General features: G+C 39.0%; 1 protein-coding gene across 1 annotated transcript; it reads left to right on the forward strand.

Moving 5' to 3' along the window:
• The first annotated feature begins 25,050 nt into the window (after nt 1–25,050).
• On the forward strand, nt 25,051–26,458 carry LOC140015156 (uncharacterized). Its single transcript, XM_072067055.1, has 2 exons — nt 25,051–25,098; nt 25,640–26,458. The coding sequence occupies exons 1-2, from the start codon at nt 25,051–25,053 to the stop codon at nt 26,456–26,458; spliced, it is 867 nt and encodes a 288-aa protein (XP_071923156.1).
• Nucleotides 26,459–72,089: the final 45,631 nt, after the last annotated feature.

The following is a 72,089-nucleotide window of genomic DNA, read 5'->3' on the forward strand; positions in this document are numbered from 1 at the left end:
CAATCACAACCCCAATAGGGTTTCATATACATATATAAGCATAATAGCAAACCAGAAAATCAGAAAATATAACTCATTTGATCAATCAACAAAAACAGGTTTGGCCTCCGTATGCGGTAATGGCACAAAATGCGCTACGCTTATCGGATGAGGGCGTAAGACCCACCATCTCGAAGCTAAAAGACAGGGCTACAACAATGTAGAAGGCCTCTCAGTCCAAATCCTAGCACAACTAGGTCAAAAGTGCCCAATACCAAACCAGAATTACCAAAACAGGTTTGCAAAACACACAAAACTGTAATACGTCAATCTCAGCCTACACAGGTCCAAATGCCGAAATTCCAAAGGCATAAGTTAGCTAAGACATCCAGCTACATTTCCTCAGAAGACACCAACTTCAAAATCCAAACCAATTCCAGTCAAAACAGTCAATTACTCTCGCAGTTCGGACATTCTGTGCACCAAAACAGCAACAGTAAAAACGGAATAACTCACTCTATACTACTCCAAATACCCTGAAATTTTGCAGGCACTTCATACTCATCAATACCTACAACTTTCATGTTTTGAGCAAAGTCCAATTCGGCATCTATCTATGACCTAAAATTTCGGACAGATTAGGGGTTCATGAACCCTAACTTTTCACAATTCACTTCAAATCCAAAATTGATTGCATTTCTGTTTTTAGATATTTTTTCTAGCATTGGTGAATTTTTAGAAAATTAAGATTATCTATTGGATGTGGGACCCACTAGTGCGAAAAGTTCGGAAAAATTCGGCCAATAAGGTTAAGTTTCGGATACTGTGAAAAATTTATCGGGTGTTAAGTGATAAGTAGGGAGTGTGATATGATTGATGTGAGAGAGAAAAGAAGAGATAGGATTGCATTTAAGAAGGTGACATGTGTCATCGTCTCATTAGTTGGACTTTAAGAAACACTATTCACTTTCTTGACTTTTTTGACCAAAGGAATAAATATCAACAAAATTCACAAAATTCACCATTTTCTTCCTTGTGTTGGCCGGCCCTCTCTCTCTCAAAGAAGAAGAAATTTTCCCAACTTTCAAGCTTCCGTATCACTCAATCTTCCACAAACAAGAGTTTAGGTTTGATTTCATTCCATAAAATCCTTTCTTTTGGTGATAGTGAGTGCTCTAGTGAAGTTTGTTTAAAGCTCTAAGGTGGCCATCATCCCTCTCTCTCTTGTTACTTGGTAAGTGATGCTTGAACCCCCCCTACTACACCTAATGATGGTTATAGTATGCTTAGAAGTGGCTTGAGTGTTGGAATATATGATTTATTTCTTGGTTTGGCTTGATTTGGTGAAGTTTTCCATTTTATGATGAATTTTTTGGTTTCATATGATCTTGATGGTGTGGTTGTTTTTGATGGTTTGTAATAAGGGGCTTTGACTCTAGTGGGTGTGAATAATTGCGCATAAAATTCACCAGGAAAATATTTCTAAGCCAGAAAATGCAAAAAAAATTATGTAATTAAGGGGTAATAAACCCTAGGAAAAATATTAGGGTTTTACGGGTTCTCACACTCTCCCCCTCTTAAAAGAATTTCGTCCTCGAAATTCCTTATCATATATACAGCCAGTTAAGTCAAGTACAAACATAAACGATCCACCGAGAAATGGCCTTTCTAGTTCACCAAATCCTTTCTAACCTAGGCCCTCATATCTTTCGTATCCGGGCGCAAGAATCCCATCTAAGATAATTCACACCTCGAGCCGGCCGGTCCCAAGAGTAAACCATCTTTATTAAGGATTCCTACCCGACATACATACCTAGCTTCCCCGAGTCCCATGATAATGATTCGTACACTTATCACATCCCCGGTTCATAACTTACGCTCAAACGAGCACTTAGACAAATTCATGAAATTAGGACCACAACACCACTTGGCCCAGTCTCACTCCGCGCAGAGACCACGCGAAGCAGGCTCTGATACCACTTGTAACAGCCCCACTTTCCCCTAAGGCGAACCAAAGGGGTGAGCGGACTGCCTGCCCAGCTCTCGCCAGGACTCACGATGCAGACTAGAACTATCTATAGCGATCCGGAACTTACGAACGAGCGTAAATGAGTCAAAATGGTAAAATAACCCAAAATTTTAAAACAATGAAATCCGAAGTCGGCCATGAATAGTGACCAACCCGTCAGAACCCAACCGAAATAGCCAACAAACATTCACATCTGAACTTTAGCGTTTACAAATCAAAATGACATACAAAAGTTTTCAAAAGTTAATATATACACACGGTTTGCCAAATCAAAAGAGAAAACGCCCCAAAAGTACACTTAGGGTTTTAATACATGAGCTATACAAAAGATATGTTCAACTAGCTCAATTTGGCAGCCATTTGTCAAATCCAGACCAAAAGGGTTTATTTTCCTGTAAGGAAAACAAAAGGAACGGAAAGGGGTGAGCTTGCGCTCAATGAGATACCAAACAGATAGCATTAAAGCCATGGCATTTCACATTTAACAAATCAGATACACATGTCAGATGTAAAGCAAAGGAACCAATGATTCAAATCAGAAGGATACGGGTGGCTCTCAGGAGCCAAATTTCCAGCGCAATACTTGATCCAAACCGGTTGACTCTCCGTCAACGTATATAGAACCAATGCGTCCGTAGACCCCTCTTATCACCAAATTCCGTCCACCAAACACCCCTTTACCGGGCCCGCTCACCTCAAACGAACAAAATGGTAATACTCGAGTATACCCGGAATCAAGGGTCTCAATACCCAAAATTCCCGAACAGACTACCGTGGTTCGTTATCTAATCGTCCAGGCCCTTGCCGGCCCGACTCGAATAACTTAGCCACAGGATTGAGCTCATAGGTCATAGAAATCCGAACAGATGCAGACACAGATAACAGATTCAAATTTTTGCATAGTAAATTGGCATATGAACAGACTAGAGAACGAGTGTGATAAAGTACACCCTCGTCTCGAACAAATAAACAGATTGCAGAGCAGAAATCAAGTTAAACAGCAATGGAGGGGAGTGGTACACTCACCGGCTCAACTTCAAAAGTTTTTACTTCAGATTGGCCTTAATCGCCAAGAAACCCTAAAATAATCAAAATAAACCAATTGAAGGTTTCATATCCAAAATCGAGTAAACGGAATGCACAAGTGAGGCTCGACTACACGTCGTACGCCTTGCCCAAAAATACTAATGCAAGGGTGCAAAAACATGATTTTCTTGGAAACAAAAGATAACATGAAGACCTAGGGTCAACAACCCAAAAGCCCTTCATTTCCATCAAAAGGCAAATCCAATTTAAAGAACCAAACGGCCTAGAAAATCGGACAGCATTTCCCCTAAATTTCTTACTTTTTCAGCCATTAAGGCTTCATGATTTCCTCAAATCAGTCCCAAAACCTCACACAAAAGTCATCTCATTTCCCAAAAGCCGTTCACTAGGCTCAAAGCAATACAAGTACAAAAGTTAGCTAAGAAATGACCGGAATAAGAGTAAGCCTTAAAACATGCAAACAAGTACAATGAGACTCGATAACGAATCATAAAGCCATGCCAATCACAACCCCAATAGGGTTTCATATACATATATAAGCATAATAGCAAACCAGAAAATCAGAAAATATAACTCATTTGATCAATCAACAAAAACAGGTTTGGCCTCCGTATGCGGTAATGGCACAAAATGCGCTACGCTTATCGGATGAGGGCGTAAGACCCACCATCTCGAAGCTAAAAGACAGGGCTACAACAATGTAGAAGGCCTCTCAGTACAAATCCTAGCACAACTAGGTCAAAAGTGCCCAATACCAAACCAGAATTACCAAAACAGGTTTGCAAAACACACAAAACTGTAATACGTCAATCTCAGCCTACACAGGTCCAAATGCCGAAATTCCAAAGGCATAAGTTAGCTAAGACATCCAGCTACATTTCCTCAGAAGACACCAACTTCAAAATCCAAACCAATTCCAGTCAAAACAGGCAATTACTCTCGCAGTTCGGACATTCTGTGCACCAAAACAGCAACAGTAAAAACAGAATAACTCACTCTATACTACTCCAAATACCCTGAAATTTTTAAGGCACTTCATACTCATCAATACCTACAACTTTCATGTTTTGAGTAAAGTCCAATTCGGCCTCTATCTATGACCTAAAATTTCGGACAGATTAGGGGTTCATGAACCCTAACTTTTCACAATTCACTTCAAATCCAAAATTGATTGCATTTCTGTTTTTAGATATTTTTTCTAGCATTGGTGAATTTTTAGAAAATTAAGATTATCTATTGGATGTGGGACCCACTAGTGTGAAATGTTCGGAAAAATTCGGCCAATAAGGTTAAGTTTCGGATACTGTGAAAAATTTATCGGGTGTTAAGTGATAAGTAGGGAGTGTGATATGATTGATGTGAGAGAGAAAAGAAGAGATAGGATTGCATTTAAGAAGGTGACATGTGTCATCGTCTCATTAGTTGGACTTTAAGAAACACTATTCACTTTCTTGACTTTTTTGACCAAAGGAATAAATATCAACAAAATTCACAAAATTCACCATTTTCTTCCTTGTGTTGGCCGGCCCTCTCTCTCTCAAAGAAGAAGAAATTTTCCCAACTTTCAAGCTTCCATATCACTCAATCTTCCACAAACAAGAGTTTAGGTTTGATTTCATTCCATAAAATCCTTTCTTTTGGTGATAGTGAGTGCTCTAGTGAAATTTGTTTAAAGCTCTAAGGTGGCCATCATCCCTCTCTCTCTTGTTACTTGGTAAGTGATGCTTGAACCCCCCCTACTACACCTAATGATGGTTATAGTATGCTTAGAAGTGGCTTGAGTGTTGGAATATATGATTTATTTCTTGGTTTGGCTTGATTTGGTGAAGTTTTCCATTTTATGATGAATTTTTTGGTTTCATATGATCTTGATGGTGTGGTTGTTTTTGATGGTTTGTAATAAGGGGCTTTGACTCTAGTGGGTGTGAATAATTGCGCATAAAATTCACCAGGAAAATATTTCTAAGCCAGAAAATGCAAAAAAAATTATGTAATTAAGGGGTAATAAACCCTAGGAAAAATATTAGGGTTTTACGGGTTCTCACAAGGGCCTTAGCTAATCATTTTGTACGGCTAGATTAGCTACGTGTATATTTCTTTTGATAAGGCCATTCCCTTGGGGATTGTCCATGCTTGTACTTGACTTGACTGAACTTGACTTGACTGATTGTATATATGTGTGTTGTTTGCCTTGTTTGGAATGTATATCTTTGTTTGGAAAATCTTTGGGTTTTACTTACATGCATTGTTTTATATTGGTTTAGTACCATTGCCTAGACCAAGTAAAAAGTTATGGAAGGAACACGTAGTGGACGGGGACGTGGGTGTGAGAACCCATAATTGCCCTAATAATTTTCCTAGGGTTTTTCCCCTTTAATTGCATGTTTTCTGCATTGTCTGGCCTAGGAATATTTTCTTGGTGGATTTTATGAGTAATTATAGTTTTTAGATGATTTTTCTAGCATTGGGTAGTTTTTGAAAAATTACGGATCGATTATGGACGTGGGCCCCACTAGTGCAAAAAGTTCGGAAAAATTCGGCCAATAAGGTTAAGTTTCGGATACTGTGTAAAATTTATCGGGTGTTAAGAGATAAGTAGAGGAGTGTGAGGTGATTGATGTGAAAGGTGACCAAAGGATAGAAATGCATTTACTAGTATGCCAAGTGTCATTTTTCCATTGGGTGGACTTTATGACTTACTATTCATGTTTTTGACCTTTTGACTAAGTGGTTAAATATCTAAAAATTACCTCAAAAATTCATTATTTTCACTCCTTGGTGGCCGACTTCCTCAAGCTCAAGAAGGAAGAGAATTGCTTCCAATTTCAAGCTTCCATTTAGCTCAATCTTCCAAACCAATTGCATCAACTAGTTTCTACTCCATAAAAGCTTTCCATTAGGTGCTAGTGAGTTGCTTAGTGAAGTTTTTTGGAGGAGCTAAGGTGGTCTACCACTTCCTCTCTCTTGTTTACTTGGTAAGTAGTGATTGACTATCCTCTTACACCTAATGATGTTGAATTTATGCCTAATGGTGGCTATTGTGTTAGAAATTGTGGTTTATTTCTTGGTTTGAAGTGATTTGGTTAAGTTTTTATTTTTTTGAGGAATTTTCTGGTTTTATGTGATCTTGATGGTGTGGTTGTTTTTGATGGTTGGTAATAAGGGGCTATGGCTCTAGTAGGTGCATATGATAGGAAATTGCAATCAATTTTGGGTTTGGATTGAAATGAGAAAAGTTAGGGTTGATAACCCCCAATTCTGTCCGGTTTTGGATCATAGGGTTAGAGACCGAATTGGACTTTACTAAAAACATCAAAGTTGTAGGTATTGATGAGTTTGAAGTGCCTGCAAAATTTCAGGGCATTTGGAGTAGTGTAGAGTGAGTTATGGCTTTTTTACTGTTGCTGTTCTGGGTGATCAGAATGTACGAACTGTGATTGTAATCGTCTGTTTTGACTGGAATTGGTTTGGATTTTGTTGTTGGTGTCTTCTGATGAATTGTATATTGATGTCTTAGCTATCATATGCCTTTCGAATCAATGCATTTGGACCTGTATAGACTGAATTGGACTGATTACAGTTTTGTGTGCTTTGGGAACCTGCAATTACGGTTCAGGGTTGGTTTTCTGCATTTTTGACCTAGTTGTGCTAGGATTTGGACTGAGTGGCCTTCTACATTGTTGTAGCCCTGTCTCTTAGCTTCGCGATAGTGGGTCTTACACCCTCATCCGATGAGCGTAGCGCATTTTGTGCCATTACCGCATTTGGAAGCCAAAACCTGTTTTTGTTGTTGGGACAAATGAGTTCCATTTCTTGATTTTCTGGTTTGCTTATATACTTATATATGCATATGAAACCCTATTGGGGTTGTGTTGGGCTTGGCTTTATGACTCGTTATCGAGTCTTATGGTATTGTTTACATGTTCTAGGACGTGACGTTAGTGCACGACGTACTAGGGACGACGGTGCATGAAACCTCACTTGCTTAATTGGTGAGTATACTACTCACTTGGATTTATAATGTGGCTTTGCTATATGTGATTGTGATGCCTTGAAGGCTTGTTTGGCTATTGGAAATGATTAGGGTGAGGGTGTACTTGACCGCCCTCATTCCTTTTATTCTTGTGACCGATTGTTTACCGTTTCACTGTATTACTGTACTGCTATATGAATTCTTGGATTTCATTCATGGAAATTGTTTGGGTGTTGGTTGGACGAGTATCCAACGGCCCTACTGTACTGAGCTCGACCCCGTTGGCATTCAATTGAATCGAGCCAGCGAGGGCTTGGTCGTGAACATTGACTAGCCACGGGGACTGAAATGGGAATCTTGTGGTAATGAGACCCTTGGTTCCGGTGTACTCGAGTATCACCTAAAGTTACTGCTTGGAGTGCGGGCCCGGTTGGGGTATGATGGGTGGAAGGAATGGAAGTGAAGTGAAGTCTACGGTTTGGTACTTTTAACATTGACGGAGGGTCAATGAGGTTGGATCAAGAATGTAAGCGTGGAAATGGGCTCTTGAGAGCCGTCCGTATCCTTTTACCGACTTGTTTTGCTTCTTATCTGAATATTTGCAATGAACGTTTATGCTTAAGTGATCTTGGTTGATTGTGTGATAGTTGCTCACTGAGCTTTAGCTCACACCATTCCATTTGTTTTCCTTCCAGGAAACTAATCACTTTTGGAAGCTTACACTTGTTGGTTGCCAAATTGAGCCATGTATATGTCTATTTTGATAGCTCTTTGCATGAAACCCTAATGTGTATTGGGTTCATCTTTTGAATGGCAAACCGAATATGTGTATCCCTTATGTATAGCTCTTGACATGCCAAATGTGGGTGTAAATGTTGAATTGCTATGTATTAATGTTTGGTGGGATCTCGGATTCTAACACTCCAGACACTATTCATCGTTTTCATTTTACTTATTATTTTTGTTATTTTGGTTCTTGTGGCTTGGTCGAGCGCGCTTTTACTTTCCCGAAACGTTCTAGATCGCGTGTAACTGCCCGTAGTCCTGGCGAGAGCTGGGCAGGCAGTCCGCTAACCCCTTTGGTTCGCCTTAGGGGAAGGTGGGGCTGTCACAGTGGGCGCGGTAATAGACAACCCACACCAGATAGGGGTACTGGGGAAACCTCTACTGGACCTAACCCTGACCCCAATGTGCAAATCGCTGCCGCTATGCAGCAAATGACTAACTTGCTGGCACAAGTGGTGCAGCAACAAGGCCAGAATCCAAACCCTAATCCTGGAAACCCTGGCAATCATGTCGAGAGCGAAGACAGAGCTCTCGAACGCTTTCAAAAGTTTGCTCCACCCAAGTTTATTGGGGGGCCAGATCCGGATGTTGCCGAGCGATGGCTCGAGAAGATGGTCGATATTTTTGCGGCCTTGCACTACACCGATGAACGGCAGGTGACTTTTGCCGTATTCCAATTAGAAGGGGCGGCTCGTTCCTGGTGGAACGTCATATGACAAACATGGGAACGGGAACAAACGCCCAGGACTTGGGTGAATTTTATCAGGGAATTTAACGCGAAATTCTTCCCTCCTCTAGTTCAGGAGAGGAAGGAAGACGAGTTCATCCGACTCCACCAAGGAACTCAATCGGTGGCTGAATACGAGAACAGGTTCACCCGTTTGTCCAAATTCGCGCCTGAGTTGATCATGACGGAGCAACGGCGAATCAGGCGTTTCATCCAGGGCTTGAACGTCGAAATCCAAAAGGACCTCGCAGTGGCTCAAATCAATGCTTTTAGCGACGTCATAGAAAAGGCCCAAAGGGTAGAGAGTGCTCGATTGCAAGTCCGGAACTTCCAGGCTAAGAAGTGAGGCTTCCCTGGAAGCAGCTCCGGACAATGGGACAAAGGTACTCCCTCCAAGTTTGGACGCGGAGCTGGAGGTGGGCGACAGTCAGGTACCGGCAGAGGGGCTCAGTCTAGGGGCGGCCCAGCCGGGAGAGGCCAAGGTGGAAACTTCCAGAAGGGTTCAGGTTCGGCGTCCCGTGGACCTTGCGGGTACTGCGAAAAGCCGAATCATTCTGAAGATAATTGCTGGAAGAGGGGAGGCAAATGTCTGCGTTGCGGAAGCGCAGACCACCAGCTTGCTACCTGCCCATTTTTAACGCTAGAAGGAAGGGGAGCTCAAACCACGTCAAAGACCAATACGGGACCGAATAAGGGGAATGAGGCGAAACCTAAGGTGCCAGCTCGAGTCTATTCCTTAGAACCTCGACAGGTCCCAGATTCCTTAGAGGTCGTAGAAGGTACGATCCCTATTTTTCACCGTTTTGCCAAAGTTTTAATTGATCCTGGTGCCACCCATTCCTTTGTTAACCCTGATTTCATGTGTGGCATCGATATAAAACCTGCTAGTTTACCATACGACCTAGAAGTTAGTACACCTACGGGGAATCAACGGTTGGTTACTAGTATGGTTTATAGGAATTGTGAAGTATGGGTAGGAGAAAGGAAGTTGCTAGGGGACTTGATAAGTTTGGTCATTAAGGGGTATGATGTGATATTGGGTATGGACTGGCTAGCCAAGTATAATGCCCAACTGGATTGTAAAACGAAAGTGGTGGAATTCCGTATCCCTGGTGAGGCAACCATAAGGTTGGATATAAGGGGTAGGTTAGCCTCATCTGCTTTGATTTCGGGCATTCGGGTTAGGAAATTGCTAAGTAGAGGGGCACAAGGATTTTTGGCCTTTTTTATTAACACCCCCACAGATAAGTTGAAAGTGGAGGATGTGGCCATAGTGAAGGAATTTTCGGACGTGTTTCCTGATGAATTAGTAGCCTTACCTCCGGAAAGAGAAATTGAATTCAAAATAGACCTGCTACCGGGATCCTCACCTATCTTAAAAACACCATACCGAATGGCTCCTGCTGAACTCAAGGAGCTAAAGTTACAATTACAGGACCTTCTGGAGCGGGGATTCATTCAAGAGAGTGGGTCTCCTTGAGGAGCTCCTGTACTGTTTGTGAAGAAAAAGGATGGTGGGTTGAGGATGTGTATCGATTATCGGGGCCTGAATAATATTACAATTAAAAATAAGTATCCACTGCCCCACATCGATGAGCTATTAGATCAATTGCAAGGAGCGATGGTCTTCTCGAAACTAGACCTCCTCCAAGGGTATTACCAGTTATTAATCAGAAGGGAGGATATTTCGAAGACCGCCTTCAACTCGAGATATGGGCATTACGAGTTCGCAGTGATGCCCTTTGGACTAACCAATGCTCCTGCCGCCTTCATGGACCTAATGCATAGGGTTTTTAAGCCCTACCTGGATCGATTTGTAGTGGTCTTCATCGATGACATCCTGGTCTAATCCAAGACCCGTAAAGAGCATGAGCAGCACTTGAAGACTGTCTTGCAAACCCTGAGAGACCATCAACTGTATGCCAAGTTCAGTAAGTGCGAATTTTGGCTGGAGAAAATTACTTTTCTGGGGCACGTAATTTCTCAAGAAGGTATTTCAGTTGACCCGGCGAAAGTAGAAGCTGTGACTCATTGGAAGAGGCCAGAAACTCCCACAGAGGTCCGCAGCTTTCAAGGACTGGCTGGATATTACCGGCGTTTTATCAAGAACTTTTTCAAACTAGCCGGTCCTCTAACCGATTTGACGAAGAAACATGGTCGGTTCTTATGGAACGCCCGAAGTGAGACAAGTTTTCAAGAATTAAAGAAAAGATTGACCATGGCTCCAGTTCTAGTCTTACCAAACGGGGTGGACGGATATGCTGTATATACTGATGCATCCCGAGAAGGCCTGGGTTGTGTATTAATGCAAAACCGAAATGTGATCTCTTTTGCCTCGAGGAAGTTAAAACCCCACGAGCAAAACTACCCAACCCACGATCTGGAGCTAGTTGCAGTTGTTTTTGCTCTGAAGAAGTGGATACACTACTTATATGGAGTAACTTTCGAGGTTTACTCCAATCATAAAGGCCTGAGGTATCTTTTCTCACAGAAGGAATTAAACATGAGGCAGCGACGGTGGATGGAATTTCTGGAGGATTACGACTGTACCATCAACTACCATCCTAGAAAAGCAAACGTGGTGGCCGATGCCCTAAGTCACAAAGCTCAGGTCGCGAGCCTAATGATCAAAGAGTGGGAATTATTAGACTCCGTGTATGAATGGAAACCCTGCCCTGGGAGCCATAAGGTGATTTTTGGCAATATTAAAGTGACTTCCACTCTCTTGGAGAGAATTAAAGAAGCTCAAAAGGAGGATCAGATGATACGGAAGTGGGGAGAGAAAGTGGAAAAAGGAGAAACCACTGATTTCAATTTTGGTCCTGAGGGTATTTTAAAATACCGAAACCGAATAGTGGTGCCAAAGAATGAATCATTGAAAATGGAGATTCTAGAGGAAGCCCATCGATCCAAGTATACAATCCATCCGGGTAGTAGTAAGATGTATCAAGACCTGAAAGGAAATTATTGGTGGGACAATATGAAGAAGGAAATTGCTCTGTACGTGCAAAAATGTCTCGTTTGCCAACAAGTTAAAGCAGAGCATCAAAAACCATCGGGCTTGTTACAACCCCTTGAAATACCTGAATGGAAGTGGGAAAACATCACCATGGACTTCGTTTCAGGTTTGCCGCGAACGCAGCAAGGACACGATGCCGTTTGCGTGATCGTCGATCGATTAACCAAGTCGGCCCATTTTTTACCGGTGAACATGAAGTATTCCATAGATAAGTTGGCTCAACTGTACATGGACGAGATCGTAAAGCTGCACGGTGTTCCTGTAAGCATCGTCTCCGATAGAGATCCCCGGTTTGTATCTCGATTTTGGGAGAAGTTCCAAGAAACCCTGGGGACGAAACTCAACTTGAGCACGACCTATCACCCTCAGACGGATGGACAATCTGAACGAACCATTCAAACTCTCGAGGACATGCTACGAACTTGCATTCTGGATTTTGGAGGCAACTGGGGTCAACACATGACCTTAGTAGAGTTTGCATACAACAATAGCTACCATTCGTCGATTCAAATGGCTCCATATGAAGCACTATATGGACGAAAATGCCGATCACCAATTTATTGGGATGAAGTTAGCGAGAGGAAGACACTGGATCCAGCAACTATTCCTTGGATGGAGGAAGCTCGAGATAACGTCAAGTTGATACGGCAACGACTTCAAACAGCTCAAAGCCAACAAAAGAGCTACGCAGACAATAGAAGGAAAGATTTGGAGTTCGAGGTTGGAGACCATGTATTTCTTAAAGTCACCCCTTTACGGAGTGTCACGGCAGGCAAAGGAAAGAAGCTTCAACCGAGGTTTGTCGGACCTTACAAGATCTTGCAGAGGATAGGTGCGGTAGCGTATAGACTAGAACTGCCGTCAAGTCTCTCGAGAATTCACGATGTTTTCCACGTTTCAATGCTCAAGAAGTACTATCCCGACCCTTCCCATGTCTTTCAACCAGAGGAGATCGACGTGGACGAATCGCTTGCTTACGAAGAAAAACCTGTCCAAGTGCTTGACCGGAAAGTCAAAGAGCTAAGAAACAAGCAGATTCCATTGGTGAAGATACTGTGGAGAGACCATGGGGTAGAGGAAGCTACCTGGGAAGTGGAAGAAGAAATGCGAACGAAATACCCTAACCTTTTCGTGAGTTAAGGTGAGAAATTTCGAGGACGAAATTCTTTTAAGGGGGAGAGAGTGTGAGAACCCGTAATTTGTTATTTTCTAGGTTTTAGGATTTTTCATGGCTTGTTTTCTGCATTTTCGTGATTAGAAACATTTCGAGATAATTTTAAGGAGCAGATATAATTTTTAGATGATTTTTCTAGTATCAAATAGATTTTGAGAAATTAAGAGCGTATACCGGACGTGGGACCCACTAGTGCGAGAAGTTCAGAAAAATTCGGCCAACTAGGTTAAGTTTTGAATATTGGCATTAATTTACCGGGTGTTAAGAGATAAGTAGAGGGTGCTAAGTGGATTGGTATAAGAGAGACAAGTTAGGTAAGTATTTAATAAAAGGTGACAAGTGTCACCATTTGAGTGGGTTTACTTTAGGAAAACTATTCATGGTCTTACCATTTGACTTAAATAAACCAAAAATCATCAAAAATCCTCCATGGTGGCCGGCTCTCTCTTTCTCTCTTTCTCTCTCTCTTTCTCTAAGCACAAGGAAGAAAACTCTTCAAGCTTGCTCCAAATCATCGAAACCAACCATTGAAACTTGCTATTTCTCCATAAAACCTCTTCAATTAGTGTTAGTGAGTTGATTTGTGGAGTTATTTGGGAATCTAGGAGGACCTATTGCTCTCTCTCTCTTGTCTCTAAGGTGAGTTGTGAAGAACCACCCTCCTCCCTTAATTGATGCTTAAATCATGATTAGTGGTAGTATGAGGTGCAATATTATGGATTACATCTTGATTTGTGGTTGAATTAGTGAAGTTTTCTATTTATTGGTGATTTTTCTGTTTTAATATGAACATGATTGTGTGGCTATCTATGATGATTGGAAATGGTATATAATGACTCTGGGAGGTGGAAAAAGTGGATAATTGCAACCAATTTCTGGTTTGGAAGAAATTTCAGAAAATTAGGGTTTTAGTGGGAACATTCTGCCCGAATTTATAGCTCCTAGTTAGAGGCCGAATTGGCCTTGACTTAAAACATGAACGTTGTAGGGAATGACATTTTAGAGGTGTCTACAAAATTTCAGGTCAATCGGAGTAGTGTAGAATGAGAAAAGTCGAAATTACTATTGCTGTTCTGGTTTTACCCGAATGTAAGAATTGCGCCTGTAATTGGTTGTTTTGGCTGGAATTGCTTCCGAATTGGTTGTCAAGGCCTTCTTATGAAATGTATCCCTGTTTCTTAGCTTTCTGTTGGTTTTTGAATTTCTGGATTTGGACTTGGAGAGCCTGAGTTATGATGTTTCCGCTAGAATGCGTTCTGTGAATCTGTTTTACGTTTTTGGTGTAGTATCTTGCATTTTTGACATGGTTTCACTCAAAACTGGGTTGAGTGACCTTCTGTGATGTTGTAGCCCTGTCTTTTAGCTTTGAATCAGTGTATCGTACACCTTCATCCGATAATCGTAGTGAAATTGGTACCATTACCGTAAAACGAGGTCAAAAACTATTTGTTTCAGGGCCAAAGCTAATTGCATTTCCGAATTTTCTGGTTTCCTCTAATGTTTGTATATGCTTATGGAACCCTATTGGGGTCATGTTTGGCCTTGGTTTATGACTCGTTATCGAGTCTCATTGTACTTGTTTGCATGTTTTAGGGCGTGACGGTGGTTCACAACGTTCTTTTGACGAAAGTGCATGAAACCACATTTGCGAGCTTGGTGAGTGTACTACTCACTTGTGTGTTAATATATGGCGTTAATACTTGAACTTGGTGCTTTGAATGTTAATTGCTTGAAGTGAAAGTGTACTTTATCACTCTCACTGTGTGCCTTATATCCTTGTTATCATGTGATTGGAATGTTACACGAAGTGTTACTTGAAATGAAAATACATGACTTGGTGTCGTTTGGACGAGTATCCAACGACTACAATTGTTATTTTTGAGCTCAACCCCATTGGTAGTTGATTGAATCGAGCCGGCGAGGGCTTGGTCGTGCCAATTGATATGCCTTGGGGAAGTGTTATATGGAATCTTGTAGTATGCGAGACTCTCGATTCCGGTTTACTCGAGTAATACCAAAGTGCAAGTGTTTGGATTTCGAGCCCGGTAGGGGTATGTTGGGTGGAAGGAGTGGAAGTAAAGTGGAGTCTACAGTTGGTTACTTTTGAAATTGACGGAGAGTCAATGAAGTTCGATCAAGAAATGCAAACGAGGAAAAAGGGCTCTTGAGAGCCACCCGTATCCTTTTATCACCACATGTGATTTGTGTCCTTGCTTACTTTTAATGTATTCAATGAGAAGCTTGATGCTTATATGCACTTGGGTGCTTGAGTGATAGTATCTCACTGGGCAAATAACTCACCCCGTTCCTTTTGTTTTCCTTACAGGAATCTGTCTGCTTTTGGAATGACTTTTGAATTGGTTGCCGAATGAACTAGATGACTATAGTTTTTGACATGTATAGCTTATGAATTGAACCTTAAATGTGCCTTTGAGGCCGTTTTCACTTTTCATTTGGCAATCGTACATGTATTAACTTTTGAGTGACTTTCATATGCCATTTTGGCTTGTAAACGCTAAATGTTACGTTGTATATGTATTTTTGATGTTTGGTTGGGTTGCGGACAGGTTCGGTTTCCAAACGGCAAAAGAAAAAATTTTGGCGAGGACTGCCTGGCCTGAATCCTGCCAGAAACTGGCCGGATTGCCTGGGGAAAATTTGAATCCGGGCTGTTAGCTACTGGACAGTATCCGGCCAAGAATCCGGCTGGTAATCCGGCCAGATTCCGACCGGATATCACTGTTCCAGGCACTATTCATCGTTTTCATTTTTTTTTATTTATTTTATTTGTTTTATTTTGGTACTTATGGCTTGTCCGAGCGCGCTTTTACTTTCCCGAAACGTTTTAGATCGCGTGTAACTGCCCGTTAGTCCTGGCGAGAGTTGGGCAGGCAGTCCGCTAACCCCTTTGGTTCGCCTTAGGGGAAGGTGGGGCTATTACAAAATGTACTAACCTATCTCTAATTTTTCTTATATGAAGTGCAAGTCTAATGTCATGTCTCACACATATAGGGTTATATAGAGGGAAATATGGGATAAGGGATATATATATATATATATAAGGGAATACGTCATGCAAAATGATAAAAGACCCTAAAAGGTATAAAATAAGCATGAAAATGTAGTGTAGTCACACAACATGATCTAACGCGTGGATGGTTCCTAAGGGTCTAGCGTTGGATTAGCCCATGTCTCTAATTTCTCGCTAGTGTTGGACTAGTGAAAAATCGAAAAAAGAGGCCACAACTAGCGTTGGACTAGTATGGTGACGTCACACATTGATTATAACTAAACCAATCATATAAAACGTAATAAAAGCAAGTAAACACATAACATCACATAAGACACATAGCACATAATCATAATATCTAGATGCAAGACCCTAGGAAAGCGGTAACACGTAACACACAAGCATGCAAAACACATAAAGCAAATAGGAACCTAACTATTACATTGGGGGGCTCTAACTACAATCTAAAAGGGGAAAGAATGAAATGAAATGAAATAATGACCTAACTATTACAATTTGGCATTTAAATGCCTCTCAAATAACTAAAAATTAAATTAAAATAAATACACAAAATTAAAGCAAATAAAGTGACCAAATAAATAAATAAATGAAATAAAAATAAAAAACATTCAAAAATCATGCAATTACACACATAAAATCACATAGGGGCACATAGGATCAAATAAAATAAAAATAAAGGATAGAGTATACCTCCCTTGAATTGGTAACCTAAAGAAATGAAATTTTCCTTATTTACCCTCCAAAACAAGAAAAAAGGGTCAAGACATCACTTTAATTAACAAATAATCACAAGAAATGGAGATAAACACGGAATTGAATCAAACAAATCATTCAAATGAAAGTAAACGGCCTCTATTCAACAAATTAAGACAACAAGGACCCAATTGAAAGAATTAAAGAAGTTTGAGGGGGTCAATTTATTATTATTACAAATATTAGGGGTCTAAATGAAAATAAAATATAGTTAAGGACTTAAGATGAAGACTACTAAAACAAAAACTAAAATTCACAAAATAAATCAAAACACTCTCATCAAATCCCAAAAATAAAAAATATTACCCAAATTTTAATTATTTTTACTAAAATCCCAATCAAAACTAAATCTATCAAAAACTTATTAAACCTTCAAAATTCATCCTAAAATTCACTAAAAATCTATCCAAAAATCACATTGAGGCATGCCAAAGAAAGATAACATTTTAAAAGGACAAAATTGATTGAATTTTCTAATTTTCTGGGCCATAGTGGCATTATAGGGAACTTGAGGGGTTAAAGTGCAATTTTTGGAAAAATCCCATGCAAGCTTACGAAGAACAGTTTTCTTCTTCAGCAACAATGCTTCTGCAATTTTTTACTTCCGCAACCTTCTTCCTTATTCTACCAGGTAGATTAAATGCAAAAATCAAGAAAAACTCCCTAGTTTATCAAATCTAAAATCAACAAAGCTTCAACTTATTCAATTAACATCATCCGAACATGATCATCTATCCCCGGAAAATCCAATCACAGCAGCTAGACATAAAATCCAAACCATGAAGACAAACAAGATACTAGAAAAAGAACCCACAACCCATGGATTTAAACACACAAAAAAAGAAAAAATGCATGCAAAGCGGGAAATTTTTGTTCTTCCCGCAACACTTTGTTTTCGGCTTCAGCATACGCAGAAAAATAGCCATGAACATCCAATGAAACATGCAAACCTGTCAACTAATCCCACAGAAACTCAACCCAACAAAACCATGCAATAACACACGATCAAGGATTCAAAATCCCTCCTCCCCAACAGATTCGCAAAGAAAGGAAGACATCTTTTGTTGCTTCTGCTGGGTTCTTGAATGCTGGGTTCAATTTTCTGGTGGGTTCTTGAATATAATCCAAACACAACCAGTAGCTCAACCAATAAAACTTGGATCAAAACAATGAGATTACCAAGTATTCTTTCCATTTTTCAACATAAAACTCTTTGAGTTAAACACAAAAAATTCAGAACAAAGCATGCAAATCTGGTTCGAAGGAGCTTTCTTATTCAACCGTCTGCAACTTTGCAATGAAACATTTCAGGTCAGACGCAGGTAACAAAACCCCAAACAAGAAGCAACTAAACAGATCCAAAAGGTTGTCATACCATACAAAAAGGTTGTCATACCATACGGAGAGAAAACAGATCCTAAATAGATTCTAGCAACTAAAATGACAAGAAAGGCCGGACTGGAAATTATCACTTCAACGAGACTTCACCAAAGACTAGAAATCATTACTTCAGCCGGCATTGGACTGACTGGAGTTTTTTCTTTTCACCCCATACGTACAAACACACACTAAACCATTGCAAGACACAAAAGACAGCAAAACAGAAGCAAATGACTCCAACATCTCTTGGCTTCGTTCCCCCCCTTTCCCCCAACTAGTGAACACAAAAGGTTCTAGCCAGCTTTGGACCAGCCAGAGTCCTCTTAATCGCATACAAAAAATGCAAAAAGATTTGCTCTTTCGGTTCAAGATTGTCATTTGGGCAGTTTATCAAACAAAAGATGAGCATGAAAAATTTCACCAATTCCCTACTCAAATGAGGTTGTGACTAGCCTAAAAAATTAATAGAAACAAAAGGGACTTCAATCCAGTCAACACATAAAGCATTTATGTCCGAAATCAGGGATAATCAACAGGAAAATTGACATAAGCAAAGTCACGGAATTCATCTTTGAAAGCTTCAAAATCTGAACCAAAATTTAAAGAAAAAGATAACTTACAGTGCTCTCTCTCTCGGTGAAGCTCGCGGGTGACGATGGTGGAGTGAAATGGTGAAAGCTTCGGTGAGGAGCAGCAGCTCCAGTTGCTACTTTGTCTCTTGAAGAATGGCACCCAATTCCTCTCTTCCTCCCTCTTACTCTCTATCTCACTCCCTCGGTCTCTTCCGAAGCTCTCTCCCAAGTTCTAGGCTTTTCTCTCTTTTCCGTGCTCTATTTTCTTCCCCCCTTCCCTTTTGGTTTCCCGTAACTTCTTCTTTTTTTGTTCTTTTTGTCTGCCGTTTTTTCTTATCCCCTCTTTAGGGTTGTGTTTAGAATCCTTTTTATATCTACAAAATCTCTTAAACCCTAACATCTAATGGTGTAGGTTTGCTGCCCTTTCTTGTGGCTATTTTGAGCCTTTAGATGATTCTTGCTACACAAGAATTTGGGGTTTCTGGATTAAGGCCAAATGGCATGTACTAGAGTGATCCAAGGGAGCCAAAAAAAAAATGAGTGGGAAAAGAGCTGGAAATCTGCAGCTGTATTTTCTGGTACTGTAGCTTCGTTCGGCTTGTACAATGAAGAAGAAGCATTGCACGCGTGTGTGACTCCTTTTTTTCTCAGAAAATTTGATGCAAAAATATTTAAAAAAAACCCTAACTATCACTTAATCAACAAAATAAAACGAGAATAATAAAGCTAGCAAAAATTGAATTAAATAAGAGATAAAGCTAAAAATCAAATAAATGAAATTTTGGTGTCCACAATCATTTTAATTAACAAATAATCACAAGAAATGGAAATAAACACGAAATTGAATCAATCAAAGCATTCAAATGAAAGTAAACAACCCATATTCAACAAATTACAACAAGCAAGGACCCAATTGAAAGCATTAAAGAAGTTTGAGGGGTCAAATTATTATTATTACAAATATTAAAGGTCTCAAATTAAAATAAAGTAAAATTAATGGCTTAAGATGAAGTCTACCAAAATTAAATACTAAATAAAATAAAATAAAACTCACTTGTTCCACTTGCTAAAACTAAATAACAAAGAGAATCACCTAAATCTATTGCTAAAGCCCAAATCAAAGTTATGAATCCATATAAAAAATTATTAAACTTCAAGTTTCACCCTAAAACTCATAGATAATCTACTCAAAAATCCTATTAAACATGCCAAAAAAAGCAATCAAGATTTGAAAGGGCAAAATTGATTCGGAATTCCCAAAATTCGGGCCATGGTAAAATTATTTAACAAAATAGGGGGCAAAATGCAATTTTTAAAAATTTTGCATGCATCTTCTCGATGGCTTTCTTTCTTCTGCAATTTTCCACCGCCATTCTTTCTGCAACTTCCGAAGCTTAACACCCAAAAACCACACAAAAAACATTCCAAACAGAACAAGTTCCTATGCTCATGCGCTTTTATTTTATATCCTAACACTAAAGAAACACAAATGGAAAATAACATAACTCAAGGAAAACATGAAAAGAAGCAACAACAGAAAGATGAGAAAGAACAAAGAAGTTGTAGCAACAAGATCCGTGAACAAAAGATGAAAAAGGGGAAACTGATCAAGGAGAACAGACCAAGTTAGAGTCATTTCTAACCTTCCTTCGCTGCTTTGTGTGGTCAATCACCGTGAGCATCATCGAAGAGATCGTCGTCGTCCTTGTCTGTATCATCGTAATGGTTCAAGACAAACCCAACATCTCCATCACTATCTTCAAGTTCAGTCTCAGAAACGAAACCGAAGGACCCATCACTATCCCTGCGGGTTTGCATAATCCCAGATTGATCAACCCCAGGGAAACCCACCATCCTAGACGGATAACCCCTAATATCTGCAACTGGGTTCTTCATCATCTTCTCCCATATCTCTGTTATATTTGTGGACTTCTGTGTTGGCTTTAGGTCTGGAGTTTGCCGCTCTTGTGGGTTGCGTGATTGAGGGGGTTGTGACGGCGGTAGGGCGGAGGAGGTGGCTGCGAATGAGGCTTTGGAGAGCTGAGTTGTGTTTGGTGAAGCTAAGTAGCCTTGAAGCGATTGAACTCGCCATCTTCTCTGTATCTGTCTCACTCTAGAGTTATTCCTTTTTCCTCGGCCCCCAAGCTCTCCTCCTTTTTCTCCTCCTCAAATCCTTTTTTGTCTTTCCTTTTCCAGTTTCTATCTCTCTCTCTCTCGCAGTCCCTCCCTCTTTTCCTCAGCCGCCAAACCCTTTTTCTTCTCTGGTTTTCTTTCTTTCCTTCTCCCGGCTTCCTACTCTCCCTCTTGGTTCCAGATTGTTCCTCCTCCCCAGCTCTCTTTTTCAGCCCAAAAAACCCTTGTCTTCTCGGTTCCTTTTTCTCCTTTCCCCGAAGCTTTTCCTTCCCAGCCTCTTGCCGAAACCCTTTATTTTTCTCTTGCCCTTGCCTAATGGTTTTTCTTACTTTTTCTTTCTTGTTTTCCCTCACTTGCCCGTAGCCCCTTTTTGCTTTTTTTGCTTTCCTTTTTGTTTCCAAATTTTCCTAGGCTTCCAAGTGTTTTGCCACCTACCCGTTCCTTGCATGTGGTGTTAGCAAAATGAGGACACTTGTCCTATTTGCATGCACTAACACTTGTCTAATACTCCTTTAACACACTTGTCCAACATGTAAGCCCCCCACCTATCTTCTTATTTTTATTTATTTATTATGTTTTTATTTTTTCAAAATCAATTTAGGTAAACAAAAATATTAATTCCTAATTGCAAAATGCATTGCAAAATTTTCATTTATTTTAAAGAAATTGAATCTAAGAGGATTAAAACATATTTTTGTGCAAATTTTCCCTTTTCATTAATTTAATGCAAAAATATATTAAAAATAAAAATGATGAACCTAATTTATAAAATAAGCAAAAATAAACACTAACTATCATTTAATCAATTAAAATAAAATAAAATAAAATAAAACAAGAATAAAAAATAAAGCTAAAATTGAATTAAATAAATAAAATTTTTGGTGTCTACAGTTTTGTGTCGGGCCGACATATTGAAGACAACGTATTATTGGCCCAAGAAATGGTTTTTGAGTTGCATAAGATGGTCAAAGAGCCTAACATTATCTTAAAGTTAGATATGAAAAAGACTTACGACAGGCTTGATTGGTCATTTCTCATGTTTATGTTGCAGAAATTTGGATTTAGGAATGGGTTTATTGATTTGGTTTTTAGAACTTTGGCAAATAATTGGTTTTCCATTCTCATTAATGAAGAGGCAGGTGGTTTCTTCAAGTCTTTTAGGGGAGTTCAGTAGGAGGACCCGCTTTCCCCAGCCTTATTTATCATTGCAACGGAATATTTGACATGAGGGTTGTAGGATCTTTTTCAAAAGGGTCGAAGAATGTTTTATCAGTCGAGGGGTGCTCAAATCCCAGTATTGTCATTTGTCAATGACACAATGATTTTTTCAAGACTATCTTAGGTAGGCTTTGAGGGAAATTAAAGGGTTTCTAGATGAATACCAAGCTATTTCAGAATAGAAAATAAATGTGTCTAAGAGCTCCTTTATCTACAGTGAAAAGATTTCGATTAGCCAAGTGAATCAGGTAGAGTCCATTCTTAGATTCAGGAGAGAAAATTTGCCCTTTGTATATTTAGGAGTACCTGTGACGCCCCGAAAAGTATGAATGTGAGAACCCGGAAATTTTCTAATTTTCTAGGGTTTATTTTATTTAATCGCCAGCCTTTTCTACATTTTCTTTATTAGAAAAATTCCCCAGATAAAGTTTATGAGCAAAGATAGTTTTAAAATGATTTTTCTAGTATCGGTTAGTTTTTGAGAAATTAAGAGCGTATTTTGGACGTGGGACCCGCTAGTGCGGTAAATGCATTATATTTTTGACAACTTGTTGGAATTTTGTAGTAAGTGATATTATTTTACAAAGTGTTAAGATATTTGTATTAGAGAGACAAAAAGATAAGTTTTAAACCTAAAGGTGACAAGTGTCGCCATAAGATTTAGTCTTGAGTTTGACTACTATTCATAACTTTACCATTTAATTAAAATTGGCCAAAAATCTCTTCATTTTGCAAGCTTCTTGGCCGAATTCTCTTGCTCAAAAAAGGGAAGAAAAGCTCTCAATTTTCTAGTCTCCAATCTTGCCCAATCTTTCAATTAAACCGATTAATCTTCCAATTACTCCATAAAACCTCATAGTTTGGTGGAGTTGAGCTTGGTTGTGAAGTTGTTTGGAAAGCTAAGGAGGCTAGTTGCTCTATCTCTTGTATTTCTAAGGTGAGTTGTGAAGAACCACCCTCCTCCCTTAATTGATGCTTAAATCATGATTAGTGGTGGTATGAGATGCAATATTATGGATTATTTCTTGATTTTGGGTTGAAGTGATGAAGTTTTATTATTTTTGGGGATTTTTCTGTTTTAATATGAACATGATTGTGTGGCTATATATGATGATTGGAAATGATGTTTAAGGACTCTATGAGGTGGGAAAAGTGGTTAATTGCAACCAATTTCTGTTTTGGAAGAAATTTTGGAAAGTTAGGGTTTATGATTGTGCATTCTGCCCAAATTTATAGCTCATAGATAGAGGCCGAATTGGCCTTGTCTTAAAACATGAAAGTTGTAGGGAATGATATTTTAGAGGTGCCTGGAAAATTTCAGGTCAATCGGAGCAGCGTAGCTTGTGAAAGACGGAATTACCCTTGCTGTCCTGGTTTTACCCGAATGTAAGAATTGCGCCTGTAATTGGTTGTTTTGGCTGGAATTGCTTCCGAATTGGTTGTTGAGGTCTTCTGATGAAATGTAACCCTGTTTCTTAGCTTTCAGCTCGTTTTGGAATTTCTGGATTTGGACTTAGGTAGCCTGATTTATGATGTTTCCGCTAGAATGCATTCTGTGAATCTGTTTTTGTGATTCCGGTGTAGTATCTTGCATTTTTTACCTGGGTACACTCGAAACTGGGTTGAGTGACCTTCTGTAATATTGTAGCCCTATCTCTTAGCTTCGAAACGGTGTATCTTGTACCTTCATCCGATAATTGTAGTGCCTTTGGTGCCATTATCGTAAAATGACGTCAAAAACTATTTTTCTGGTTTTGAGCTTAACTTTCATTTCCGGACTTTTCCCTAGCTTGACTTGTACTAGTACTACTTGGAGCTTGCTGAATGGCTATTGGATGAACTTGTTGTTGTGTGTGTACCTTTGGGACTGGCTGAGGAAATAATGAAGCCATGATGGCTGGAAAAGTTAGCAAATTTAGTGGAAGTGTTGTCCGAACTTTGAAGGGATTTGTTTGCATTGAGTTTGTGATCTAAGACTTGGATTTAAGCAAGGCAATGTTATATGATGGATGATTTCTGAGCCATGGAGGTGAGTGACCTCAAACTATTTCTAAAGTTATTTATGAACCGTTTCCTGTATTATTTACTTTTGAACTGTTTCCAAAGTTACTTTTGAACCGTTTTCTTACATTATTTACCTTTAAACTGTTTCCAAAGTTACTTTTGAACTGTTTTCTTGCATATCATGCGTGCTTGCATATGAGTGTTCCTTGTTTGCTGTATTCTTTGACTTATTGGCTTGTTATTATTGATTGATAATGTGTTAAGTGCTTTCAATGATTGTTAAAATGAGTTTTCCAGGCGAGTGTGTACTTTATCGCACTCGACCTAAATAAATATGAAATTTTCAATGATTAATGATTAAATGCTACTTGCGCATGAATGTAAGCCTTTTGGGCTGAACTGGCCATTGCCCCTTGTTACCGGTTGTCTCGAGCCAGAAGCGGACTCGGTCGGGCGATTAGGGACCTGGGTGAACGTTTGGTATACTCGAGTATTACCTTGAAGTCTGGTGGAGCCCGACCAATGGCTGGGAAGGGGGTGAATGAAATGCATGATCAAATGTGCGGGGATTTCATGTAAAGAAAAAAAAACAAATGCTTTTTCAAAAGATTGAAGGAAGGAGGAATGACAGGAGAACGAACGTATCCTTTTCATGAATGTTAATATCGCTTTCCATTGTAAATGTTTCTTGAATTATTGATACTCCATATTTAATGTCTTGTAAATGTTGTAATTGTTTCTGGACTTATCATTTGATTTATGACATCATTGATTTATGACATCATTGAAATGAACTATTGTGAAACCGATTTGATTACTGATTTTTCTGGTTACTCGCTGAGCTTCTAGCTCACCCCAAAAATATTTTATTCCCCTCCACAGGGCTCGTGGCGAAGGAAGGCTTGTTGTGATTTTATTGTTGTGGAATTTCTCTTGTATAAGAATTGGGATCATGGATCAGAGTGGCGCAGTGGAAGCGTGGACGTTTCGCTTTTGATATGTAATTCATGGAGAATTTGATGTAATATTTGAGGTTTATTCTTGTAATTCATTTGAGGATTGTAGTGAACGACTGAGTCCCGGCGAGAGCTGGGCAGGCGGCCCGCCGAACCTTCTGGTTCGCCTTAGGGTGAGGTGGGGCTGTCACAGTACCTCTGTCGAAAGGAAGAAAAAGAAATATTTTGTTCAATGGAGTGGTAACCAATATCACTGCTGCAATTCATAGATGGAGTTCAAGATTTTTATCATCAGGAGGGAAGTTAATACTTATAAGGCATGTGTTATCCTCCATTCCAATTTATTTGTTGCAGGTGATGGCTCCTCCCAAGGGGGTGTTAGTGACTTTAGGTCGGTTATTCAATGGCTTTATTTGGGACCTTACCTCCACAACCCGTAGAATACATTGGAGAGGATGGAAGGATCTGTGTTTTCTAGTGGAAGAAGGGGGCTTAGGGTTTAAGTCTTTGTTTACTATTTGTGAGGCTTTTAGTATGAAGTTGTGGTGGTAGTTTAGGGAAAATAATTCACTTTGGGCGTCCTTCATGCAATGTAGATATGTTAAAGGAGGTCATCCATTTGATACTGCGATATGTAGTAGCGATTCTATAGGGCGTAGAATGTGTGGTGTTAGGGGGATTGCTGAACGCCAAATTTATTGGCGAGTTGGACGGGGTGAGATTGATTTTTGGAGGGATTGATTTTTGGAGGGATCGATAAGTGGGGGGCAACGAACCATTATTAGATGGTTGTTTATAGTCTGATCCTCCGGTATTTAAAGTTAGTGATTTCTTCAATGGTTCCTTGTGGAATTTCAGCTTCTAAGGCAATGGGTGCCATTGAAGTTTTGCACGGACATTGTGGAATTGGTGATTCAACCACAGGAGAAGGATGTGATGATTTGGAATGCAGCTCTAGATGGTTGTTTTACAACCAAATCAGCCTATAATCTGATTAGGAAACAGAGAAACTCATCAATGGTATTGAGGACTATTTGGAGTGATTGGATTCCTCTCAAACTGGTAGTTCTAGGCTGGAAGTTAATCGATGGCTTCTTGCCTTTGGACAGTGTAGTGCAGCGACATGGAATTAGTTTGGCGTCAATGCTATTTTGGTGTGGAGATGGCGCGCATATATTCGTAGAAGGATCAATTGCAAAGCAGGTCTGGAGCTACTTCGCGGCAAGACTTGGAATTCCTTTTCTATGCCATTCTTTCTTTAGATCATTGTTGATGCAATGGATTTTGTCAGCTCCAAAAGGCTCGGGGGATCACTTGAGGTGTGGCTTGCCTATGATCATTGCTTGGTTCATTTGGCATGCGTGGAATGAAGCTAAGTTTGATGGTATTCCGTTGAAATCTGACACAATTATTTTTTCAGTTAACAAGTTTTTGCATGCGTTGGGGGTGGCTTGTGAATTTCCAAAGGGTAGATTGGTAGGAGATGTAGATTTCTTCCTCGCTGCATTTTTTAGAATTAAGCCCTCTATTACACGGGAAATTATTTCAGTAGCTTGGAAACCTCCACCACCAGGTTGCTTTAAGCTAAGCACGGATACAAGTTTGGTTAAAGGGAAAGCCAGTGCGGGTGGACTAGTTAGAGATCACTTGGGAAGGATGGTGTTTGCTTTTTTATAAGGAGTTGGGAGATATGCATGTTGTACATGCAGAGGCGCAGGCTTTGTCTTATGGCTTGCAATTATGTGTAGCAAAGATTTGTGTGACGACCCCACCTCCCCCTAGGGCGTACCCAAGGGTTTGGCGGACCGCCTGCCCAACTCTCGTCAGAACTCACTCACTAACGTTCTTGAAATAGCCTTTCAAGCCTCGAAATTAATATAAAAGTTCTATTTCCAACCAACAATGCAAACTTAATTTACAATCCAAAAGTAAAAAATATGATTACATTTCTAAAGATTCCAAATACATCTCATCTACAAAAGTACAAGTACAAGAGATTATATACACTAGTTCACGCCAACTCGCTCCGGGCTCTACCCCTGTAAGGAAAACAAACTAACGGAATGAACTAAAAACTCAGTGAGGTTCCGAAACAAGCAATCAGGTAGATAAACATGGAAGTATTACATTTAACAATTTGCACATTTTGCACAGTAATAAATAGCCGTTCACGAAATAAACATCTAATCATTCAATCATTGAAAGGATACGTGCTTATTTGGAGCCATTCATTCAAGTCATTCATTCGCCAACCATTTTCCTTATCCCTCCGACATTAGAAAACATTTGCAAGTGAAAACCCCTTCAGTTTTTGTGAGAACCTCGAAAATATGCCTACAGATATATATACGTATAAAAATAAAGGTGTACTTACGTATTGCCTTTGCATCTTGGACTTGTAAGAAATCCTACTCCTAACCTTATTCGTTCTTAAACAAGCAAGGGAAAAGTATATATATATATCAATACCATTTTGTAGTTCATTTGCATTTCTTTTAACTCTTTAATAAATTTTATGTGCAAAATAAAAGAATTGCGCTAAACTATTAAATTTCTAGTTTTGTTTCATTAAATTCATATTTCGAAGGTAAATTATTTCATTGATTTAACCAATAATATCTTCGAATTCCGATAGCTAATCTTAAGCGTTAATAATATTAAGTGTTAGCGGAAATCCTTTACAATTACATTCAGAACATTTAAAATCTCGATAATTGAACCTTCGCAAGAATAAAATATTAGTAGGCTAACAAATTTCATTTGAAGTAAAAATGTTGGAATTAGCTTATGAATGAGAACCCTGAAAAATATATATATATAAACCAGTGCATATTTCATTTGCATTTCTTTTATTCCTTAATAATTTCCAGCATTACTGTCACTTGTTTCCAAATAAGTACTTAAAAACACTTTTCATGTGTGAACTAATATAATTTTTCTAAGTTATGAAATTTCTTGGTTTTGCTTAAATATATTAATACATTTGGAATTAGAATGATTCTATCGCCTTAACATAAAACGTTAGAACACTTAGTCTCCATTACGCTAAATCAACGTTACTTGAGCCGATTAATCTTACTACCTTAAAATAAACTATTTAAAGTCCAATAATTAATTCTAATTAGTGAATAACGTTAAAACTATAAAGCCGACAAATTTTAGATAAGAATAATACAAGTATACTAATTACGCGTGGGACGTAAATATTTCGATAATTGAAGCCCTGTAAGATTAGTACATCATTAGGAATTTAAGTCTCCATTACGCTAAATCAACGTTACTTGAGCCGATTAATCTTACTACCTTAAAATAAACTATTTAAAGTCCAATAATTAATTCTAATTAGTGAATAACGTTAAAACTATAAAGCCGACAAATTTTAGATAAGAATAATACAAGTATACTAATTACGCGTGGGACGTAAATATTTCGATAATTGAAGCCCTGTAAGATTAGTACATCATTAGGAATTTAATTTACGTTCGGAATAATTTTTGGAGTTAAATTGGAATTGGGGTCTTAAGTGGTCATTAGTAGGACAATGTGAAATGTCCAAATTACCCCCTATAATGTCACAAAACTACCATGCAAACCCCAAAACATCTCCGGTCATCATGATAACCAACTGCACCCTTCGGCCAATACACTTCTTTCACCACCTTCACACTCCACCCTCTTGCACACTCAACCCCTTAACCGCGCCTATTTCTTCACCTCAACCTCGCACAACCAGTTCCATTTCCTCACACCGTGAGCATTGATCAAGAGTGAGAGAGGGAGAGCTTCACCTCGTGAGTATCGACTGAAGGAGAGAGCGAGAGAGCGAACTGAAAAATAATTTCTGGTTCTGTCCACGAGCATCGAAGAGGGAAGAGAGGAGGAGAAACCGTTAGCAAACTCCCTTCTGCATTCTCCAAGACCAGCCAGTTGCCATCCAGCTTCCACCACCACCAGTTGCAACCGCTACAACCCAAACCAGAACCAACAAACCTGTGCGTGAAGACAAGAGCCGAGAGAGAACAGAAAATTTTTTCAGACTTCCTGTACGCAAGTGAGCTGACGCTGAGGTGATTCCTGAGCTTAATTTAAACTGATTAGAGATTGATTAAGCTTTGCATTTGACGTATGAGCTAAGATAAGCTAGAAAATTTTAATGAATTTAAAATTCTGCCACATTCAAGCCACCGAGGATGATCGAACAAATTCTGGAAATCTTGGGTGAATGATGTTGATAATTGAACTCGATTTCTAAACTGGAAATGTTAATCAGTGGTTAAGCTTCTGCATGTTGAACTTGAGCATCTAACTCCACGTATAATCCAAGGAAAATCCGAAAATTAGGATCAAAGCTGCTGGAAATTTTGATTGTGTGATCTGCCGAGAGTTGATTTGGTAATGTAATTTTAATTTTGATTAATTGAAGTAATCTGAGCTTTTATATGCGATTACTTAACTCAAGACATGATGTTTAAGACCATGCATGTCAATCTATGTATCCGGATGATGAATTTGAAGCATGAATGAGAAATCTGTCTTGGGAAGAATATGACCTGTCCGAGAGTTAATTAAGAATGTTGGATTAACCCTGCTTTCTTGTGATAATCCAGAACTGTTATTATGTTTAGCTAATTAAAGCTTGGATGATTAATATGGTTAGAGTCTTGCATGTTAACTCTGTGCAGCCGGATGATGAATCAAGAAACATAAGAAAGTCCATTTTTATGAATTGTTGCAGCCGAGAGCTTGTCCTGTACTTTACAGCTTCATTTGATTCAATTCTGTTGTTTTGAGTTTGTAACCATGATTAACTAGTTAAAAACATGATGATTGAGGCTTGCATGAGGCTAGGTAGCTCGGCTAACCAAGGAAATAAAATGAAAACAGAAAATTTATGCATGCAACTTCATCCATGACTAGCTGGACAAATTTCTGGATTTTTGGGATGGAGGTAGTTGTTATTCAAAGTTGATTTTGAACCAGAAATGTAATTAGCTAGCTAAATGTGTGCATGACAAACTTGAGTATCTAAAACCATGTTTTAGCCGAGGAAAAGTTGGATTTATAAACATCTAATTGCTGGAATATAAGTACTGGAATTAAGCGTTATTTGCCTTGGTATATGCTGGTATGAATGTCATACTTAAATGTACGGATGGTTTGAATAAAAGTCTTATGGTTTTAAAGGAGAAAAAGGAGTTTTTCACAAGTGAAAAATGAGATTTCAGATTTTCGGATTTTACTGACCAGTCTCAGTAAAATGCTTATATCTTGGTGTAGGAAAATCCGATTAAGGTGCCGTCAGTGGCATTTGAAACTAGATTCATGGGCCTTTGTTCTGTAGAAATTTCATATTTTTCCTCCATATGTACTGCTGTCCGTGACTCCTCAAAGTAGACTGTCCTGCTTGAATGTCCTGTTTCTTTATGAAACTGAATTTTTGACTTGGATCGAACATTTAGCTTATTTGTGGTTTGAATTCTTGATTGAATTGTGGTTGGAAGTGATTGATGTTGTCAAGGGCTAATGATTGATGAAGCCCTTGGCCATTTGAATGGTTTTATAAATATTAAAGAGTGATGAACTTTGATTGCTGGAATTTCTTGAAGGCCTTACCTTCATTTTTGTTTTAGTTAAGATGTGATATGAGCTTGCCAAAACCAAGTGCTAATGATTGACAAAGCCTTGGTTATTCGTTTTATTCTTGATCAGAATTGAATCTGTTGAAACCTAGGGCTAATGATTGACGAAGCCCTAGTGAGATTTCTATTTGAAATGTGAGTTGGTTATATTGACAAATCTGAAATATTATGTGCTTGTAAATCGAAATCGTAAGGAATCCGTTTTGGTCTTGTGCACTTGAGGAAGTCTTAAGCAAGCTATTTAAATATATCTTCACTCTAGTATGGTTCGATAAAACTTAGCACTGTATGTTAAAGTTAGAAATTTCGTATAGGGATTTTCTAAACCTTGCCAACTCGATATCTCTCCTTTAAGCGTAAACTAGCCTTATTACTTTTAGAAAATGATTTCACTAGTTTTAAAACCCTAAGTCTTGATCTATTTTCTTTTCTTTCCTTAAAAATTGTCCCTGGCTAATTCTCTAGAGGAAAATTTCCAAAATACAAGATTTTAGTGGCTTTAACTAAAAATAGCTGAAAACTTCCTCGGCAAGAAAACTTATTCTAAATAAAATAGTACTAGCCGCACTCGTATAGAGAAAAATATTTTTAAGGAAAGCCATATAAAACATTTCCTACTTTTACTAAATTTCAATCCTAAGTGGATGGTCGAATTGTTTCAAGAAAATAATACTAGTTACCCTTTTCTAAGGAAAAATATCTCAAGGAAAACTATAAGAAACATTTCTACTACTTTTGTCAAGCTTCAACCTAAGTAGATTCTTGAATTTACTATGGGAAAGTAAACTAGTAATATATTAGATAAACCTCGATGTGTATAAGCTTGAAAACTGAATAGAAACTTATAATTTCAAAATTTGGTATTCTAGGATATTGCGAGGACACGGAATTCGATTCCCAACTTGATATCTGAACTTCACTCTTGGTGAGTGTCCCTGCCTGTTCTTTTCCTACCTGAATTAAGTGCTTTCTAGACTCGATAAGTGATAATTTGCAAAACTAGTTTTTAATCCATCGAAGTGAGCGGTGTGTACTTTATCACACTAGCCGTTCGAGTGGTGACTTGCGTGAATCATTTTTCTCCTGAATCCTTGAATCTAAATGTAGTTGCGTCGTTGGATGAATCCCTCGACTTCTGAATCCAACTACCATGAATCTAAATGTAGTTGCGTCGTTGGGTGAATCCCTCGACTTCTGAATCCAACTACCATGAATCTAAACGTAGTTACGTCGTTGGGTGAATCCCTCGACGCATGAATCTAACTACAATAATGTCGTTGGGTGAATCCCTCGACCAATCATCTATGGGTATATCTCGAGTATACTGCGTCCTTAGTCGGTGAGCGGGCCCGGGACAGGGGTATGAATGGTGATGGGTTAGGATTAAAATGAGTGGATCTACATGGACTATAAGTAGTGAGAGTTGACGGAGGATCAACTACGATGAATGGTGATCAAGCGAGGAAAATGGCTCCTGAGAGCCCCTGTATCCTACCTTGTGCTGTTATACGCTTTCCTAACTGTTCAATTTGGTTAAGTTATTACTCGCTGTTTGATTTACGTGACTGCATGTTTTGGGGCACCACTGAGCTTTAGCTCACCCCACGTTTATTTGTTTTCCTTGACAGGTTCTGGAAATTGAAAGCTTTGAAACTTATCCATGTTTCGTTTTGGGATGTATTTGTATACTATGACTATTTGTGTGGGCTGTAGTGTGTTAAATTTGGATAATGTACTTTTTATTTTGGATTGCCACTTGAAGCTAGAAAATGTGTAAAACTTAATTTGGATGCTTGGCTTGATCATTGTATTTTGTTGTATGAATTTTTTTTTTTTTTTGGGACGGTACGATTCTATTCCGCAATTCGCAACACGTGAAATGTTTAGGAGCCGTCGTTTGGCTATTTTAAATCACTGCTATCTCTGAAGTTAATGTGGTTTTAGTGACGGTCTTCTTCGGAGGAATTGTTTTGTAATAGATTAGGTTATTCTTCGAAAGGTTTTGGATTAGAATGCTTGCGTGAGTCCTGGCGAGAGCTGGGCAGACGGCCCGCCAACCCTTTGGTTCGCCTTAGGGGGAAGTGGGGTCGCCACAGTTTTCATGTCATTCACTCATTGATTTCTTTGCATTGAATTCACTGGCCAGTTCTCCACTAGACTTCATGGTAATACTCGAGTATACCAAAACATTGTCCCAGGGTCACCAGCCGCCCGATAGAGTCCGTTACTGACTCGAGTCGACTAGCAACGAAGGGAAAGGGCCCAATTCAGCCAAAGGCTTACATCCATGCACAAGTAACATTCAATCATTGAAAATTCACTTTCACTTGGGTCGAGTGTGATAAAGTACGCACTCGCCCATTGAAAATCCTTTTAACAATCATTGGAAAGCATTTAACATTCAAACAAACATTTCACATATTCATTTAAACTACAAACATGCAAAGAACACTCACCAACAATTAGTGTTTAGCAATATCAAGTCTAGGCCTAGTTTCTTGGCCGGATTCTAAATCTGCGATCAAATGTTGAATAACAAAATACAATCAAGTAGGGTTTCCAAATCCAACCCTCACTTGTGAATATCACAAGGAGATCATGTGAATAGAATGTATATATATAGATTTCATGAGCTTAGTAACTCTAGGTAAAATACATGCACACTTGCTTTTGTTTTGGAAAGAAAACGATCGGAACTTTTAAGATTAAAACGTGACATACATGGCTAAAAATCATATTTAAAATGGTCATCACTTTTAGCATGCAAGATGTATGAATTTTAGCAAAATTTCAAATTAGGTGTCACTACCAAAGTGAACTCAAGCATCCCTAAGCAAACTAAGTCCAAATCGACCTAAAATCGCAGCTTCAACATCAATTTCACTCGCTTGAACCACAGGACAAAAAAAAATGAACAACACCTCCCCTATTTTTTTCCCTAATTTCCAGCCATTTTCAAGGCTACAATTTCATCACCAACCAGCCCAAAATCAAGTTTACAAGTTATAGGAAACATAGAGTTCTTATCTTAGGTCACCAAACTCACTAACTTAAGCATATACATAGCATATAACCATCATATACTCAAGCTGAAAAAATTAAACCCTAGGCTGAAATTTAGAATGAAAGGTAGAAATTCCTGCACCCAAGTTAAAAAATCACATTTCAAAGCTTACTATGTTATATCAAAGTTAGAAAGTCCCATGTGAAAGCTTGCAAAACTCATATACATAATAAATCCATGATCCAAGTATGAAATGGAGTGCAAGTAATCGAGAAAGTTAGGTTTAAAAACCAAAAAATGTTTCCAAGTCCCTTCCAAGTTTTTTGTCATTTAATAAGAAAAATTCCAGTTTTTGTAACGCTCTTTGAAAAGTCATAACTTGAGTTTCGCAAGTCCAAAAATCATAAATATTATACCGTTAGAAAATAGTCGAAATTCTACAACTCTCTAGAAGACACCTTCATAAATTTCAGCCCATAAGTTAGTCAAATCTGAGCCTCAATTCACTACTCAACTAAGTGCAAAAACAGGACAGTCTTGGATTTTCAACCCACTTTGAAATTTTTCTGGTATATATAGAAAGTGAAACAAACTGTGAATTTTACACAGTTATAAGTGCTATGAGTCTAGTTTCAAATGCAATAAATGGAACTCAATTCGGATTTTTCTACACCAAGATATAACAGATTTCCCAAAACTGCTCAAAGTCTCCTGCGGGAAAAATTTTCAGCAACACTTAACTTTAACCGTCCCACTTAAACTCATGATTTTTGGTTCAAATCTAACTCACAATCAAAGGTTAATGTATAACAAGGTTTGTGGAGCAAGATTCCCCCAAAAGTTTTGAAAAAATAAGGCTAATAGTACTCAAAAGTTTCGACCAGCAAGAAGCTTTCAAAACAGAAATTTTCCTCAAGTCATCTACCTAAATCACATGTATAAGCTGGAAAAATCATTATGGCAGGTTTACAATTCCATATCAAAGCTGAAATTAATGTACGTGTAGACACCAAAATTTCAATTCTATTTAATTTTATATTAATTTTGATTTAATTTTATTTTATTTTATCAAAATTCGCAAAATGATAGTTAGCTATTTTTATTGAATTAGGGTATATTTTCTTTTTAAATAATTTCAGAAAAAAGAAAAGTCTCACAAAAATTTGTTTTTAATCTTTTCAAGTTCAATTTCTTCCAAATAAAATGAAAATTTGCAAGGCGATTTCAATTAGGAATTAACATTTTGTTTGCCCTAAATTTGTTTTGAAAAACAATAAATAAAAAGGAAAAAACAAAAATATGTGGAATGCATGCAAGATGGTTAGGTGGAATGCATGCAAATGAGCCATGTGGTTTTGGCTTTTTGCACACCACAACATTTAGGGGCTAGATGGCAAGGACACTTGTTGGATAGGGGAAAATTTGGAAGGAAATTGGGAGAAACTTGGTGAAAAAGCTGGAAAAGAGCTTCGGGGGGTTGGAGAGAAAAAAGGGAGGTGTTGACCTTGGTCCCTAGTTTTTTATGTTTACAAAACAATGGATAACATTAATATCTCTTCAAGAAATATTTTCAGTTATAAAGCAAATCAGATTCAAAGATCAAGTGCAATTGAAAGGGACAAAGGCTGCTGAAAGCTGTCGGACGCTTGGATCGGACGTCCGATAATCATTGCGCAACTTCGGACGCATGAAGAACTCCACCACCAGACGTCCAAAGGAAATAAGACATTTCCCCTGGCTCACTGACCTCGATCGGACGCAAGTATCAGATGTCCAATAGGATCGTTCAAACTCGACGAAACCTGTCGAACGCTCACAAAGTCAATACCGGGCATCCTATAGAATTGAAGAAGATTTTGCAAACTCACTACCTGCTGTCGGACGCATGCTTGGGTAGTACCGGACGTCCGATACTCCAACGGCTAGTTTGTGAGGAACCGTAAATTTTCTTTATTTCATAATATTTTATTTTATTTTCTCGCATGCATTTTCTTCATTATACCCTATTATATTGATTTTCCAGAGATTTTTATAAGTGAGTATAGGTTTTAAATCATTTTCATAGTATAAGTTAGTTCATGATAAGTTTGAAGTGCGTTGTAGACATGGGACCCGCTAGTGCGCTAAGTGCGATAATTTTTTTTTGCGATTAATTGGAATTTTGTATTAAGTGATATTATTTTAAAAGGTGCTAAGAGACAATTAGAGATTAGCTAGATAGATAAACCATTGGTACACAAAAGGATGAGAACAAAACCTTAATGTGCCAAGTGTCGCGACGCCATTGGATGGTGGACTTGGACTAAGTTTCCTTACCTTTACTAAATCACAAAAATTGACCAAAATCATCTTCATTTTCCTTGTGCCTTGGCCGAATATAGTGAGGAGAGAAGAGAGAAAAAACTATCATCTTGTTCTTCAAATCCAAGCCCAAATCTTGAGTTCCAACTATTAGTATCTCAAATTACTCCATAGAAACTTCTTGCTAGGAAGGATTAAGGAGGTTGGTGGAGTTGTTTTGAAAAGGGAAGCACTAAGCTATCATTTTTCTTTGGATTTTAAGGTATTTTGCCAAGAACTTCCTCTTTACTTCAATTAATTGGTAATTAGTGGCTTATAGTTGTTATAGATGTTGTTTTATGGAAGATTTCATGGTTTGAGCTAGAGTTATGGTAAATTTCAGTTTTTATGGTGATTTTTCTGCCCACATGTGTTGAGTAATGGTTGATCATAGAATGATAGGTTTATATTGTGAAAAATGAAGCTTTGGTATGCTAGTTTTGATTGCCTAAAGAAATTTCAGCTAGAATGCATGAATTCCAGTTTTTCGGTTTTGTATTACCCTGTTCTGACCATGATCAGTCGGCCATGATGGAGGCCCAATCAGCCTTAGGTTAAAACATGAAAGTTGTTGGTAATGGAGTTATATAGCTTCTGGTAAAATTTCAACTCAATCGGAGTATTGTAGCTTGTGAAATGACATAAATACCCTTGACTGCCCACAAGCCTTGTTTCACGGACAGTTTTCTGTCCTCACTGAGATTTCAATTTTTGACTATTAAAATGCATGATTTGGCTTTGGAGGTCTTGATAAGAAATGTAGGTATATGTCTAGGCTTCGAAACGCCATAAGATTCGTTTCAATCCGATATGTGTAGCTTCAGTTGTGGTTATTGTGCCGAAAGGTGTGTTTTATAGTCTATGATTTGTATTTGGTTGATTTGAGATGAATTGGTGTTGATTTTAGGAATGGAAAAGTAAGGAAATGTAGGGGATATGCTGCCCAAATTTTGGGAATGTTGGATTTCTTCGAGTTTGGTTTGGCGTCGGATATATAGATAAGAAGGGCTTTTGGGATTGTTCGAGCCCTAAGTCTTCATGCTACCTTTTTGTCCCAAAATCATGTTTTGCCCCCTTGCATTAGTAATTATTTGGCGAGATCTACGACTTGTAGTCGAGCCTCATTTGTTCATTTTATTTACTGGATTTGTGGCTGTGGGAACCATAATTGTTTACCTTGGTTATTCTAGGATTTCTTGGTGATTAGAGCCCTACTTTGGTTGAAACTTTTGAAGTATCCTTGCTTTAACTGGTGAGTGTACCACTCCCCTGACTTATTGCTAAACTGGTTATCTGTACTTGCAAATTGCTATTTGAATGTCTTTACTGACTGTTTATTTTGTACAAGACGAGTGTGTACTTTATCACACTCGCTCTCTGGCCTGTGTGGCTTGTTTCCTATACAAACCTGAATCTGTTACTTATGCCTGATATGATGTCATTTGGAAGTGTATCCAACGACCTTCCTGTTAAATCTGAACTCAATCTCATGGGGAGTCAATTGAATCAAGCCAGCAAGGGCTTGGTTGAGGAAAATTGACAATCCATAGGTGCCTGTTCTTGGGAAATCTTTGGGTATTGGAAACTCTAGATTTCCGGTATACTCGAGTATTACCATTCCTGTTCCTGTTTGGCGTTCGGGCCCGATAAGGGGTATGTTTGGTGAACGGGATTTTGGCGTAAGCGGGGTCTACGAACATGTGTGTTTCATTAAACGTTGACAGAGGGTCAACGAGGTTGGATCAAGTATTGCAACGGGAATTTGGCTCCTGAGAGCCACCTGTATCCTTTCATTTGCGGTGTTCATTCATTTCTCTTATTTGATGTGTATATGTGCCTTAAAAGTGATTCCTCATGATTTCTACTGTTTATACTTTTGGTACCTCATTGAGCTTCTAGCTCACCCCGTTCCATTATCCTTGTTTTCCTTACAGGGACCCATCTTTTGGAACTTTGATGTTTTGAAGAATGAGTTGAGCTAGTTAGAAATTCTTTTGTTCTTTTGGTATAGCTCCTCGACAATTTGGAAACCCTAAATGTATCTTAATACAATGTTTTCTTTTGGTTTGTAAACTTACTAATGTGTATATTTGAAAGTGTTTCCTCATGTTTATGTGGCATATGTATTTGAGAATGTACATTCTCTCATGTTAGACAAAGTTTACTCGTATTTGGTTGGATTTTGGACGAGTGCGAAGGTTGATCGAGGAAAGCAGAAAATTTTTGGAGGTTACTGTTCACAGAATCCGGCCGAGTAATCGGCCAGTTCTTTGCCGGATATATGGCCGGATATGTGGGGGAAATTTTAAAATTTTTGGGGGAGCTACTGCCTCCAATCCAGCCAGAAACCGGCCGGATTGTGACGTGGCAGTCACTGTTCATCCGGGGCTCATTTTCGTTCTTTATTTTCTCGGTCGTTGTAGAGCAAGAGCACTGTATTATCATTTGAAACAAGTATTTTGGGTGTGATTCCGGCTGGATTGTGATGTGGCAGCGGCACTTCCATTTCGTTTTGTTTTTTCCGTGGGAACGTTGTACCAAAGATTGATTGTATCTTTTAGTTCGTTCTGAATGTTTATCTTCTCGAAGTTCTTTTGAGCAATTGGTAGGGTTTTCGTTTGTTCCAGATCCGTAGTCCCGGCGAGAGTTGGGTAGGCGGTCCGCCGAACCCTTTGGTTCGCCTTAGGGTGAATTGGGGGCTGTCACATAGTTGACTGTTCAACTACTTTCTATCCATTGGAAGCATTAATGAAGCACTTTCTTGGTCTCCTATAAATAGAGCATGGTCAGAATCTTCCAAAAACTTTTGCACACTGAAGATACAAAAGATCTAGAGTAATTTTAGTGAAAAACACTATCCAAGAAAGATTTGTAGTCTTAGTGGTGTGAGATTCATTGTAAACTTTTCATTTGTGAGTGAATACTTCATGAGTGTAGCTCTGTAAGGGTTGTCCTGAGGGATAGTAAAACTTCCTAGCTTGACCGAGTGGAGTTCGGGGCAAGGAGGAGGTGAACCTTCCTTTGTACACAAGAGTGATTGTAATTCATCAACTTGAAGAAACTTGTTTGAATTAATCTACAAGCTCAAGAGGAGTTGGGTAGTTAATTGGTTTGCAATTCTTTTCTTTTTATTTACTTATTGTTACTTTTGTGATCTTTACATTGCTTATCTCTTCTACTTCTCTCAAGTAATTTTGTTCATTTATTAATTGATTCATTGTGTGATAACTTAGAAAAGAGGGTAAATTTCATATTGAGCAAAAAGTACTCATAGCTTAATTAGGTTTTTAATCAATCTAATTCACCCCCTCTTAGGTTGTCTTCGATCCTAACAGGAGGAAAACGAAGAAAAAAGAACCATGAGATAGAGAGAAATCGAGGAAAAAACTGCGGGCAAGAGAAAGAAGAAAAAGGGAAAAGGGGAAAAACTAGAGAGAGGAAGGAGGAAGTTTTTTGAGAGAGAAAGAACAGAGCAAGAAAGAGGGAGCTTTGGGCCAAACAAGAGAGAACAGGAAGAGAGAAAAAGAAGGGAAAACGAGGGAAGAAAAAAAAAGGTTTTGGGGGGGGCAAACTAGAAACAAGAGTAGGGGAGGAAGATAGAAATTGAGAGAGCAAGAGAGGAAGGAACAAGAGAGAGTGGGCGGAGACCAGAAAGGAAAAACAAGAGAGTAAGATAGGGAGGAGAGGCTTCAGCAGAGAGCAAGGGAGGAAAGAAAGAAAAAAAGAAAGGGAGCTTCGTGAGAGGGAAAAAGGAAAAAGGAAGGGAGAAGGGAGGGAGGAGGAGAGAGTCTGAGAGAGCAAGAAAGGGAGAGAGACCGCAGCTGAGCAACGGAAAACGTGAGAGAAAACAGAAAAGTGCAGAAATTTTTTCTGTAAAAACCCAACCAACCCCTTTCCCAATCGATTCCCCGACTTAATTTCTGGTTTTTTGAGTGACTTCTTTTCTTCTGCACTTTCTCTGGATATCCAGGAACAAATTTTGTTCAGCAACCATCGAGTGAAAACGTCTCCAACCCTCTCAAATTGCGACCCAAAGTGCTGACCTTGCCATTGCTGCAATTTCTGCAACGAAAGTTCTTGACTTCGTTCTTGGAATCAGCACACATTTTGGGCATATCTCACGTTCAATCGACCACGTAAGCACTCTCAGGTAACATGACTCTTCTCCTTGCTGATTTAACACGTTTTCATGAAGATCTAAGTCATTGGACATGAACTCTTGCACTCTTGTTGATTGGTTCCATTACTTTGACATCTTGTTTTTTTTTCTTTCCATGATTCTGGTGGGGAATTTATGAGCCGTGAATCTTGTTTGTTTATTTGCTTCTGTTATCAAAAAGGGAAGAATAATGCTTGTGAAATTTGACTAGATTTAGGTCCCGTTAGTTGCGCATGTTGTTATCTCTCGTTGCTTTCATTTTCTTTTCTCCTGTTCGTTGGTTTGTCCCAGAAGTTGCTTTCTTCAACTTATAGTTATGGAGCTGTGTTAACATTTTTTGATGATTTTGTTAGGATTTTCATTGGATTCTGATTCGGTTGCCTTACTCTTTCATGGTGCGATATGCGTTAAATAAGTTTCCATGAAAACCCAAAAACCTGTGAACGAACCTGGAACTTGCGAGCTTTTCCTATTCTAGATTTCCCTTCCTCTTGTATGATATCTTGACGATAAGTTTATGGCATTTAATGAGAACTTGAGGTTAGATTCTTGTTGAGATTGTTGTCGCGTGAGGTTGCTGAAGTTTCAAAGCATCAGGGAAAGTTGCAGGAATGTTTCTTCGATGCTTGCATGCAAAACTTCCAAATAGTGCATTTTAACCCCTCAAGTTTCCCCTTCTTTCACTATGGCCCAAAAAATATGGAAAAATAATTAATTTTACTCTCTTGGAAATTCAATCATTTTCTAATGTTTTAGTCATGCTTTAGACAAGTTCATTTTCTGGTTTAAGGAGATAATTAGAGCTTAATTAGTTTTTTAGAGCTTTTATTTTGATTTGATTTGACCCCTAAAACTTTTATAATTGTTTTAATTAGGTCTTTGCTTGTTTTAATTTCTTGAATATAGGTTGTTTACTTTCACTTAAATGTTTTAATTATTCAATTTCATGATTATTTCCATTTTTTTACATATTATTGCTTTTATTTGTTAATTAAATTGGTACATTGACTACTTTGTTGATTTTTAGAGCTTTAAATAGGGTAAATCCAAACCCAATTAGCTACTACTTCAAGGGGAGGTATTTTTTTTTTATTTGAAAATCCTATGTGCTCCTATGTGATTTTATGTGTGTAATTGCATGCTTTTTGAATGTTTATTTTATTTTATTTTATTTATTTATTTTACTTTATTTATTTTTAATTTTTGTATATTTAATTTTTAATTTTTGAGGCAATTAAATGCCAAATTGTAATAGTTAGGGGGTTCAAAACATGTATTTAGATAGAATATGCAATAGTTAGGTGGTTATTTTACTATTTTATTCTTTTCCCCCTAGATTGTAGTTAGGGCCCCAAATGTAATACTTTGATCTCTATTTGCTTTTATTTGCTTGTGTGTGATTGCATGCTTGTGTGTTTACGTGTTTACTCACTTTCTTAGGGTCTTTGCATCTAGATCTCATGCTTATGTGATATGTGCTTTATGTGATTTATGTGTTTACTTGCTTTTATTATGTTTTATATGATTCGTTTAGCTATAATAAATGTATGACGTCACCACACTAGTCCAACGCTAGTTGTGGCCCTTTTTCCTGTTTTCTCACTAGTTTTTTTTTTTTTTGGCTAACCCCGTTCACGGGAAGGGACGCCACCCCCGTTTTTATTCATAAATCTCAAATACAAAGGAAGCCAATTACAATGTTGCTTGCGTTAGGATGTTCGGACTCTCCTAACAGAAGGAGTTCTCATGCTATCTAGGCTAATCCTTTCTCGAGCCAGCCTCGACCATTCATTCCAATGCTCATAGAGCTTAATAACATGGTGGGGGTGTGTCACCCCAACATTAGCTAAAGTATCTACCACCTGATTCGCCTCTCTGAAACAATGGAAAAGCCTAGGCGGATCTCCTGCCAGCTTCCATATTTGCCGGACCTCCAAGCGGATTTGCCACGGGCAATGAAGTCGGCGTTGAAGAATCCCCACCAACAACAGAGAATCCAGTTGAATGCTAACATTCGTGAACTCCTTTTCAACACATATCTGAAGGCCCGTTAGAAGGGCCAGCGTTTCTGCCAGGAGGCTAGATGTTACTTGTGAGAACCCGTAAAACCCTAATATTTTCCTAGGGTTTATTACCCTTTAATTGCTTATATTTTTGCATTTTCGGGCCTAGAAATATTTTCTGGTAGATTTTATGCTTAATTATAGTTTTAAGATGATTTTTCTAGTATGGGAGAATTTTTAGAAAATTAAGAATATATATTGGACGTGGGACCCACTAGTGCGAAAAGTTCAGAAAAATTCGGCCAATAAGGTTAAGTTTCGGATACTGTGTAAAATTTATCGGGTGTTAAGAGATAAGTAGAATGTGTGAAGTGATTGATGTGAGAAGGGAAAAGAAAGATAAGAATGCATTAATGAGTGTGACAAGTGTCACAATATGATTGGGTGGACTTTAAGAAATACTATTCACATTTTTGACTTTTTTGACCCAAGGATTAAATATCAAAAAAATGCCCAAAATTCACCATTTTTCTCTTCCTTGTGGCCGGCTCTCTCCTTGCAAAGAAGAAGGAAATTCCACCAACTTTCAAGCTTCCATAAGCTTCAATCTTCCATAAACAAAAGCTTAGACTAGATTTCACTCCATAAAATCCTATCTTCTAGTGCTAGTAAGGGTTGTAGTGAAGTTTGTTTGAAGAGCTAAGTGTTCAACACCTCTCTACATCTCTTGTTTCTTGGTAAGTTATGCTTGAACACCTACTACATCTAATGATGTTGAATTTATGCCTAATGGTGGCTATTGTGTTAGAAATTGTGGATTATTTCTTGGGTTGAAGTGATTTGGTTGAGTTTTTTATTTTATGATGAATTTTCTGGTTTCATATGATCTTGATGGTGTGGTTGTTTTTGATGGTTGGTAATAAGGGGCTTTGACTCTAGTGGGTGTGAATTGTTGTTAAATGCAACCAATTTTGGAATTTGAATGAAATGTGCAAAGTTAGGGTTCATGAACCCCTATTCTGTCCGAAATTTGAGGTCATAGATAGAGGCAGAATTGGACTTTGCTCAAAACATTAAAGTTGTAGGTATTGATGAGTTTAGTGTGCCTGAAAAATTTCAGGGCAATTGGACTCGTGTAGAGTGAGTTATGCCGTTTTTACTGTTGCTGTTTTTGGTGCACAGAATGTCCGAACTGCGATAGTAATTTCCTGTTTTGACTGGAATTGGTTTGGATTTTGAAGTTGGTGTCTTCTGAGGAAATGTAGCTGGATGTCTTATCTAACTTATGCCTTTGGAATTTCGGCATTGGGACCTGTGTAGGCTGAGATTGACGTATTACAGTTTTGTGTGTTGTGAAAACCTGTTTTGGTAATTCTGGTTTGGTATTTGGCACTTTTGACCTAGTTGTGCTAGGATTTGGACTGAGAGGCCTTCTACATTGTTGTAGCTCTGTTTCTTGGCTTCGACATGGTGGATCTTACACCCCCATCCGACATTTGTAGTGAGAGTTGTGCCATTACCGCATTATGAGGTCAAATCCGGTTTTCTTATCAAGGCTTAGGTTAAAGCCCTTTCTTAATTTCTGGTTTGCTTTCATGCTTGTATATGTTTATAAAACCCTATTGGGGTTGTGAATTGGTGTTGTTTATGGCTCGGTATGGTTTCTTGTTTTATGATATTGTGAGCCTATGGAACGGCTCTTGACATGAAATGCTTATATGTGTGTTGTTGGGTTGTGATTGAAGAAAAATAATGAAGCCTTATGGATGGAAAATTTGGTAAACACAAAGGGCATGCTGCCCGAATTTTTACTCGAGATTTAGAAAACTATATTCTCGACTTGAGTAAAGGTTAAGTATTTAACACTTGAATTTCCATGCATGAAACCCTATTGGGCGATAATTGGTTTGACTTTATGACTCGTTATCGAGTCTTATAGTATTTGTTTACATGTTCTAGGGCGTGACGATAGCTCACGACGTCTTGGTGATCGTGGTGCATGAAATACCACTTTCTTGCTTGGTGAGTATACTACTCACTTACTTGTTATAATGTGGCTTTGTGCTATGTGTATTGATGCCTTGAAGGCTTAATTGGTTATTGGAAATGATTGAGGTGAGGGTGTACTTGACCGCCCTCACCCCTTGTGATTCCATGCATGGCTAGTGCTTGCATTACTGAATTACTGCACTTGATATATGAAATACTGAATTCCATTCATGGAAACTGATTTGGTATCATTTGGGCGAATGTCCAATGGCTTTAATGTATCACGGAGCTCAACCCCGTTTGGTAGTCAATTGGAACGAGCCGGCGAGGGCTTGGTCGTGAAAATTGTCATGCCACGGGGACTGTACTGTGGAATCTTGTGGTAATGAGACCTTTGGTTCCGGTATACTCGAGTATTACCAAAATGACTGAATGGAGTGCGGGCCCGGTTGGGGTATGATAGTTGGACGGTTGGGTGTAAGTGATGTCTACGGATGGTTACTTTTCATTGATGGAGGGTCAATGAGGTTGGATCAAGATTGCAAGCGTGGAAATGGGCTCTTGAGAGCCGACCGTATCCTTTTCCGTTTTGTTTTACTGCTTATTGGTGCACTTTAAATGAAAGTTCATCCTTATGTGACTTTGGTTGCTTATGTAGTAGTATACCACTGGGCTTTAGCTCATTCCGTGTTATTTGTTTTCCTTACAGGGATATAATTACTTTTGAGAATGGATTGGATAGTCACTTGCCAAGTTGAGCTTATAAATGTCTTTTGTATAGCTCTTGAAATGAAGCCTTAATGTGTAACGGGTTCATTTCCTTTTGATAGGCAAACTGAATATGTACTTTCTTTATGAATGTCTGTGGCATGCCACTATGGTTGTAAATGTTAGATTTCAAGGTGTATATGTTAAATTGATGTTTGGATTCTACTATCCAGGCCACTATTCAGTTTTTCCATTTTTTTTATTTTATTTTATTTTACTATTTTGATACTTATGGCTTGTCCGAGCGCACTTTTGTTTTCCCGAAACGTATTCGAACGCGTGTAACTGTACCGTAGTCCTGGCGAGAGATGGACAGGCAGTCCGCTAACCCCTTTGGTTCGCCTTAGGGGAAGGTGGGGCTGTCACATTACTCCCAAAAAAGTCGAAAATCCCACCAAGGGGCGCCCCGACGGATCCCGTAGCACTTCTCCACCACCACATAGCCTAGGATTACCCTTGGAGCAACCATCCATGTTCAGGGTAAGCGCATCCATTACAGCTGGTGCCCAACAAACAAGTTTATCTTGAAACGCTGCCCCGACTGAGACGACCAATCACACAACTGCAAAAATGACCGAGCCCCAACATACAGCTTGAACTGTCCTTCAAGAAGCAATTTGGTCACCAAAAAAATATCCTGGCAAATAGAAAGGGGATGCAGTTGAATACCCTCAAAGACTGCTCTATTCCTAGCCTTCCAAATATGCCAACAAAGTATGCTCGGAAGAGTATGATAAAGAACCCTCTGCCTTTACGAGCTATGCCCCGCCAACCACCAAGAAGCCAAATGGCCCCGCACCGACGGGACTATGCTAGAGATGCCACACAAACTCCCAAAGAATGCCAAATAGCCCTAGCAACCTCACCCGTAGCAAACACATGCTCAATGGACTCCGCCGCCGGGGAAAGGCAACATACACATTTTGACGGAACATGAAACCCAAACGTACAGAGCACATCATCTAAGGGCAGACGACCCATCAGAAGCCGAACCATGAAAAATGATACCTTGACGGGGGTTGGACGCTGCCAAACCCTAAAGAGCATGACTAAAGTATTGCCGACATGCCGTACCTCATGATAGGCCGAAGCTAACGAAAATTTCCTAGAACTCTCCGACATCCACACCACCTCATCCGCAGAATGTTCAGTGGGGACCGATTTCCCCTGTGACGTCCCGAAAGAATAAGAGTGAGAACCCGGAAATTTTCTAATTTTCTACATTTTCTTTATTAGAAAAATTCCCCAGATAAAGTTTATGAGCAAAGATAGTTTTAAAATGATTTTTAGTATCGGTTAATTTTTGAGAAATTAAAAGCGTATTTTGAACGTGGGACCCGCTAGTGCGGTAAATGCATTATATTTTTGACAACTTGTTGGCATTTTGTATTAAGTGATATTATTTTACAAAGTGTTAAGATATTTGTATTGGAGAGACAAAAAGATAAGTTTTAAATCAAAAGGTGACAAGTGTCACCATCCTATTCACTATTGGACTTTTGACCATCTTACCTTAACTTTACTAAAACCACAATTTGACCAAAAATCAAACCATTTCTTCCTTCTCATGGCTGAAACTTGGAGAGCAAGAGAAAGAGAAAAACCTTCATCTTTCACTCCAATTTCTTACTTCAATCTTGAGTTTTAACCGATGGAATTGCAAATCACTCCATAAAAGTTGGTTACTAAGGAGATTCCAAGGTCTTGGTGGAGTTATTTTGGAGAAGGAACCACTAAGCTACTATCTTTTGTGAGGTATCAAGGTATGGTGTGTAAAGATTCATTGTTTGTTTCCAATAATGGTGAATTAGAGACTTGTGATGGCTAAAGAGATGGTTTTATGGATTATATCTTGATTTTGGTTGAATTGGTTAAGTTTTATAATTATTGGGGATTTTTCTGTTTTAATATGAGTATGATTATGTGGTTATGTATGATGATTGGAAATGATGTTTAATGATTCTAGAAGGTGGAAAAAGTGGAAGATTGCAAGTAAATTCTGTTTTGGAAGAAATCTGGAAAATTAGGGTTCTTGGTTCTTCATTCTGTCCGAAAATTTTGGTCCTATATAGAGGCCGAATTGGCCTTGTCTTAAAACATGAAAGTTATAGGAAATGACATTTTAAAGGTGCCTACAAAATTTCAGGTCAATCGGAGTTGTGTAGAGTGAGATAAGTTGAAATTACTATTTCTGTTCTGGTTTACCCGAAATTGGGATTTGCGACTGTAATTGGTTGTTTTGGCTGGAATTGCTTCCGAATTGGTTGTTGAGGCCTTCTGATGAAATTTATCCCTGTTTCTTAGATTTCAGCTGGTTTTGGAATTTCTGGATTTGGACTTGTAGAGCCTGAGTTATAATGTTTCCGCTAGAATGCGTTCTGTGAATCTGTTTTTGTGATTCTGGTATGGTTTCTTGTATTTTTGACCTGGTTACACTCGAAACTGGGTTGAGTGACCTTCTTAAATATTGTAGCCCTCTCTCTTAGCTTCGAAACGGTGGGTCTTTCACCTTCATCCGACCATCGTAGTGCCTTTGGTACCATTACCGCAAAATGACGTCAAAACTGTTTTTCTGGTTTTGAGCTTAACTTTCATTTCCGGACTTTTCCCTAGTTTGACTTGTACTAGTACTACTTGGAGCTTGCTGAATGGCTATTGGATGAACTTGTTGTTGTGTGTACCTTTGGGTTTGAATGAGACAAATAATGAAGCCGTGATGGCTGGAAAAGTTAGCAAATTCAGGGGAAGTGCTGTCCGAACTTTGAAGGGACTTGTTTGCATTGAGGTTGTGATCTAAGACTAGGATTTGAGCAAGGCAATGATATATGATGGATGGTTTCTGAACCATGGAGGTGAGTGACCCTAAACTATTTCCAAAGTACTTGTTAAATGTTTCTTGCATTATGTACTCGATTGCATATCATGCGTGCTTGCATGTGAGTTCATGACATGATTTGGCTTCAATGAGTTCTGGGAAAGTCTTGTGCTGGACACCAACGTCTCCACTCTGTTTATGGTTCATATTTATGTTTATCTGGAGCACCGACGTTGCTCCCACTTTCGTGAGTTCGTGAGTTAATGTTAAATGAAATATTTGAGCGTTGGGTGTTCAAGTGCTATGATTTCACCGGCTCACGAGAGCACTAAACGGACATTTGATCTCTGAATCATGACATCATCGAAATGATCGAAATGCAACATTGTGAAATATATTTGTTTAATGATTTTTCTGGTTACTCGCTGAGCTTCTAGCTCACCCCAAAAATATTTTATTCCCCTCCACAGGGCTCGTGGCGAAGGAAGGACTTGTTGTACTTATTCACGTGACTGGATGGCTTATATCTTGTACCGTATGGATTTGGAAATCATTTTATGTATAGTTGAGAATTGTTTCCGCTTCGCTTATGACATGTAATTTTTGGAGACTTGGATGTATATTTGTGGACCATGTGATGTATATTTGAGGTTTATTCTTGTCATTCATTTGAGGACTTTAGTGAACGACTGAGTCCCGGCGAGAGCCGGGCAGGCGGCCCGCCGAACCCTCTGGTTCGCCCTAGGGGGAGGTGGGGTCGTCACATCCCCAACACAGAAGACATCATATCCCGCGAAAGGAACTGCGCTAGAAGATGAACATTCCAGTGACCCTGGGAGATAAAGTCGCGGAAGGATAGGTGTGAGGCCACTGGAGTTTTGAGAAACAACGCTCCACTACCCAACCAATTATCATACCAAAAATGGCACGACCCATATTGTACCAACCACAGCATGGATAACTCCACATGTCGACTGACGTCTAGCATCCGTTTCCATGTCGCTGAGGCAAACGGCTTACACTCCGCCTGGCAAGGATAAATGCCCCGACAATACTTTGCCCGCATGAAGGAAACCCACAGGGATGACCCGGTCCAGAACTGCCACCAGAGCTTGTAAGAGAAAGCCGTATATAAATCGCTAAGCCGGCGAAACCCCACCCCTCCCTCCTCAGGCGGGAGACAAAGCTTAGACCAGCCAATCCAATGATACCTTGATCCTTCCTCCGAAGCCCCCCACAGAAAGTCAGCACAAGCTCGCTCGATAGCCCGGAACACAGCGTTGGGAATTACTGCCGCAGATAGCAAATGATCGGGAATGGCGGACAGAACATGCTTGATCAAAGTGATCCTTCCCCCCGACGATAGAAACTTAGTCTTCCAAGACACTATTTTCCCCAGGACCTTCTGACACACCTTAGCAAAGTAGGCCACCTTACACCTGCTTACATATAGGGGAAAGTGTGATGGCCCCACCTACCCCTAGGGCGTACCCCAGGGTTCAGCGGGTCGCCTGCCCGGCTCTCGCCGGGACTCAGTCGTTCCTTAATCAAATCCAGAACAAATCACAAGAATAAATAAGGCAACAATCCAAACTTAAAGTGGAACTTATATACATTGCTATCTCAAAAGGAAGTACAGCCATCAAATGTACAAAGGTTCTCACTTCACCATACAACTAGCCCGTGCCAAGCACTAGGGCGAGAACCATTACAAAAGAAACAAAAGACCTAGACTAGGCTAGTCTATGCTCTCATCCTGCTCGCCGTCCCCTGTTAAGGAAAACAAAACTAAAGGGGTGAGCTAAAAGCTCAGTGAGGTTCCGAACAGATAATCAAACCATCAATTCATTACATTAAACATGGAGTATCAATAATTCAAGAAACATTTACAATGGAAAGCAATAGTAACATTCATTAAAAGGATACGGATCACAAGGAGCAATTTGTTCGTTCGTTCATTCGTTCTCCTGACATTTCCCCTTATTCCTCCAATCATTTGAAAATGCATTTTTCGTTTATCAATAAACCCTCGTTCGTTTGTTCGTTCGTTCATTCATTCATTCACCCCCCGTCCTGGCCGTTGGCCAGTCTCCACCAACCTACAGGGTAATACTCGAGTATGCCAAACGTTCACCCAAGTCCCTAATCGCCCGACCGAGTCCGCTTCTGGCTCGAGACGACCGGTAACAAGGGGCAATGGCCAGTTCAACCCAAAAAGGCTTACATTCATGCGCAAGTAACATTTTACTCATTAAATCCTTGAAAATTGCACAGTTATTTAGGTCGAGTGCGATAAAGTACACACTCGCCTAGAAAGCTCGTTCTGGAAATCATTAAAAGCACTTAACACATTAGCAAACGATAACAACAAGCCATAAAGTCAAATAAGGAACACTCACCTAGTTATGCAAAATAACGTGCAAAATATCCTTCCGGATATTACCCTTAGTCACCAATGAAACCTAAGGTTGAACAAGAGAACATATTACAGTTTATCGAGCAAAACATTTAAGGGAAACAAAGAAACCCGACTAATTAGGAATAAAACGTGTAAAGATCACTTTCAAGTAAGAAGAGGGTTGTTTGAACCCAAGGATGAAAAATCATGTTTTAAAATGGAAAGCCGGTCATGGTATTGGCCAAACAAAAGTATTCAAGTTCAAATAGGAACCTAGCCATCGAGCGAAAATTTGGGCAGCACGCCCTTTGTGTTTACCTAATTTTCCAGCCATTTAGGCTTCATTATTTTTCCTCAGCCAATCCCAAAGTCATATATATCATAAATGCAAGTCAATAGCCATTCCATAGGCTCATAACATCATAAGAATAAGAATCAAAGTCGTAACAAGTGTGGAAATACAATCTAGCAAAAGACAGATTTGACGTGTGGTTGTGGAAATAACACATCCGAGGCTACGCTTATCGGATTGAGGCGCAACTTATACCATTTCGAGGCTAAGACACAGGGCTAAAATGTTCATGAAGATCACTTAGTCCAGTTTCCAATGCAACCTAGTCCAATTCTCAATTTACAGAACCAAAATCTAACTCGTCGGCTATTTAACTGCTCTGCACTGGAATGGTCATATCTCAGGTTACCAAGGTCCGATTAAGGTGTTCTTCATGGTATTTAAAAGCTAAGACATAATACTAAAACTTTCATGTTTTGGAAAAAAGCTAAATCAGTACGGATCCTAGTGAATAAACGTGAAAAACTGGATAAACTGACCAAACGGACTACTGGGAAAAACCTTAAAACAGTGAGGGTATTTTGGTCTTTTCACGGCCTACATTGCTCCGATTGAGTTGAAATTTCGTAGGTACCTATAAAATACCATTCTATACAACTTTTATGTTTTATGCCAAGCCCAATTCGGCCTCTAACATGGTGCAACAAAAACGGGCAGAACCTAGTGACAATTTTCCAGAAATCTGAAATCTTTTGGTTTCAATGATAACTTTCTTAATTTCTTACTCCACTTGCTACCAAAACCCCCTATATAACCTTGGATACAACATATATTCATCATACATCAAGTTTATGCAGAAATTTATTAAACCCTAACTCATGTAACAAAAGGAAAAATTACCCAAAACATGATAACAACCGTAATTCATCACAATCTTGAGATGCTAAGCTAATTTAAACAAGATTAAGAGTAAAAATTGGGGAAATCATCATCCTTACCTTGCTTAGTGTCTACCAAGAGCAACCCTAGCCTTCCCCTTCAAAATTTCACCAATAGCTCACTCAATAAACACTCAAGGGTGCCTTTAATCGGTTTAGTTCCTTTGTTTCCTCACTTTGTGACTTGATTCAAGAAGAAATGGAGAAGCTTTTCTCTTGTTTTTGCTCTCTCTCTCTCTCGGCTCTTCAGCAGAAATAATGAGGAAGAATGGTGCAATTTTGGGGAAAAGAAGGTTGGACAATGTCTTGGTCAATGGCCTCTAATGGTGTGACACTTGTCACAACCCTTACCAAGTAAAATTTCCTTTTCTTTTCTTGTATTTTCAGCCTCTAATTTCGGTCAAGCTTAGCTGGAATTTAGGAGATATTTTGCTCAAATATCAATAAGCTTGTATGGTAAGTGTCGCGCCCCACTTTTTGATGGTGGTGTGTGTGAAAGTAGTGTGTATGTGAACGTGTGTAAAAAAAATGAAGATAAAAGGCCGTGGGACTTGAAAATGCGACGATTTGGCCAAATAGAGTTCCAAAAGGGTTCTTTTCCATGAAAAATGGAGTCGCCACTTGGTATGGAGTTAGGGTGTACCAAGTCACCCAAAAATGATTTTGTTTTTGAAAAAGCAAAGTAAACAAACCCCTTTTTAAGAACTCTTAGGTCTACGTAACCAGAAAAAGGGATCGGGGGTCACATTTGATAAGGGAGAAGGCAAAGGCAAAGCCTAAGGCACTCCCTCACCCTAGCCAAAGCTAGTTGCGTGACTTAGCCCCACTTTTCCTAATTTTTCTACCCAAGGTATGTATCGCATATTGGATATGACTAATGGATGCGAAAAGGAAAGAAAAATGCAATCCTAAATCTAAAATGTTTCTCATGAGGCTTTTAGGTCCCAACCACATGAATTGTGGTGGCCAATAAGGAAAGCTCTCAAGGAAATCGTGATTAATGCAAGTGAGGACTTAAGTGCAAGTGTGCAAGTGTGAGAAAATAAAGGTGTTTTTGTGTGCAAATGAATGAAAATAGGATAGTAGATACATATAAGTGCAATTGGGTGCCATTTGTGAGATGAAAAAGTAAATAAGTGATAGGAAGAAAGTGGTGAGAAAGTGTAGATTGAGAAAAACTCTAAATAGTGAGAAAATGTGGCTAAAAGAGTGTGGATGTGGTATAAAAAGAATGCAAGTGTATGACCTTAAGGGAATGCATCAGGTCGGGCACGGGAAGGACTCCTAACTTTGCGACTTTGATTTTCCCTTGGATTAGAAGGAAGAACTAGCGTGCTAAGGCCATTTTGTAGCCAAACTCGCTCGTTTCCCTTATCGAAAGAGGACTTTCAAGCAAATGTACCCTATAACTAGCATGAGAATGCAAAAGCCTAAAATGAGGGGGAAAAGGTTGGAGGGGCATGCCAAATGCTAAAAAACTAAGAAAAATGCATGAAATGTAGTGAAACATGCAAATATGAACTAGCGAGGGGAATCCCTAAGGGTCTAGCGTTGGACTAGCCCATCTATGAATTCCTACTAGCGTTGGACTAGTGGAAATCAGAACAATGAGCCACAACTAGCGTTGGGCTAGCGTGGTGACGTCCATTCATCCATTACATTCATCCACGACTATAGAAAGCAAGTAGACATGCAAATCATCTATAAACATGTAGCACATAACACTTAGCATGCTCGACTAGATGCAAGAACCTAATAAAGCAAATTAACACGTAGCAACAAAAGCAAGCAATCAATCTAATGAACCTATTACATTTGCTAACTAAAACAAAAGGGGAAGGGGAAAAATGGACAAAATGCTTGCCAAGCCATATCTATTACAAGCCAAGAGGTGTACACATACCCCATAAATAAATAAAAGAGAGACTTAATAAAAAAGCAAAAGTAAATGAAACAAATAAAAGGTATTAAAGAAAAGCAAGGAAAGCAAAGTAGACATGCAATTCTCACTTAGCACGTTGGAGCACATAGGAGAGACAAAAAAGATAAAAGAAGTTATACCTCCCTCGCGATGGTAATCAAATGAAGTAAAAATGGCTTCAAAACAATAAAAAGGTCAAGGTACCACTTTATTTAAGAAAAATTAAAAGAAATGTGCAAAGCAAAGCTCACTTGATCATAAAGTCCCTAAAGTCATGTCTTAAGCGCAATTGAAGCAAAGCATGGTAGTTAATTGAAGCAAACAAGCAATGAAGTTGCACAAATTAAAATTACCAAGGACCAAATTGATGAAATTATTTAATTGATTGGGTCTTAGTGGAACAAGGAGAGACTTGGGGGGTCAAAGCGTAATTTTTAGAGAATTATTTCATGCAGCTCATGCAATCTACGAAGAGAAAACAGGCGTCTGCAACATTTCCCTTAAGCTTCCAGCAGCCAAAATACACATCCGAATGCAGCTTGCTTTGAAAGCCAATTCTTTGATCAAAATCATGGCGTGAAACTAAGCAACAAGGCCCATAACTTCAATGATCAAACAAGCAAGAAAGATAACAGGAACTGATGCAGCAAAAACAAAGACAAAATCATGTAAAATGTTTTGATAACCTGAAATTCATTTTCCAGCAAAGCATTCGGCCATAGCTCAAGCACTTCAGCCTTCAAAACATGCAAACTCAGACCAAACCTTCCACTCCCTTCCATTCAACATCAGATTAAGCTAGCAACTGAAGTGCAAACTCAGAGAGCAGCCACGGACAGAACGGTAAGGAAAAAAAATGCAGCAAAAGTCCTCGGCAGTTTTCTCATGCTAAGCATCTACTACTTCGCCTTGACAGATTCACAACCTCTCAAGCCAAAACCCAACCTCATGCCCTTATCTAGCTTATCATGCATGCAAGGAAAATGGCGGAACCAGAATGAGGAAAATCTTCATGCATATTCATGAAATGAAACTGCTGCAACAAGCCAAAGAATGCGGCAACAGAATGCAGCAGAAGCAGAATGCAGCAAGAATTCTTAGTGTTCTAACATGATCCAAACATTTCAACATGCAAACTCAACACCCAACCTTCCCTTGCTTCCCTCAACACAAGATCAAACATGAAACTGAAGTGCAAAACCCAACTAGTGACTAAAGGAAAGGAAACGCGGCAGAGAAAAGAAAGAAAAAATGCAGCAGCTTTCCCTTGCTGCGTTTTTTCTTTGAAGTACACGACTCCTAGATATTTGGCAATTTCAGCAATATCATACCATGAGTTTTCGGACTCAAAAGTACATAAAAAATGATCTGCATTCATGCTAATTTCTGACCCAAACAAACCAGAAACAAGTTGCCAATATCAAAAACATTTCTGCATTTTCTAATTGCAACATTGCCGCGACTTCAAGAAACTTTCGGCCAACCAGATTCATGCATTTTTTAGCAAAGTGTTTGATCAATAGTTCAAGTATTGTGAACCCCAAACGTGCAAATTAGCATGCCACTCGAGTGTAAGGATAGATAAACAGCCACGGCAAAGGGAAGAAAACAGCACAGAAAACACGACAGCTTTTTATCTTGCTGCTAATTTTGCAGATTCCAGCTTGTGCAGATTAAATGCCGAAACATTGTATTAATCATTTACCCATCCTATTAAACTTCAAAACCCTTGATTAATACAACACCAAAGGTAGGAAATAGAATCATTGCATATCAAACGGACAACAGGGAACGACAAAGAGAAATGAAAGCAATTTTTCTAATGAGTTCTGGGTTCGTTATCAGCATGCAAGCATTTCACATCCGTTCCCATCCAACAAAGCAGGCACCTTATATCTATTACTACCCAAAACAGCATGAAGGAAAGATATACGAACCCATGACACTAGCTTACGGGGAAGGCCCTAGATTTCTACCTCAAAACACAAGCTGAACCAAACCGCCAATCAAAGTTAGAAACTTTCGGTCATTTTCTCTCGGCCAAGACACCAATATGCAGGAGACCGACTCCTTACCCAAACCCCAGACTTAGCAGTACCCAAACAAGAACCATTAGCTATATTGAAGCAAGACCAGAACCAGTAATAACGCAGAAATGCAAACAAACAATTAAAGAAAAAAACTTTCAACTTAAAAAGAAGAGTTCGATACCTGAATCGAGTAATGGAGAACAGGTTCAGATGATTCGGCCAAACCTTCAAAAAAACGTCAATGGAAGAGCGATGATGATGACGCAAGTCCCTCTTCGTCCTCGCGGCTGAAGACCTTCTGGTTTTGCCTTCCTTCAGCAGTCCGCAGCCCCCCCAGCAATCCTCCTTTCTCTCTGGTTTCTAGCCGTCAACCTTCTCTCAAAGCTCTAGCCTTTTTCTCATCAGCCGACCTTCCCTCTGTTTTCTCTTTCTCAAAATGGTTCTCTCCTCCCCTTGCTCTCGGCTGCCTCCCTCCTTTTTCCCTTTCAAGCTCACACAGAAACTCAACCCTCTCCCTCGTTCTCTCTTGCTTCTCAGTTTTTTCTTCCTCCAGCAGCCGTCCCTCTTTTCTTTCCTTTTTTCTGTGTTTCTATCTCTCGGATTCCTCCCCTTTTGCGGCTGCAGTTCCCTTTCTTTTTATATCCGGCTAGCCACCCCCAAAACCCTGTATTCAATGGCTAGAAATCATCCCTCTCACACCCTTTTTCTTGGCCATCCGATGAGTCTGCATTCGTCCCTTGCAAGCTGCCAAAAAATGCAGCGTGCCTGCCGCGACTGTCTTTTTTTTTTTTTTTTTTTGAAATTAATTAAAACAAAATTGATAATAAAAATAAATAACAAAAACAATTTAATTAACATTTGATAAAAATAAATAAACTAGAAGCAACAAAGTGCAATTTCCATTTTCCTTTTTTCATTTTCCATTTTTCGATCAAATTAGAAGATAAAATAAATGCTTGTAAACCAATTAAAATACAATAAGAGACACGAAACAGGAATCAACCAAAATAAATCTAAAATTGAGACAAATAAATCCAAAATTAAACCAATTTTAAAAATAAAATTCGAAACCAAAAATTTGGTGTCTACAGTAAGAAAGTGGTGGTCAAGTGGTGCGTTCAACCGGTAGTGCGCGGGACCCGCCGGTTCGCGCCGTTTTTCTTAAAAACACACGTACTAGGGTTTTTACTTCCTATTCACCAACCTTATCTCATTGCTCCTAATCACATATTATTTCTCACTTAAAAGTCACTTTTAATCACCAAATTTGATCCTTGCTCCATACCGAAATTTCATCCGGCGAAAAATCGCGAAAACCCTAATTTGCCCAATCTTGGAAACGAAGAGTAAAACCCTACTTTCTAGGTTCATATGCACTTATTGTGGAACATTTGGGTAGTAGGGCTTTAATAAATAATAATTTTCAAATAAAAGGCATTTTTGAAGAAAAGAAAAAAAAATGTAAGAAATTTGCAGGTCGTTACAGAAAGCCTAAATACCGGGTGGGAAAAGTCTGTCGCGAAAACCCCGTAACACGTTCGATAGCCCTATGCATGGCACTAGATAATGACGAGTGAACCAAATAGCCACTCTTCTGAGCATTGAGCAACTGACCCGAGGAACGTTGATACATATCGAGCACCCGCATTACCCGGCGCAAAGATGCTGAGGACCCATTAGTTAGTATTAGCACGTCATCTGCAAAAGCTAAATGGGTTACCCCAGGGCAGCCCTGGGGTACCTTGAACCCGTGGTATGACGACCGGGTTAGCAGGTCATTCAGTCCCCGTGATAAGACCTCCGCGGCTAGAATGAACAAGGCAGGAGAGAGCGGGTCTCCCTGACGGAGACCTCTGCTCGAGCTAAAAAAGCTGTAAGATGCCCCATTAATCATCACCGAAAACCAGACATTAGACACCAACCGCCAGATCATATCAATAAAGCGTTCTCCAAACCCAAACTTTCGCAAGACCCTAATCAGATGAAGCCAGGACACCCGGTCATAAGCCTTGGCCATGTCAAGCTTGAGCAAAACGTTCCCTCCTCTCGCTTTCTTTCCAATGCCTGCTACATCTTGAGCCAATAGATAATTCTCCGTAATATTCCTGCCTCTAACAAACCCTAACTGCTGTGGGGAGACTAACTTTGGCAACAGGCCAGCCAGCCTATCAGACAAAATACGCGACAAAACTTTATTAATGAAATTGCAGAGGCTTATAGGCCGAAATTGAGAGAAGTCCTGAGGGTTTGTGACCTTTGGGATGAGGACAATAGAAGTCGAAGTAGTGAAACGTGGAAGTTCAGCCCCACAAAAGAAGCTCACCACAGCTTTATACACATCTTGGGCAATAATATCTCATGCAAAGGTAAAGAACTTGCCCGTAAACCCATCTGGCCCGGCCGCACTGTCCCTATCCATAGCATACATCACCTTTCTTACTTCGTCCATTGAAGGAATACACTCTAGGGTCAGGTTCTCCTCTCTCGTGAGGGCATGAGGGATGAGCGGAAGTAACTCGGAGCTAGGCACCGTAGACTCAGAGTACAGTTCCGAGAAGAAACGAATGGCCTCATTGGCAATGTCCCCATCGCCCTCCACCCAAGTCCCCGCTTGTGTTTTGATTCGATGGATCGTATTTTGAACTCTACACTGCTTAACCACCGTGTGAAAGAACTTGGAATTCCGGTCCCCATTCTGGAGCCACCTAGCACGAGCCTTCTGGCTCCAAAGCTGCTCTTCTACTGCCAATGCATGCCGAAACTCTGCCTGCGCCTCCTGTAGCCTAACGCGAGCATCCTCCGAGTCCTCGCTTTCCGCCACTCGCTCTGCCAGAATCATCTTCGTCTCTGCCACCTTGACGGCCACAAAAACATTCCCAAAGGAGCATTTATTCCATTGTTGGATGGCCCTCCTAGTAGTCAATAACTTATTGCATAACACACGCCAGGGAGACCCATCCACTGGGACATCCCAAGCATTGCAGATCACCTCCAACAGGTAGGGCTGTGATGTGCAAACGTTGAGAAATCGGAATGGCCGCGGCTTATCATCCTGACGGGTGGCAAACGTGATCTTCAAAGGGGCGTGATCGGAAGGGTGTCTAGCCAGATGAACCACTGAAATAGAGGGGGAGAGGTCCGCACATTCGCCATTAACAAGGAGCCGATCCAACCGCTTCCACACCCGAGCTCGACCCCGCCTAGTATTGCACCAAGTGAAGCTGGGTCCAGAGAACCCGGCATCAAAAACCTCAGCCTGCTCCATAAATGACATAAACTCCAATCCCTCCACAGTCACAAAGGAGCGCCCCCCTCGCTTCTCATTCGGAGCCAATATCACATTGAAGTCCCCCCCTATGCACCAGGGACGCGACCGTGGTTTGTCGAGCAAGAGATCCCTCCACAAGTCGTTGTGGCTCTCCACGGAACACCTCGCATGGACCCAGGACAACATTAAGGAACCAGGCAACAGTGGATGGTGAGCATCTAACATGACATGTTGGTCAGAAGATCCAACTCGCGAGCAAACAAAATGCGACTTATAAAATACCCAAAGATCAGCAGATGTATTGATCGTGACATAATCAAACGCAAGCCGCAATCGTATCGACTCAATCTTAGCAACATCTAGCTTAGGTTCACAAATGCAAAGAAATTGAACATCATGTATGTGAATTAACCTGATCAATCTCCTAAGGTTGGGCGCCTTCGACACCCCCCGAATATTCCAAAATAAAGCACTAATCATGAGATAACGCATTAAAAGAATTTTGACAAGATGTCGAAGATCAAAGCTGCCTATCTGAAGGAAATTTAGCACGCATACCTTTCACCTTCACCTGTGTAAATCCCTGCTCCAACTCCGTGGCCTGATCGATGTTAAGCTCCAACAGTGATGAGTCCGTCGTGGGTTCACGCGACCTGCTCAACCTTGGTGATAAGTTCCTGCTACCCGCGGCCACTTCTCTTCCAAAACAGCTGGCGGACTGTCCAGAGCATCCCCCAACAGTGCAGTGGCCACCACCGTTACCCTCTCCTCATCCGCACCAAACTCCTTGAACCCCTCTTGCATGCATGTGTCCTCCCTTCCAGCAGCACTTTCCGTGGTCACCCTTCCCTCAACCACCCCAAGCTCCTTAAACCCACCTTGCATACAAGCGTCTGCCCCTCCAGCAGCCTTCCCCTCGGACACTACCCTCTCTAATCCAGCCCCCCTTCCACCGCTACTTCTGCCACTATCACACCCGCACCCTCTACTTCCCCTCCCGCAACCAATGGGGGTTCTACCTAAGCAACCTTCGCCTTGGTCGCTACCCCCTCCAGCCCAACCCTCTCCTCTACCACCACTGCTTCCACTGCCAAACCAGGCGCACACGTCCCCTCCCCACTTGCAACTACCATGCCACTGCCCATGTTCGCCTCTGCCTCTCTCGCTACACCCACGCCCAACCCCTCTATACCCTTGTTTTCACGTTCTGCCACTCCCACCTCCGTTGGGAGAGCAGCGCCTCCACATTCAGTCATATCGTCTGGGCACCGCACAGCCTGCACCCCAATCCCTTTGCCGCTCTCCTTCAGCAGAGGACCAAGACGCGACTGGAAACGATCCTTGTTGCACTCAGCGTTCGAGTGGCCGAGTCTCCAGCATGAAGAACAGTAGGAGGGGAGATGCTCCACCACAATCTCTTGCCAGAAACCCCCCTCTCCCTCAACCGCTACCCATACCCGCGAACAAACTGGTTTTAGCAGATCAACTTCAACACAGGCTCTGGCAACGCTGGGCCTGGTGCCAGATGCAATTGTCGAATCCAGAAATAGTGGCGTACCCACAGGAGACAAGATGGAGAAAAGCGAATGCTTAATGAAAAAATGAATTGGAAGCACCGGCAACACAACCCAAAAATGACACTAGCGATGATTCCCTGTGGACATGGAACTCCCTAGTCCAACGAAACACCCTCATAGGATATTTTCCTAAGTGCCACAGCCCTCTTGTCCAAATGCGATTGAAATCCGTCTCTGCCGAACATCGCAGCAGCACATGTCTATAATCCAGCAAACCAATGGAGATGTTGTTCTTCAGGTTGAGCGACGCAAAGAATTTTCGCACTGCCTCTAGTGACGGCCGGCCATGGGAGAATTTGCCCACTAAAGACCAACGAAACGGAGCAGCCAGCTTGTCGGCCTCCTCCTTTGAGAAGACCACTGCCGCCTCCCCCATGTACAGAGTCGCTAGCCGCAGATGGACAGGAGAAGGAGCCGGTTCAGAAAAAAGTTATGAAAAGGATTTCTTGGCCGTTGGAGAGGCCACCTGACCCTTCACAGCCTGTCGGAGGGCGGCCATGGGTTGCCGCCAACCCTAGCAACAATTCCTATTTTCTTGGAGCAAACCCTACTTCAGCGCCGTTATTTCCATTTTAATTGAAAGTTTATGATTAACGTATAGACATGGGCTAGTCCAACGCTAGATCCTTAGGGACCATCCACACGCTAGATCATGTTTGTGTGACAAATCATTACATTTCATGCATATTTTTTACTTTTTAGGATCCTTGCCATTTTGCATGATATTTCCCCTATATATATCTCCTATCCCTATTGTGAAATATGACATTTAGACTTTCATTCCATTTAAGGAAATTAGGAGTAGATTAGTGCATTTACTTGATTAGGCTAGGGAGTACCCTTTAAACATGGGATATGGACGAGTATGGCTTCCTAACCTTAGCACGCTCGTATTCCTTCTATAAAAGGAAAAATTGAGTCACGAATCTTAGCCCCCGTACCTATTATGTTGTATTCCTCTCTTTTAGGCCACGTATATTTGTATATTATAATTTTTCTATTTTTTCAAGTCTCATTGTTGCATATTCATGACCTCTTCAAGTAATCACTTTTGGGCGTCGCAATTAATGCGATTTGCACCAATTAAAATTTGAAAAGACATATTGACCGTTCCGATAACCATTAGGTCTAGATTTGCATTCATATAGTAACATCCAAGTGTGATAAGTTGTTAGGTTAAATGAAGAAAATTTTTGACTAAATCACGCAACTAGACTTGGTTAGGTTGAAAGGGCGCGTTGGATTTTATCCTTGCCTTCCCTTTCTTCAACCGTGATTCTCGACCCTTTTTCTCTTGATTTTCGCAGACTTTGAGTCATTTAAAAAAGGTTTTCTCTACTTTTTTATTTAAAATTCATTTTAGGTGACTTGGTATACCTTAACTCAATACCGAGTGGTGACTCCTATTTTTTCATTAAAAACCCTTCTGAAACTATTATTTTTGGGTCAAAATCGTCGCACTTTAAGTCCCATTTTAGACCCTTTTATTTATTTATTTTCTAAAAATCAAAAACTCATTTTCACTCAAAATTAATCAAAAATTCATTTCTATAACTCGTAATTTTATTTATTTTTCAAAAATGGGGCGTAACAGCTTGGCGACTCTACTAGGGACTTTAGAGGGTCCGAGCATTTGATTTAATCAATCCTTTTCTTTTTCTAATTTTCTTATATATCACATTTGGAGGTTTTAGGTTGCATTTTCCCCTTTTTAGGGTTTCTTGTATTTAACACGCGCAATCGTCTCGACATTCGTGTATGTGATGCATAAAGTATTTATTTTCTTTCATTTATATTTATATATCGCATTTGCATCTTGGGGGAGGGGGAATAGCCACCCTAGTACTTTCACCCGCATTTGATGGTATTTAATCCCTCCCTTCAAAAAAGAAGCATCTCATATGTGCATGCATTATTTTTATCCTATTTTTATTCTTTCTCGTGGGCGCCATCCCACATTTCCTTATAGGATTATGATCGATTTCCTTAGGTAGGCGGATGGTGTGTTCTGTGCCCATAGCGATACCTAAGGGATCACTCAAGCCACCGACCGAAGGCTTTGGGATTGATGACCCTTCGCCTCTTGGTCTGAAGGCTTGGGAGCCTAAAACCTTATCGAGTCTAGATGCATTAGTGAGCCCAACCTCATGCATCCATATTAGAAATCACCTAAGATAGAGTCAACCTTACCCGAATACGAACACTAGGCATGAGGGGAGGGATTACACTATTCTTTCTTTAATTGTTTTCTATTTTTCATATTATTTTTGTTTGCTCCAATGTGTTATATGTCATATATCAACTGAACTAACCTTTCTTTGTTCTATTGCATTCATAAGCCGTAAAAATAGGAGTTCTGACATGATACTCTTTTACAACTTACCCTCTTAGATAGGTTATTGCACGTTTAAATTTTGATGTATTGCATTTGTAGATTAATAATTGCACGTATTTTTTAGGCCTGCCCGGGCATACAAAAGGGTCCCTTTAGGTCATGTTTTCATTTCAAACTGCATATTTAATTGCTTTGATAAATTGGCATCATACATAAACTTTAGAGGGAATGCCGCATAGGGGATCCCACGTTAGAAATAAGCCACCTTGTGTTTTGGATATGTAATCCAATGAGACTTGCCTATATTTCTTGTACCGTCTAAAGGGGTAGTACACGAGATAAGGTAGGATCCGATCTTTTTCATGATATTGGCATTGAAAATAATAGAGCAATTTTTGCACATTAGAATATGAACATCTAACAATCATCTTTTGGCTATTTTATCAAAATTGGTAAAAATCCCTTGCGGAAAGGACATTAAATTGAAGAAATTCACAAATAATTCCTCATTGTTGAGACGATACATATATCGAGGTCAAATCTTGATTTTAGAAAACTCATAGACTCATGCATTGTAATGAAATTCGTACAATTTGAAAACCACAAATGGGTTGACAATTTAGTCAATTTTCAAATAATCCATTTTACTAGTTTACTCACTTTTAGGGCAATCTAGTCAATTTTCAAATAAACCATCAATTTGTGATCTTAGTCCCTAACTTTTAATGATTACAAAACAAATGAATGATACTAATATCTCTTCAAGAAATACTTTCAGTTATGAAGCAAATCAGATTCAAAGATCAAGTGAAAGTTGAAAGAGTCAAAGATTGCTGAAAGCTGTCGGATGCTTGTAAGGACAGGACAGGATGTCCGATAAACATTGCACAACTTCGGACGCATGAAAAACTCCATCACTGGGCGTCCGAAAGAATTAAGACATTTCTTCTAGCTCACTAATTTCGATCGGACGCAAAACATTAGAGCACCGGACGTCCGATAAACAATGCGGCACTTCGGACGCAAAGCATTGAAGGTACCGAACGTCTGAAGGAACTGAAGAAAATTTCTCATATTTATCATCTTGTTTCGAACGCAAGCATCAGAGACACCGGACGTCCAAAAGAATTAAAGAAATTTCCTCAAGCTCACTGCCTGCTGTCGGATGCGAAAATCTGCTGTATCGGACATCCGACACCCCCAACGGCTAGTTGATGTAGACACCAAATTTTCAGGGTATTTTTCTTTACTATTATTTTTATTTTTTTTTAGTTTTATTTACTTTTAGTCTTTTATTTTTAATTTTTAAGTCATTTTAGCATAGAATTTATCGAAAAAAAATAAAAATCATTCACAAAAAAATATGCTTTATTTCTTTTAGATTTGAGTTTACTGTTATTTACCCAAAAAAAAAAAAGGAAGCTACACATGCAGTAGCATGAAAAATATCATTTTCACTACCTTTTTTTTTTTTCCACGGGAGATTTTTCTGGATCTTTTTTTTCTCCCAATGGATCGGATGGCTGACGTTTTGGTAGAAACCAACCCTTCATCCTCACCTTTGAGGTGAGAGTTTAGGGGTTATGGGTTCCTATAAAAGGAATAGCCGCAGCTAAGAAGAGGGAGAGCGGGAACGAAAAAGGAGGAAGAAACAGAAAACCACAGCAAGGGATAGAGAAACAAGAGAGAGGTTTTCGAGTGATAGGGTCGGCAGCTGAGGAGAGGAAAGGCTAGGTTTTTGGGAAGGGATGACGGCTGAAAGAAAAGGCTAGGGTTAGAGAGGGAGAGCAAGAGAGGAGAGGGACGGCTGGAAGAGAATCTAGAAAGTAAGAGAGAGCTAGAGGGAAGAAGCCAAGGGTTTCGGCAAGAAAATGGGAGTTTCTGGGCAGAGGAAAATATAAAAGAACTGAGGAAAGAGGTACGGGCCGGCCGAGGAAAGCAAAGGGAAACCGAGAGGAACCAGCAAAAATAGCAAAGAAGTGAGTTGAGTGACTGAGTCATCATCATCGTTTTCCATTGACGTTCCTTTGAAGATCCGGCAGAACCATCTAAGCCTTTTCCTTAGTCATCCCACGCCTCATTTCTTGTTTAAGGTAAGATCCTTATGTTTTATGGTAAAAAGCTGTTTTCTTTAGTTATTATTTGCTTCTTTTTGCTGTCTACTGGTTCTGTTTTTGCTTCCATGATTAGTTGATGGTTTTTCGTTGATAAGGTTATGATATTTGGAGTTTGTGTATGAGTTAGTAGGTCTCATTTGAATCATACTGCATGATGGTGTTTTGGCCGAACAAAATTGCAGAAAAGTTTGCAGCTTTGATCTTTCTGTGATTAGAATCTTTGGACTGGGTTTTGAGAGACGGAAACCCAGGAATTTTTGGTGTTGATTCCCTTCATTGTTGCTGTCTTTTGTGTCGGATTATGGCTTGGTATGTGCCTGTTGTGTAAGGTTGCTGAAAACTCAAAGTTTCAGAGGTTGCAAAAGTTTCTTTAGTTGCGAGAGAAGCTTGCTATCAATACTTTCTTTATTCTGATTTTTTTTTGTTGTGTAAATCTAGAGCTGGGGTTATGTTCAAGTTTTGGGTTTTAGACAAGGAAAATATAAAAAGATTTGTTTTGGCACTTCATTCGAAAGTTTGATTAGGTTTGTGGTATAGTCAGTTTCTTGTTTAACCCATGCGATGCCTGCTGATGATGAACTCAGAAATGCAATATGGTTTTGAATGGACTGCATGATCTTGTTTTTTTTTTTAAAAAAAAAAACTTCTTGTATAAACATTAGAAGTTGTAATGGATGTGACCCGTGGGTTTTCTCCTTTGGTGATTTTGTTACTTGAGTTCAAATGGTGTTTAGATTTGCACATAAAAATCTGCTACAGCAAAGTTTGAAGCTCTCGGTTGTTGCAGTAGCCTGGGCAGAGTTGTTCCTTTGCTTGTTCAAATTTTGGCTTGTTCGAAGCTTGTGATTTCTTTCATACTTGGCTGATATTTACACATCAGCCTTCATGATTGCAAGATGTTGTCTCGAAACTCCCTGTGCAAATATCTGGTACTTTGTTTGCTTCATGGTCCGAAAGTCGAAATGTTTCCTCGAATGTTTTGATTCAACATCTCAAGTGAATGTTGATGCTTTCTTTGCTGCATTTTTTTTTGTTTCCTCACTGTTAAAATTGATGTTTGGAAAATGTGTGTGCGTTTGGTGGATAAATGGTGAGTCTAATGCAATGTTTTGGCATTTAATCTACACGAGCTTGTAGCTGCAAAATTTCGTAGCAAAACAAAAAGAAGTTGCATTTTCTGTTCTGTTTTCTTTTCCGTGGTTGCTCATCGAGTCTTTACACTTAAGTTGCATGCTTAATCTATTGTTGAGGGAAAGGAATGGAATGATATGGTGTTGCGTTTGTGTGTTTGGGTAAAAAAAAAAATACTTGAGCTATGATCGAATGCTTGCTGAAAGGAAACAAATCAGGATTGCTAAACCATTTTGCATAAATTTCTCCAGCATTTGCGTGATTTCCTTTCTATGTTTTGGCTCGTTTTGGACATTGAAGTCATGAGTCTTGTTGTCTAGTCAAAGTTTTGTTGCCTGGCTGAAGAGTTTGGATCGAAGTTGTGGGTTTTGGGTTTGAAATGCCGAAAATAAAAATGCAGCAAGTGTTGCAGAAACCATCTTCGTAAGCAATTTGCATGGAGTTTTTTGCATGAAAAATGGCTTCTAGAAATTGCACTTTACTCCCTTTAGTTTCCATCTATGTTACAAAGGCCCAATTACGTTCTAATTTCTTGCAATTAGGTCTTACCTCATTTGCATTTGAGTCCCACAACTTGATTTTTCAGGGCTTTTGTTTTCAATTGGGCACTAATCACCTTTTTGTTGATTGCAATATGAACTCTGGGTGTTTATCCTTGGGATTTTAATGGCTTGATTGATGTAAATAATAATTTATTTGATTCTAATGGCATTTCCCTTAAGCAATTTTTGACATTTGAGACTATTTGAGTTGAATTAGTGTCATGATTTACATTTATGTCTTTATTCACCATTAAATTGGCACCTTGATCTTTACTTTTATTTTGGAGGGTAAATAAATGATTTCACTCCATTAGGGCTCCATCTCTAGGGAGGTACACTCTATCCCTAATTTCTTACTTTAGGTGACCCTACGTGCCCTATGTGATGTTACGTGTTTAATTTGCATGCCTCTTAAATGTTTTTACTATAATTTATTTATTTATTTCATTTATTTTCTTTGTTGGCTTTAGTTTGTATATTTATTTTTAGTTCAATTTTGATCATTTGAAAGGCACTTGAATGCCAAAGTTGTAATAGCTAGGTTATTATTTTATTTATTTTATTATGTTTCCCCTTTTAGATTGTAGTAGGGTTCCCCAAATGTAATAAATAGGGCTTATGTGCTCTTTGCCTTGTGTGTTTTTGCATGCCTACGTGTTATGTGTTACTTGCTTTCCTAGGGTTTTGCATCTAGATAAGCATGCTTATGTGCTACGTGCTATGTGAAACTATGTGTTTTGCATGTCTATTTGTTTTTAGTATTATACCCGATTATGTGGATGGAATGCACGTTACCGTGACTAATCCAATGCTAGTCATGGTCTTCCCCTTGAGCTCTCACAAGTCCAATGCTTGTGAATGAGCGTTAGTAAAGGGCTAGTCCAACGCTAGACCCTTAGGAGCCCCTCGAGCGTTAGATCATGGATGTGTGATAAAATCACTTCATCTCATGCATATTTTTCACTTTTCTAGGGTCTTTTATCATTTTTTTGCATGTTCCCCTTATACGTGTATCCCTTATCCCTAATTTTCCTATATATATATATCCCTATGTGTGATACATACCATTAGACTTGCATTTCATTTAAGAATTAGAATTAGGGTAGTGCATTTGCTTGATTAGATAGGGAAATAACCCCTTGAGTATGGGATATGGACGAGTTTGGCTTTCTAGCCTTAGCACGCTCGTATTCCCTCTATCAAAGGAAAAATTGAAGTCACGAACATTAGATCCCCGCACCCGTTATGATGCATTCCTTTAGGACATGTATATTTGTATAATTATGATTATTTTATTTTCCTTTTCTTTTCTTAGAGTCTCATATTTTTGCATTATTCGTGACCTCTCCAAAGAATCCGCATTGGGCATCACAATTAATGTGATTGGCATCAATTGAGCTTTGAAGAGAAATTTCGACCCCCCGACACCCTCCTAGGTCTAGGGTTTGCATTCATATAGTACATCCAAATGAGATAAATCTTTAGATTAAAATAAGAAAATCTTTGACTAAATCGTGCAACTACCCTTGGCTAGGTTGAAAGGGTGCCTTGGATTCTTATCCTTGCCTTCCCTTTTTTCAAATATGGCTCCCGAATCTTTTTTCTCTGATTTTTGTAGACTTGGAGTCGTTTAAAAAGGATTTTGTACTTTCTAAAAAATTCATTTTTAGGTGACTTGGTACACCTCAACTCAATACCAAGTGGCGACTCCGATTTTTTTTTTATAAAAAAAACCCTTTTTAAACTATTATTTTGGGTGAAAACGTCACATTTTCAAGTCCCATTTAGACCCGTGCTCTTTATTTTATTTTAAATCAAAAATTCAATTTCCAATCAAAAAATTAATCAAAAATTCATTTCCCAAACTATTTTATTTTTTCTTATAAAAATGGGGCGCGACAGTTGACTTTTCAACTGCCTTCTATCCGTTGGAAGCATTAATATAGGAACTTTTGAGTCTCATATAAATAGTGCATAGTCAACTACTTTCAAGACACTTTTGCACATTGAGAATACGAAAGATTTAGAGAAGTTTTATTGAGAAAATACTCTTCAAAGAAGATTTGTACTCTTGCTTGTGTGAATTTCATGTAAGCTCTTCTTATGTGAGAAAAATACTTCAATAGTATAACTTTGTGAGGGTTATCCGAGTGATAGTAAAACTTCCTAACTTGACCAAGTGTAACTTGGGGCAAGGAGGAAGTGATCCTTCTTTTGTACACAAAGATTGGTTGTATTTGATCAAATTGAAGAGGGTTGTTCTATAAAGTGACACTCAAGCTCAAGAGGAGCTTGGAAGTAAATTGGTTTGCTATTCCTTCCCTACTACTTACTATCTTGTAATTCTTAATTGATTATCTCTTCTACTTCCGAGCAATCTTGCTTTCTTGATTAATTGTTCATTGTGTAAATTTCATATTGAACAAAAAGTGTCCCATAACCTGATAAGTTTTTAATTAACCTAATTCACCCCCCTCTTAGGTTGTCTTCGATCCTCACAATTGGTATCAGAGTTAGGTCTCCTAGAGATTAAGCTCAAACGGTTGGAGTAAAATGACAACCAACAATGTCATGTTTTTTTAAGGACAATCTGTCACTAGATCTCCAATGTTTAATGGATCCAATTATGTGAGTTGGAAGGAAAGAATGATTATTTTCTTGCAATCTATTGATATTGAATTGTGGTCTATTGTTAATGAAGGTCCATTTGATACCACTGTTATAGATGAAGTTACACATAGACCAAGACCAAAAATTAGAAATGAATTGACTGGTGAAGATAGAACCTACCTTACTTTGAATGCCAAGGTTATGAATGTATTGTATAGTGCTTTAGATTCAAATGAATCCATTAGGGTCAAAGGCTGTAGGTTTGCTAAAGAAATTTGGGACAAACTGAGAGAAATCTATGAAGGGAGTGAGAATGTAAGAGAACAAAAGAAATCCATCTTAGTCACCAAATATGAATCATTCAAGATGGAACCTCATGAAAATATTGACAAAATATATTGCAGATTCAATGATCTCATTAAGGATTTAGAAGTGCTAGAAAAGGAATACTACCTAGGAGAGAAAAAAAGAAAAATCTTGAATGCCTTGTCCAAGGATTGGGAGAGTAAGGTGACTGCCATTGAAGAGGCTAAAGACTTGAACTCTATGCCCATTGAATCTCTTCTTAATTCTCTAACCTCTTATGAGCTGAAACATAAGATTAAGGTACAAGAGGAAGAGGATGCAAAAGTAAGAAGGAGCATTGGTCTAAAAGTATCACAAGATGAAGATGACTTGGCTTCCTTGGATGGAGAAGATGAGGAAGTCGATGACAATGATCTTGCTCTCATCACAAGGAGTTTCAAGAAAATCCTCAACAAAAGGAGATTCAGAAAAGGAGGACCTAGCAATACATTTCCAAATCAGTTCAACAATGCAAGAAACAAAGGAAAGCAAGAAGTCAATAAAAAGTAAGCTGACAAGTGCTTTTAATGCTGCCAACTTGGACACTATGAGTGAGCGTACAATGAAGAAAAAGAAAGATGGAAAGGCTGAATGAAAACCAAAATTCAACAACTTCCAAATCACTTGGAATGATTACAACTCAGATGGTGACGTTGAAGAGGAAGAAGAATCTGTTCAAATGACTTTCATGGCCATTGGTGATGATGAGGTAACTACTTGCAACTCTCAACTTAATAGTGATGATGAATCTGATGATGATGTTAATTCCTTCATTGAGAGACTGCATGATAGTTTGAAAGAATCCTATGCTAGAAACAATGAACTAAAATAAAAGATCAATTTTCTGATTCAAGACAATGCAAACCTTTTTCGACAAAACAAGAATCTGAAAAATGAAAATGACAACTTGAAAAGGTTTGAAACTGATTTACATGTTGAACTTGATAGAAAAACAAAGTTTTATGAGATGCTCAAAAAGTAACAAGGGGATTTGAAAAGAAAAATGGATAATCTTAATGAGTTGCTCCAACACAAGAAACAAAACTGTTTTCAAAGGAATGAACCAAAACCTTATCGTGCCATTCATGAGAAGAAGTTAAATTCTAGTTCAAATGAGTTTACCATTTATAAAAGAAGACAAGCAAGGTTTGTTAAACCTGTCCATACAAGTAATTTTTTGACTATGTGCAGTTTTTGTTGTCAAATAGGTCACATGAAGAGTAATTGCTACGTAAGAAAAAATATGAGAAATGGCATGAAATGCATGTGGATAGTTAGACATAAAACTAACTCTCATGGACCCAAAAAGTAATGGGTACCATATGTTATCTTGTGAACTTTTGTATAGGTGAACTTGGTGAATATCATTAAGGAATCAAAATGGTTCATAGATAGTGGATACTCAAGGCACATGACCTGTGATCCATCACAATTCATCAAACTCAAGCCGAAATCAAGTGGAAAAATGACATTTGGAGATGACAACAAAACCAAAACAATTGGAGTAGGAGATGTTGGTAAGAATGGTCAAACTTTTGTTCACAATATTCTCCTAGTTGATAATTTGATTTATAACTTGCTAAATGTTAGTCAATTGTGTGATAGAAATTTGTTTGTGTTATTCAAAAGGCATGAATGTCTTGTTCTTGACTCAAAATTTAATATTATCTTCAAAGAAAAAAGAATAAATGACATTTATGTAGTTATTCTTGAAAATGTTGATTCCTCTAGTTTTAAATACCTTAAAGTTTCAAATAAAGACCCTTGGTTATGGCATAGAAGGTTTTGTCATTTCAATATGGATTTGTTAAAAGAAATTTCTAAAAAGGAACTTGTTAGAGGATTGCCAGAAATTAAGTTTGAAAAGGACAAGATTTGTGATGCTTATCAATTTAGAAAACAAGTTAAAGTTTCTTTCAAACCCAAGAAACGTGTTTCTATTTCAAAACCTTTGAAACTTTTACATCTTGATTTGTTTGGTCCTACACAAATTGCTAGTTTGGGTGGTAAAAGATATTGCTTGGTTATTGTTGATGATTATTCTAGATACACTTGGGTGATATTTCTTACCCACAATGATGATGCTTTCAAAAATTTTGTTTCCCTATTTGCAAAAGTTCAAAATCTGATTGGGTTAAAGATTATTAAAATTAGAAGTGACAATGGCTCGGAATTTAAATTTTGTGATTTTTCAAAATTTTGTGATCATAATGGAATTATTCATGAATTTTCTATTACAAGAATTTCACAACAAAATGGTGTTGTTGAAAGAAAAAATAAAACTCTTCAAGAAATCGCAAGAACCTTGTTAAGTGAATACAATTTGTCAAAATATTTTTGAGCCGAAACCGTAAATACTGCTTGTTATGCAATGAATAGAGTTCTCTTGAGATCAATTTTGATCAAAACCTCTTATGAGTTGATTTTTGATAAAAAATCAATTGTTGGATATTTCAAAGTGTTTGGTTACAAATGTTTTATTTTAAATATCAAGGAACATCTTGAAAAATTTGATAAGAAATCTGATGACGGCATTTTCTTAGGATATTCTGAAAACCAAAGAGGTTTTAGAGTCTACAATAGAAGGACTCTTGTTATAGAAGAAACCATTCATGTTACATTTGATGAATCTAATGATGATATTTCCAAGAGTTGTTATGAGGATGATAATGTAGGCATTCAAGAAGGACTTAAAAAGCTCACAATTCATGATCAAGACAATGCTCCACTAGAAGATAATTCGAAGGAAGATGATCCTCAAGGAATCAAGCATTGGAAAAAAATGACAAGGATGTTGGTACACCTAAGGATCTTCCAAGAGCTTGGAAGTTTGTTCAAAACCATCCGAAGGAGCTTATCATTGGTGATCTATCCGAAAAGGTTAGAACTCATTCCTCCGTTAAGCAATTGATGGATAATTTTGCCTTAATCTCACATTTTGAACCTAAAAATGTTGTTGATGCCTTGAAAGATGAAAACTGGATTTTAGCCATGGAAGAGGAACTAAATCAATTTGAGACGAATAAGGTTTGGACACTAGTTGAAAAACCTCAAAATCATCCCATTATTGGCACAAAATGGATTTTT

Source organism: Coffea arabica, chromosome 10e (assembly GCF_036785885.1).
Source record: "Coffea arabica cultivar ET-39 chromosome 10e, Coffea Arabica ET-39 HiFi, whole genome shotgun sequence".
Classification (NCBI taxonomy): domain Eukaryota; kingdom Viridiplantae; phylum Streptophyta; class Magnoliopsida; order Gentianales; family Rubiaceae; genus Coffea; species Coffea arabica.

What these genes read in the sequence shown, in the direction of transcription:
- LOC140015156 (XM_072067055.1), top strand. Translation starts at nt 25,051, where the DNA reads ATGGAGTTCAAGATTTTTATCATCAGGAGGGAAGTTAATACTTATAAG. An exon ending in GGGAAGTTAATACTTATAAG is followed by an intron (nt 25,099 to 25,639) that starts GCATGTGTTATC and finishes GTGGAATTTCAG; the next exon opens with CTTCTAAGGCAATGGGTGCC.